This window comes from Dromiciops gliroides, chromosome 1 (genome assembly GCF_019393635.1).
Source record: "Dromiciops gliroides isolate mDroGli1 chromosome 1, mDroGli1.pri, whole genome shotgun sequence".
Lineage (NCBI taxonomy): Eukaryota > Metazoa > Chordata > Mammalia > Microbiotheria > Microbiotheriidae > Dromiciops > Dromiciops gliroides.
The window spans coordinates 491,359,353-491,431,441 of NC_057861.1; the positions used below are offsets into that span (position 1 = coordinate 491,359,353).

At 37.1% G+C, this 72,089-nt stretch overlaps 1 protein-coding gene across 1 annotated transcript; it reads right to left on the bottom strand.

Moving 5' to 3' along the window:
* Positions 1–19,765: 19,765 nt before the first annotated feature.
* On the bottom strand, positions 19,766–51,827 carry LOC122750740 (40S ribosomal protein S28-like). Its single transcript, XM_043997549.1, has 2 exons — positions 51,753–51,827; positions 19,766–19,999 (listed from the first exon to the last, which is right to left on the bottom strand). The coding sequence occupies exons 1-2, from the start codon at positions 51,825–51,827 to the stop codon at positions 19,766–19,768; spliced, it is 309 nt and encodes a 102-aa protein (XP_043853484.1).
* Positions 51,828–72,089: the final 20,262 nt, after the last annotated feature.

Here is a 72,089-nt window from a genome sequence, read left to right on the forward strand (position 1 = left end):
CATGTGAATCAGTCTCCTGATAAGACTCATTAAGAAATGCACATTAAAGAAATTGGCAATTGCCTTCCTTTTAGTCAAGTGTCTCATTTCTAACAACATTGTTAGCATTGTGAACATTTGGGTTAGTAAGCTCATTTCTACCGGTGTAGAAGAAGTCTTTTTGACTGTAATTTAATTGTACAGCCTGAAAAGAGTAAGAAATTGTACAATGATTCTGATTCAAAGGTTCAATGCTACTTTAATTTGAAGGAGCAGGGGTGGGGGTGTCAGGTAAAAGGAACTAATCCAAACCTCTCTTCTCTTCCATGTCTGGGTGAAGCAAATGCTAGTTTGGAATCTGTACAAAATTTCCCAAAATATCAGCCTGCAGAAGGGGCTAAGGAAATGGAATTGTGACAATAGCAGCAGCAGTAGTAACCAGCCAGCCAACAGCAATACTTATGAAATGTGTTAATCATTTTCTCAAGAGGGTAATAAAACATATGGGGAACACAGAGTTCCTGCCATAAGCCACTAGTAGAGAGATATTCTCAACCAGTAGCAATCTGAATCCATAATAGCATAGAAACACATGGATTATAAATCTCATGAAACTATTCACAAACCCCCTCTTCCTCCCCAAATAGACTTTATTAAGAAATTGAAAGACAAGTGTGGTCAACCTAAAAATTCTAAAATTCCTCATGGTTTTTTCTCCAGTTTTTTTTTCCCTTTTCAATTCATATCTCATTGACATACCTCATTGGTATCTTACAGAAAAGACAAGATCCCAAACTTTCAAATTTCGCTACATTTACTCAAATAGATCTTAATGGGAAAAGCAAACAGAAACATTAACACACAACAAAACAAAACAAAACAAAATTTTTATGACTTGCGGAAATGTTTTCATGCTTTGAACTCTATTCTAAAGTGAAAACCAAAGGAGCAATATTACTGTATATTGAAGCATGTTGGACCGTGCTTTCTAGTAACAGATAGGAAAAACAATCTTATTAACAATAGTTAACATATGAGAGGCATCAGCATGTGCTGGAAAGAGAGCTGGTCTCAGATTTAGACATATCTGAATTCAAGTCCCTCACTTAACATATAGCATCTTTGAGATCCTAGGTAAGTAACTTCCTTTCTGAGGATAAAGAGGTACAATGAAGGTGCTGATTTGCCTTGGTAGAGGAAGTTCATCAGTGGGAATTTCCTTCACCTGTGAAACTATGAGTTCCATTAAGCACACTCTACATTCCTGCAAAATGTAAATAATGTTAATTATTAATTTAGTTAATAATGCAAAACAATGATGTTTTGCGAGTAGTGTATTTCAAAGAAAATAGCAGACTCCTACTTTCTATGTTTATTTGGAGAATCTTAATATTTCAGTCAATGTTTACTTTTTCTTTACATTTTCTTATGGATTTCTGCTTGAAAAATGCACAAATTTATATAACAGGCATGGCAAAAAACTCCTGTAATTTTAGAAATTATGAAGGATGTAAGAAACTTTTAAGTTCAGTTTTAATCTAAATTTTGTCTGTTTATTTGAATGGTGTTTTGAATATCACTCTTATTTCAACATAAATATAATATATGGTAAAGATATTTTTTAGTAATGTCACACATCTATGACAGCTCCCACCAGAAATCTTAAAACAAAAAAACAAGAAAAAACCCCACAAAAACCTCTCAAATACCAAAGGCAAAACTCCTTAACTTGTAAATATCATTGCCAAACTATATAAAAATTCAATTTAATTCCATGAAGATGTATTAAGTACCTACTATATTAATTGTGCTAGTTGTTGTGTATAAAAAATATCAACAACAAAACAGTCCTTGGCCTTAAGGAGCTTCAAATGTAATGGGTTGGGTGGAAACGATGACATTTCAAACTTTAATAATTGCTTCTGGGTACAATGTGCTGAGTCCTTTCTACTATTCTCTCACCACTAAAGTATGACCCCTCTACTCTGGACCCACACACATGTTCTGGTTCATTCTGTTAGGGAGCTTGAGTCACACTATTTAAACTCTCAGAAAGAACCTTACCTCTATTTACTTTTCACACAGTTGCACCTTAACCCATTATGATCTCTTCAAGTTCAACAAAGCAGTAGCTTCTTCTTTATCCTCATTGTCTTTGACTTTTCTGAAGCAGTAAATGTCTTTTCCTGAATATTTTCTTTCCTCTGTAGTCTTCTTCAGTTTTTCTCTTTCTCCTGTATTGTTTCTGTTTTTGTTTTTTTCCAGTTTCCTTCGCTGACTCATTATACTACTTCCACTATCTTGATATTGGGTGTCCTCTAAGGCTCTGTTCTCAGTCTCTCTCTACAGTCTCTCCTTTGCCAATCTCATCTACTCCTTCAGCTTTAATGTTCACCTTTACTCCTTACCTATTGCTCAGGATTTTTCTCAAAGGTTTTCAGATTGAGTCCTCAGAGGGTTGACTTCTCTGGGTTCTGAGGTATGTTATGGATCTGTGCTTGGAAAAATGTAAATCTTAATCATACGTATTGGTGTGTTTTCTCTTAACAATCAGTCAATTGGCAAAGTTAGCTTAAAGGAACAGCAATTATTAAAATATTACAGTAATTATAGTAACAACAAAACATTTTTCCCATAAATTTCTTTTTACACAAATACATACTATACCCATGCATAGAGTGGGTACAAATGTAGAGTACCATGTTAATGAGGCATTCATTTTGGGAATAAGTGTGGCAAAGGCCCGTCTGCCAGGCTTCAAAGTCCTTTCTCTCCTGTAGTCCTTAAAATGTTCTTCCCCTGCTAGGGGATTTGTTTAGCTGGGCTCCCGGGGTCAACTCTTCTCTGCAGTTTAGCTCTTAATTGCCAGAATTTGTCTTCCTTTAGTCCACACTTAGCTCTTCCCTCTGCTCCTATGAGTCACATTACTTGAAGCTGCTTTGTTTCCTCCCTTGAGTCTTTCTATAGCCATAGTACTCTTCTTACCTCCTTCAATTATACCTCAAACTCTTTGAAACTGCTCCTTTAACTTCTGGGACAGTAACCTTCTGAGGGGGTTACTTCTTTAAATGATCAATGTGGGGAGAATAAGAGAAGGATTCCCTTCTTCCTCTACCCAAGGGATGAATATCTGGACTCTTCCTTCAACTGATGATCCTGTCTGAACTACCTTGATCTAATGAACTACTGACTGTCTCCATGGTAGCTATTTAAAGCTTGCAGGTGTGTGGCCAATTCTTGATCTAGACAAGGCATTTCCTCAAATGACTTAATCAGACAGGGATTTTTCATATCTTGTAAAGGGATAATCAGTTATTAACATCTTGGTATGACATTGACCCTTCATTCTTTGTACATATATCTCATAAATGCATCAATTGAGCTAGGGGAGGAGATCAAAGTTTCCCTCCCTTATACACTCTTTTTTTTTTTTTTTTTTTGGTGAGGCAATTGGGGTTAAGTGACTTGCCCAGGGTCACACAGCTAGTAAGTGTTAAGTGTGTGAGGCCAGATTTGAACTCAGGTCCTCCTGAATCCAGGGCTGGTGCTCTATCCACTGTGCCAACTAGCTGCCCCCCTTATATACTCTTACTGTGAATGTATGGATCACCTGGATTTGTTGGAGCTGCCTTATAATCCAAATGGATTTTATGAGACCCTGGATTAATAGGAGCAAAATGCCCTTTGACTACAACTCTAAGCTGAACCCAGATGGCAGGACATAACTCTCTATTTACTAACTTCTTTCCCCAAGAGAGTAAAGAAATAAAAATGCCCCTTTTGCCTAAACTTTAAGTAATAAGTCCCCATTCACCATCTTCTTTCCCCCAAGAGAGTAGATATACCTTATTGTTCTCCTTAGCAAATACCTAGGCATCCTTGTCCTTGGTAAACCCTTACTGTGTCTCTCAGCTGCCTGTTATAGTATTTGCTTTAGGTTAATTTGTATCATTCTATTAAAACTGACATCACCCTGTAACCAGTGAGCAAAGAAAACCTTATATACCCTCAAAAAGAGGGAGTCCTTGAGCCCTTTTGGGAAGGGTCTCCAACATGATCATGTTTAATTCTTGGGACAAAATAAATTGGTATTATGTTTTTCCTGTCTGTCTCTGATCTTGTTTTTCCTGTAGGAGGTAATACGTTCTCTGATCTGTTTATTATTATTATTTTTGTAGGAGACAAGGAAATGTTTTTCCTGTCTGTCTCTGATCTGTTTTTAAAACAAATTGTAGAAGATATTATAAAATTAATTTCTCTGATCTGTTTATTAATTTTTTGTAGGAGAGCAGCAAATAAAAACTATATTTAATTTTTGACAATACATATATATGGAATCATTCATATTTAAAATTATATATAATGCCTATATGTGTACATAGAAATATACATACATATATCTCCTATATCTACCTATCTATTTATCTATCTATCTATCTGTCTGTCTATCCATCTATGAATGATAATTATGCCTGTGGGAATAGATGAAATTTTTCAGTAAGAAGAGAGAGAGGAGGTCAAGAATATAAAAACAAAACCTCAGGGGACACCCACCCTCACCAGTTATAAAGGAGGAAAAGTATGATGACCCAGCAAATAAAACTGAGACCATAAGAGAGAGAGATCAATGGTTAAGGAAACAAAACACAAGCCAGGAGCAGAGGCATGATAAAATAGTAATGATAAAAGCTCATATTTATATAACACTTTACGGTTTGTGAAACTCTTTATGGCACCTTATTATCTCATTTTATACTTGATAGCCCTATGAGGGAGGTACTATTATTATCAACATTTTACATGAAGAAAATGAGGTACAGAGGTATAGTAGTGATGGGGAACTTTAATTATCTAGCCATCTGCTAAAGCTTTCTCTGCAAAAAATAGAGTGGCTAAAAAGTTCATGATTTGCCTTAAACATAATTTTATTTTTCAAAAGTTGGAAGAACCAATGAGAGGTTATAGTTGTATTTTGGATCTGAGGAGGAGTTGAGAGCTGAGGTGGAAATAATGGTTAAATTGAGAAGATGTGACCACTATATCTTAAAATTGGTGTTAAACAGATATAGCAAGGAAGAATCTAATATGTAACCTACATTTTGGAAGAGCTGGTTTCAAAGGACTATGAGAAAGGGAAAAGCTGGGGAAAGGAACAAGCACTTATTATTGTTCCAGGTACTGGCAATGCTTGACAAATATTATCTCACTTAATTTTCCTAACAACCTTGTGAGGAAGGTACTATTATTATCCTCATTTTAGATTGTGAATTTCTTGAGAACAGGACTTTCCCTTTGCCTCTTTTATATCCCTAGTGCTTAGAACAGCACTTGGCACATAGTAGATTGTTAATAATTATTTACTGATTGATTTTACAATTGAACAAACTGAGGCAGAGAGGGGTTAAATGACTTATCAAAAATCACACTGCTAGCAAGTACATGAAACCAAATTTGAATTCAGGTCTTCATGACTCCAGGCCCAGAATTCTGTCTACTGAACCATCTTGCTGCCTCAGAAAGGATAGGTAGAATCTAGTGTTCTAATATTCTACAGGGAAAGTCAATCTAAGAAGAATGGGAAGCACTCAAGAATGAAATTCTGAAGACACAGAAATATTTCCAATATCGAGGAAACAGAAAGGTTGTCTATAGAAAATGATGATGATGCAAATGGAACTTATTATTAACTAGCTTAGATTATAAAAAGACAAATCTATCTATCTATCTATCTATCTATCTATCTATCTATCTATCTATCTATCTTGCTATCATCTAGCTATCTATGGCATCAAAGACAAGTAATGGATAATGAAACCAAGTGAGTGATATGGTCTTGTAAGAAAGGAATCTTGAGGCTTAAAGCTTAGAACTATTTTGCATTACTAGAACATTGAGTTGAATCTAATCATATGAAATTATATTTAGAATCTAATCATGAATGTTAGAAACAGATAAACTGAGTTATGGCTCCCAGTCTGGTGTAAAGAAGGAAGGCCATTTTATTACAGTTTTGCAAGAAAGGGCACACACTCTAGAAAAGTGGCATGTTTTACCACAGCAAACTTCCCTTTTTTATCCTAGATCTGATGCAAAGTCCTTCCCCCATCTGGGTTCACATTCTTTGTGACACTTCTAAACATGTAGACCGCCCCCCCCCCTCCGATGTGGCACCACTGCTGCCCCCACCCTATAGGACAACCAGACCCTGAGATTTTATGATTCTTTGTTATCTAACTTCAGAAAACCTCTGCTAACTCAGCAGGGAAAGGAAGGAAACTTTTGGGGATGTGGGGTGGGGTTTGGAGTGGGGAGGATAAGCCTATAGGGCTTGAATACTGTAGTCTGTTCTTATCTGAGAGGAGCATCCTCTACTAGTTACCTGTTAACTCAGCAGGAAATGGTGGAGATGAGGGTGGGGGGACTAGGATAATGTATCCTGCCTCCTGAGGAGGACACATTATTCTTTTCAATGAGAAAGCAACAAATGTAGTAAAGGTTTATATTTGGATTAAAAAAATAACTTTATAAGTAGAGGATGAGGAAGGCAAGGCTAGATGATAAATTGTATTAAAATAATCTAGGGATTTTAGCAGCTAACTAGCTCTGTATGAATCAACAGTATGATATAGCATAAAATTTTATTTAAGGTCAAGTAAAGGGTGACATAGCAAGGACTTCAGGTTAAAAATGGCATAAAAGTGTATAGAAGATTCCAGTTCTCCATTTAACACTTGAGCAAATATGTGAACCTGGAAAAGAACAATGATCAAAAAAACTGAAGAAAAGCAGAAGAAAGCTTGCCTATACAATCTAGTACAGCACATACAGATGACCAGAAACCTGCTAAGTGCTGGATGAGGCCTTCCCCTAGTGAAGCCAGCTTGAGCTCTGGTAAATGAACCTGATCTGGTAAATGAACCTGGCAAACGGGCACTAGGAGTCTGGTAGCATCAGGGAAGGCAGCAGGTACTCCAGTAAATCAGCCTGAAGCCTGTGGGCTCTAGTGATATTTTGCTTATGCCAATTCTTATAAATGGGCAGATACTCCAAACTGAGAAATTTCATGGGTGGAAGCAGGGTGGGATTTAGAAATAATCATGAACTTGAGTAATTAGGGGATGAAGCCACCCCAGTGGGATCATTGTCCCAGCCTGTTGGAACAGAAGCAGGGTACAGAGCCAGTTCCCATACTTAGGAGGAAAAGGCTCAACTGTGCACTTTTAGGAATACTGGCAGGACAAAATTAGTACCTAAGCACACATTGGATCCTTTCCTGGAGGATTGAGAATAGGATAATTGCCAATATAAGATTGGAGCCTGTCAGAACCACAGTACAATGAGAAGCAACTCCTAATTGGAGATTGCACAAGAGTAAAGCAGAGATGGGCTGAGGTAATCATTCAGCAGTACACCTCCAGAAACCTGACAGGGAAGGACCAAAACAAGTCACTCTATATTATTCATTTTTTTTTCTGGAGGGGCAATGAGGGTTAAGTGACTTGCCCAGGGTCACACAGCTAGTAACTGTCAAGTGTCTGAGGCTGGATTTGAACTCAGGTCCTCCTGAATCCACGGCCAGTGCTTTATCCACTGCATCACCTAGCTGCCCTCACTCTATATTATTAATAATGATAATAGTTAATCTTTCTGTAGCCCTTACTAGGTGCTAGGTAGTATGTTAAGCACTTTACAATTATCTCATTTGATCCTCACAACTCCAGGAAGCAGGTGCTATTGTTATTCCTATTTTACAGATGAGGAAACTGAGGCAAACAGAAGTTAAGTGACTTGTCTAGGGTCAACACATTTAGTAAGAGTCTAAGGTCAGAATTGAACTCAGACTTTTTAGACTCCAAGCCTGGAATTCTATCCACTGTGCTACGTAACTGGTAGTAATGGCATTTACAAAAAACGGGGAAAGGATCAACCAGAATTCATCCAAGAGTGAAGGAAAGGGTGGCCCTGTGCTTGTTGATTTCTCTGGCAAAAAGTCTTAATCCAGGATGCACATACACATACACATACACATACATATATATGCAGAGCCTCTGGAGAAAGTGACTTAGGCATATGTAGTATAAAACTTCCTGGAAGAAATTATTCAAGATATTAAAAAATAGAATTGAAATAAGAACTTGGAAGACAAATGTGGAAAAAAATTAATAGCTTTGAACAAAAGGTAAAACAAAGTAGAGAACTTCTAAAAAATTCAACGGAGAAAACAGAACTCATGATTTTGGGAGACAATAAGACTGATCAGAAGAAAGTCAAAAGATTAAAAAAAATGAATATATGTTATCTATTATATAAAAAAACAACTGACCTAGAAATCAGGTCGGAGAGATTTTTTTAAGACAACAGATTTCCCCAAACAATGACCAAACATAATAGCTGAAGAAATCATAAAACACATACTGCCCAGATGAATTAGAATAAGAAGGCAAAGTCAAAATATAAAGAATTCTATAATAACTTCCTGAAAGAATACTCCAAATGAATCTACCCGGGAATATTATAGACAAAATCCAGAACTTCAAAGTCAAAGTAAAAATACTTCAAGCAGCAAGGAAGAAAGAATTCAAGTACCAAGGAACCATAGTCAGGAATCACAACACACATCACTAATGCAACTACAAGAAAGAAGAAAATCTATTGTAAAAGAAAGTTATCTCAAAAATGAAAGATGAAGACTAATACATAAGATAACTTAACCTGAAAAATTGAGTATAATCCTATGGGGTGAAAATGGATCTTGAATAGAATAGAAATATTTCTAACATTTCTGATTGGAAAGAAAACAACTTAGAAATACTAACTACAGACTTCAACAGAAACATGTAAAGGTAAATGCATCAGAACAATTGGAAGAGGCTAAATGAAAATGAAGTGATTATATTCTAATGCACGGAGAAGTGTCCCTTAAGAATTTCACTGTCTTCTAGAGTCATACAGAATTAAGAAAGATAAATACAGATTTAGGTATTGCCTGTAAGAGAAGAAAGAAAAAAAAGGAAGAAAAAAAGGAATACACTAGGAGCAAAATGAAGAAAGGGGAAAAACTTGCTATTTTTCATGCAGTACCCCCTCTACTAAAAGATTTAGAGTAGCTCAGATGAAGCTGGCAGCATGGTATTGACATGTCCAGTTTCTTGTGATCCAATTCATAAATAAGAATCATGCCTAAAACAGGAAGTGCTACTTTTTTCTTAACCTGGAGAAATCTCATGAGTTTTGAGACATGAGCAGGTATGGAAATCAGCTTACACACTCTATATAAAAAATAAAATAATGAATGAAGTGGGCATTGTGCTAGGCAGGGCAATTGGCATTAGAGTGGTACTTTTTTTGGCTACAACTGTTTCCTCAATTTACCACATCGAGTACAATAGCCTGAAGCTGAGACTAGAGGTATATTTGGATGGACCTGTCATTGCTGAACTTGCCATATGGAAGAGCTGATATCAGATGGTGATTTTCCCTGTTTATTCCTCCTCTTCTTGACTAGGAGAGCATATATTAAATCTAAAGTTTACTTGTTCCTTAAAGTTCATTTATATTTCTGCTCCATTGGTATTGAAAGCTAGCACAAGAAAAAAGTGTCATTCACCACAGAAACTTTTGATTTGTATGTGTTTCATTAGACAGAATTGGGTATGAAAGCGGGGCAATGACCATTATGTTTTATAAAGGGAGAGAATGAGACAATGAAAATAGATTTTATTGGACATAGCTGGTATCTTCTGAGTTAGGAACTCACTAACTTTAAAAAATGAAAGAAAATTCCATTATTTCTACCGCATAACCTTCCCAAATGGGGTAAAAAATGTGAAGTCAGTTTTCTCCTTAAGTAAAGGGCGAGATCAGCAGTAGTTTCTATATTGTAGGAGTTTAGGAAGCCTGCTGCTGTTTGGTCAAGGTGATTTCTCTACAAGTCATTAGAGAGAGATCAGGACCAACGGAAATAGAAGGACAAAAGACCAGTGATGCCCATGTTCCAGCGGTGGGACTCAGAAAGAAAGACAAGGATTAGAAATCATAATCTTTTCTTCTTTCCTAACAGAATCTTTTCATATTACACAGTCAACTCATAGAGACACAGTTCTACCTATAACTGGGGATAAAATAGAAACTTTTGATTATATAAAACTGAAAAGTTCTTTCACAAATAAAATAAATGCCGTTTAAAATGTAAGGGAAACAGTAAGGGGGGGGCAGGGACAAAAAAACCTTTGCAGCCAGCTTCTTTGATAAAAGTCTGATATCTAAAATAAATAAGGACTGAATTCAAATGTATAAGAATGGCATACATGCTACTATAGATAAATGATCAAAGGACTGGAACAGGCAGTTCTCAAAAGAAGAAATATAAGCTATTAATAACCACATGGAAAATGCTCCAAACCATTAATAATAAGAAAAATGAAAATTAAAATAACTCTAAGCTTCTGTCTCCTACCTATCAGATTGGAAAAGATGACAAAAAAGGAAAGTCATCACCATTGAAAAATCTATGGAAGAATAGGTACAGTGATGTCCAATTGCCAGACTTGGGAATAGATGTAATCACTCTCAAAGAAAATTTGAAATTATATTTAAAAATTCACTAAATTGAGAATACCTTTTGACAGAGGTATACTATTACTAGGTATTATTAGGTATGAAGAGATCAAAAAGAAGGAAAAGAAGCTTGTGTTATGGACAGTCTCAACCCCTTCCACCAAGCAAGTGAGGCTAGTTTTTTCTTTCCTTCCTTCCTTTCTTCCTTTCTTCCTTTCTTCCTTCCTTTCTTCCTTTCTTCCTTTCTTCCTTTCTTCCTTTCTTCCTTCCTTTCTTCCTTTCTTCCTTTCTTCCTTTCTTTCTTTCTTTTTCTTTTTTTTGCAGGGCAATGAAGGTTGAGTGACTTGCCCAGGATCACACAGCTAGTGTCAAGTATCTGAGGCCGGATTTGTTTTGTATTTTTTTTTTTTTTAGTGAGGCAATTGGGGTTAAATGACTTGCCCAGGGTCACACAGCTAGTAAGTGTTAAGTGTCTGTGAGATTTAAAATTGGATATTAGATCATAAATCTCCCCTACTTAACCTTTCCCTTAATTTATCTCCCAAACTAGTAAATGGAAGCAGGTTTTGGTTTTCTAGATAGACCTTTTTATTTATAGTTATGATAGTCACAAGGTGATGTTGGTTAGAAGGATAGGAAAGTAGAAACACAATACAAATCGTCTTAAGTCTAAGCTTAGTCTATATTCCTTATAACAACTCACCAAACCGACAAGGCCACCAACCGACAAGGCCACCTTTGGAGAGAGAGTCCGTGCCGCGCCGTCAGGAGTCCCGCCAAGCAGGCAAAAAAGGCCTCTCTCCTGTTCTCCACCCCGGAAGTCAAAAAACCCGGCAGGCAGTCTGACATGCGCAGCAGGCGCACTGTACCTGGCAGGCAGTCTGACATGCGCAGCAGGCGCACTGTACCTGGCAGGCAGTCTGACATGCGCAGCAGGCGGACTGTACCCGGCAGGCAGTCTGACATGCGCAGCAGGCGGACTGTTCATCTCCTCCCCAAAAGGGTGGTCCTTGAAAAACTGGCGTCTTTCAGTTATCCTAACCGACTGTTAAAAACTTTCATATTTTACCACATTTCCCCCCTTTGCTTCCTCAAGAAACGGAATGTTTCCTTGATGGAACAGTAAAAAGAATATAATAACTTTTGCTGACTAATAATATGCGAACAACAATACAGAAAAGGAAGAGAGGAAAGTTTTGTCCAGAGGGGCGATTTTTTTTTTTCCTCATGAACCGACGCTTTGACATTAGTCTTGCAAAGGGAGAGCCTCTGCAGAGAGTACATGTTACAGATAGTATATAACAGAAAGGAGATAGTAAAAGCTAATAAAGCAAAACAGTTCATATAAAGTCTCTGAGTTCTCTTGTCTTCTTGAAGTGGTAAGATGTCATCAGGAGGAAACTGGATTCTGGTCTGGAAAACTGGATTCTGGACTCTGGTCTGGAAAGCTGGATTATCTTCTTTAACTGTTTGAATTGCTGTATTTTTAAAACCTTAGCATAGCATTGTCAATGATCAAATTAATAAATTCCATTACATTCCCTCCTTTATATGGTTAGACTTGTAATAGAGGGTTGAGGTAGTTATGCAATGTGTAACACTTTTTACCACCATGTGTCTGGATCAAAGCCAAATTTAGTATGTGTTCATGACACCTGAAAATGTTATGGAAAGGTTATCATACCATATCTCATGGTTCTGAGACAGCCAGTGATTGTGCTAGGCCACAGGTGAATTCAACTGAGTGAGATAAAAAGATAAATAAGTTCAGTTAAATTAGGTTAAATTAGGAGGGAGAGAGGATGAATACTGGACTGTGCCTAGTAATTGTGCTCTACATAGTCACCATCATAAGCAAACCATGGACTTACGTATACCTGTCTCTCCTTTTGTTGCACATATATTCTCTCCAGGGCCTGCGTCAGAGTTCACAGCAAGTTAGTCTCTGAAATGATAAGTTTCCATATTTCTGAAATCTCATTAATTTCACCAAAGACAATATGATGGTAAAAATGTGTGCTATGCTGCATAACTGAGAATATATTAGTGATATATACAATAATTCCAAACCATACCCAGAGTATAATGACATATAAATAATAAACGAATGTAAATAGCTGATTATATTAGACATTGTTACATAATCTTCTTTTAGACATTATTACATAATCTTCTTTTAGCAAGTAGACCACAACAAAACTCATTAGAACTCATGGTTCTCTCAAAAAGAAAGAGTAAATAAAAAAAAAGAAGAATTCTGGTAGCTTCTGAGGCCCGATAGCCTCACCCACAGCATATACTTAAAATGTCTTTGAATAATCACTTAGTTTACAAAATTTAGTTTTAAAGAAAAGCAAAAGAAACAAAAGTAAAAAAAAAACCAAAGCAAAACCAAAAATAAAAAATAAAAAGCAAAAGATTCGCTAAGCACCCTTTTGTGCTCCTAAAGAACTTAAAGGTGCAGTCAATTCCAGGTCTTTTCAGTGCCTTTCAAAAGTCAAAACAAAAACAAAAAAAACCCAAAAATTAATAAAAAAAAATAGTTGAGGTAGGCCAGAAAACTAGGCCATGTACTTCAGTGCTTTTGCCTGTAGAAGGAAATGCTTGTTAAATTATAAGGTATTTAAGCTGCTAGAGTTTGGGGTATGCCACATTGTTTTAACTGGTTCCCCAATTCTCTGCATGCCAAAGTGGCAGGGGTTTCTGAATTGTCATTGATCTTTCTAATGCTGTCATAATGTTCTTTATGGTAGAAAATGTGGAGTTCTCTAGCATTAGTTTTGTCTGTGCCACTGATTTTCAATAAAGGCTGATTTAATTGATGAACCACAACATTCAGCTGATGCTGCTTAGCAAATGCTACAATTGTATCATTTCCTCCCCACTTTCCAAATTTCTTTAATTCATCAACATATTCTTCAAAAGGGGAGTCATTTACTATAAAAGACTCAAACTCTTGTCTATGGTTAATCATATAAGAAGCAGCTTCTTGTCTGTGTCTGAGATGATTTCTACAGTGACCTTCTAGCTGGTCTGCTAAAGCCCTAAAAAGGCAATTTCCGTCTCCTGATACTTTACGAAGACTGAGTCCCAAAGCATTTAACTGATCAGTGGGATTCTTAAATGGGAACTTCCTGTTTCCTCTGAACTTTCTTTGCTCTTTAACAGTTGCTATCGTTAGGGTTTTTACCTCTTTAGCGTCTACCTCAGGTCTATCTGAAATCTCTTCACCTATGAATGGTGCAGGCTTTATATGAGAGCAATGAATCCATGAGTCTTTTTCACCAATTTTAATGGCAGTAGGAGTTGTCAATAATACCTGAAAAGGTCCTTCCCAGGCAGGTTGAGTTCCACTGGTTCTCTGAAAATTCTTTACATATATTTTATCTCCTGGGTTGAAGTTATGCAATGAAAAGTCTAATGGTCCTGCCTGGACCACAGCTCCTGCCTCATGGAGTTCACGTAGCCTGGTCTGTAATTCCTGTATATAGGAAGCAACAGAAGTATCACCTCCCACCAGTGATGTATAAACTGGGGAAAAAGTTTTAGCTTGGATAGGAGGGTGACCAAAAAGCATTTCATAAGGAGATATATGAAGTTCTCCTCTTGGTCTACTTCGTAGATAGAATAATGCCAATGGTAGAACATCAGGCCATTTCAAATGGGTTTCAGTACATAATTTGCCAATCATACTCTTAAGCTCTTTATTCATACGTTCGACTTGGCCTGAACTTTGTGGATGGTAGGGCGTGTGGAATTTTGGAGTCACTCCCAAGAAAGAGTAGATTTGGGATAAAATCGAATCAGTGAAATGTGTGCCTTTGTCAGAATCGATGCGGGCTGGTGGGCCAAAACGAGGTACTATCTCTTTAAGAAGAATTTTGGCAACAAAGGCAGCTGTGGCTCGGGGGCTGGGAAAGGCCTCCACCCACCGAGTGAGCTGATCAACTATAACAAGGCAAAATTTATAATGTCCTGCTTTTGGCATAGTAATATAATCAATTTGTAAGTGCTCAAAAGGTGTATATGCTAGAGGACGCCCTCCATAAGCTTTGACCTTAAAAGCATACTGATTATAAGACTGACATGTGGAGCAGCCCGAGCAGATTCGAGATGCTGTATTAGTCACACCTGGTGCTATCCAGGTTCTCTTAATAGAGTCTACAATGCCTTGTGTACCAAAATGGCCTTTTCTGTGAACAGAGAGGCATACCTGGTGGTAGAATTTCCGGGGAAGAAATGGCTTACCTTCCGGAGACACCCAGATGCCATTGATCTGTTTCGCCTTAAATTTCTTTTTCCACTTTTCTACTTCAGAATCGTCATAGGTTAGGTTGGAAGGAATATCCTCAGAAGGTGAAAGGTTAAATACATGTTCAGGAGCTTCTAATGCAGCAAGCTTGGCTGCAGAATCGGCTCGTGCATTTCCCTTTGAAACAGGATCACTATTCCCTGTGTGGGCAGGGCAATGTACAACGGCTAGGGAAGAAGGCAGTTTTAGGGCATCTAAGAGGTCCTTGATAAGGTCCCCATTGGCAATAGCCTTGCCCGAGGATGTTAGAAAGCCTCGTTGACGCCAAATCATACCAATAAAGTGGCATATGCCAAAGCCATATTTCGAGTCAGTAAAAATGGTGGCACTCTTATCTTTAGCTATATTACAGGCCTGTGTAAGAGCCACAAGTTCAGCAGCCTGTGCACTAAAATGGGAAGGCAGAGAAGCTGCCCAGAGGGTGTCATAATCAGAAACTACAGCAGCTCCAGTAAAACGGGTTCCCTCTCTCATAAATGAGGAACCATCTGTATAGAGGACAAGATCAGGATTTTCTAAAGGTGTATCAAAAAGATCATCACGGGGTTTTTCAGCCATATCAACTAAAGAAGCACAGTCATGCAACGGTTCCCCCGAGAATGGTAAGTTAGGGAGTAGTGTTGCTGGATTAAGAACTGTGCAGCGTTTTAAAGTGATATTCTCATTACCTAACAGGGTTATTTCATACTTAGCCAGCCTTTGATCTGAAAAGGCTTGTGTCCTGTGACGTAGTAAGAGAGCCTCCACTTCGTGAGGGCATTGCACAGTTAGAGGGTTACCTAGGACCAAATCAGAGGCTTTTTCTACCAAAAGCGCTGTGGCCGCCACTGCTCTAAGGCAAGGTGGCGCTCCAGCCGCTACAGGGTCCAGCTGAATTGAATAGTAGGCTATAGGACGTTGGTTAGGCCCCAGTGACTGAGTCAGGACTCCAGAAGCCACCCCCCTTTGTTCATGCACAAAGAGAGTGAAAGGCTTACTATAATCTGGCAGTCCTAGGGCAGGTGCTGATAACAAGGCCCGTTTTAATTCTTTTATGGCTGAGAGATGCTGGGGATCCAACTGTAAACTGTCTGGAACAGAACTTTTTGTAAGAGCTATGAGGGGTTTAGTAATTTCACCAAAAGAGGGTATCCATTGTCTACAGTACCCAGCTGCTCCCAGAATGGCTCTCAACTGCCTCTTAGTAGTGGGGGCAGAGAGTTGTTGAATGGCCTGGACTCTCTTAGAAGAGACAGAGCGAGTTCCAGCAGCCAAAATAAATCCTAAATATTCTACCTGGGGCAAACACCATTGTACCTTTGTCTTGGAAACCTTGTGTCCTCTCTTGTGCAGCTCCAGCAGTAAGTGACGGCTATCTTCCTGACAAATTTCAGCATTAGGAGAGGCCAAAAGTAAGTCATCAACATATTGTACTAGTGTGGAGGCTTTAAAGGTAATAGAGGCCAGATCCTGCTGTAAAATTTGGGAAAATAATGTGGGACTGTCTACAAATCCCTGTGGGAGTCTAGTCCAGGTCCACTGTCTATTTTTCCAGGTAAAAGCAAATAAATATTGGAAGTCCTCATGTACTGGTATGGAGAAAAAGGCAGAGCAAAGGTCTACCACTGTGAAACATGTAGATTCATAGGGAATCGAGGAAATTATCGTAGCCGGGTTTGGAACTATGGAATGTCTAGGAATAACATAATTATTAATCGCTCTAAGATCTTGCACAAAACGATAAACAGGTTTACCATCTGGCCCAGGCTTGGGTTTTTTTAACTGGCAAAATGGGAGTATTGCATGGAGAGTGATGACATGGAATAATAATACCCTGGCTTTTCAAAGCCTCAATTATAGGGGTGATCCCTTCTATTGCTTCCCTAGACAATGGATACTGTGGAATGGAGGGGGGTGGTCCCCCCTTAACTTTAAAGGTAACAGGCATGGCAGACTTAAGGAGCCCCACCTCATTAGGGGATGAGGCCCATAAAGACTCAGGAATGTCAGAGGGGATTTTGGATACCTCCCCTGCTGTTCCTTGAGCTTCTGTAAGTAAAATTGGTAATAAATGAACAGTATCCTCTGGCAATTGTAAGGAGACAGCCCCATCTGGAGCACAAGATATGGTTGCTCTAAGCTTGCAAAGGAGATCACGACCTAATAAATTTACAGGGGCATCAGGCATGAGTAAAAATGAATGTTCCACTGTTAAGGGCCCCATAGATACCATGCGAGGATTCAATTTTGCCACTCTCTGGCTCTTTCCTGAGACTCCCACTACATTCAAAAATCCTACAGGTCTACACCCAGCATCTGGTTTGCTTACTAATACTGATTTAGAGGCTCCTGTGTCTAGCAGACAATCATAATAAGTCTCCCCCACTTTTAAGGTGACATGTGGTTCATTACTCTGGGGAGGTGAATGGACTGGCACAAGTGCATTCAAAAAATCCGGATCTGGGAATATATGGCTTTCATTATCTATGTTCCATTCCTCCCCAAGACACCATCATTCCTGTGTCCTCTTCTGAGGGGGGTCTTGGTTACCATTATTCTGGTACTGCCTTTCTGTATTCCTCCAAAAAGATCTATTTCTATTTTGATTTCGCCTGTAATTAGAATTAGAATTTCTTCTCCAAGTCCTACATTCTCTCAATTCATGCCCCTCCTTACGACAGTAACAACACACCTTAGTGTCCTTGCTCCGGTATCCACATGGCTGACTAGTAATCGCTGGTGCCAGAATGCTCTGTTTAGGGTGATCTGGATCTTCCTCACGTGAGTCAAAGACATAATTTGCAAGTTCCTTAATTCTATCTACTGAGAGATTTCTCCAGTCTGGACATTGTTTCAGAAAGTATCTGCGTATTTCTGGCAGTGAATTATAAACAAATGTGTTGAGAATGATACAGGAATCTCTTAAATCTACTGGATCCAATCTGGTGTACTGTCTAGCGGCCTCACAAAGTCTATCATAAAATCTGTTTGGTCTTTCATTAGCCTCCTGAGGTAGGCTTAAAAATTTCTGCCAGTTTTCCGGTTTTCTAGAGCAAGATTCCATTCCCTTCAGAAGTGTTTCTCTAGCATCTTTTAATCTTTGGAAATCCCTATCATCATTATAATTCCACTCTGGATCCTTTAGAGGCCATTCCACATCGGCCTTACCTTTCGCAACAAGGGCATTTCCTGCTGAGATAATATCTGTAATCTCAGTTGGGGACAGTAAAGTTTCCAAAAGGCAAGTAACATCAGCCCAACTGGGTTGATATGCATTAAATATAGTCCTTAACTGTGAAATTACAGTGTTTGGATTTTTCTCAAAACTAGGGATGATTGATTTCCATGCGCTCAAGTCACTTGGTCTAAAGGGGCTATATTTTCTGACTTGAATTGGCACTCCCTTCTTACTATGTTCTATAGCTTCCTGCAGAGGGAGTAGTTTCTGCTGATCTGATTCTGAACTTGGATCATCTCTAGTAGAAACAGCCATTTTGAGGTCTCTCTCCATATGTGAGAATTTCATTTCGAGGTCTCTCTCCATATGTGAGAATTTCCCCCATATCATAACAATGATAATAACAAAAACAATGATAATAACAAAAACAAAAAAAAACCAAAAAAAAATAAAATCCTTAGTCGTATGAACTATGGATGTGGTATTAAAAGGTATTTCAATTGCAGGCATAAAATTTCTACTTATATTAAACGTATTTTCCCAAAGATTCTCACGTATACTATTATACAAAAAACTTTTTGCTGCCTGAATGAGGAAAAAACCAATAATGTTATGAAGGACCATTGAGTAAACTATTCCTCTAAGTCGGGATGTTATGCTGTCCCAATACATTCCGATGAGAAAAATCAAAGGGATAGTAGAATATTCGAGCATCTTGCCCTTTAAACTGGGCTGGCTTTTCTGTTTAAAGCAAGACTCTTAGAGGCTTAAAGTCTTTAAGGGAGATTAGACAAAGGGAAAGTCCGTGGGGGGGGGGGGGTAATTTGGAAAATCCACCGAATTGGCCGGTTTATGGCCAAACTAGGGAGGGTGGGAGGGTCCTTAAGGTCCCTTCGTGGTCGCCAAACTGTGAGATTTAAAATTGGATATTAGATCATAAATCTCCCCTACTTAACCTTTCCCTTAATTTATCTCCCAAACTAGTAAATGGAAGCAGGTTTTGGTTTTCTAGATAGACCTTTTTATTTATAGTTATGATAGTCACAAGGTGATGTTGGTTAGAAGGATAGGAAAGTAGAAACACAATACAAATCGTCTTAAGTCTAAGCTTAGTCTATATTCCTTATAACAACTCACCAAACCGACAAGGCCACCAACCGACAAGGCCACCTTTGGAGAGAGAGTCCGTGCCGCGCCGTCAGGAGTCCCGCCAAGCAGGCAAAAAAGGCCTCTCTCCTGTTCTCCACCCCGGAAGTCAAAAAACCCGGCAGGCAGTCTGACATGCGCAGCAGGCGCACTGTACCTGGCAGGCAGTCTGACATGCGCAGCAGGCGCACTGTACCTGGCAGGCAGTCTGACATGCGCAGCAGGCGGACTGTACCCGGCAGGCAGTCTGACATGCGCAGCAGGCGGACTGTTCATCTCCTCCCCAAAAGGGTGGTCCTTGAAAAACTGGCGTCTTTCAGTTATCCTAACCGACTGTTAAAAACTTTCATATTTTACCACATGTCTGAGGCCGGATTTGAACTCAGGTTCTCCTGAATCCAGGGCTGGCGCTTTATCCACTGTGCCACCTAGCTGCCACCCTAGTTTTTTCTTAAGAGGCATTGAGACCATCCTTGAAACTTGGGTGATTTAGGGACTAAAGTTTCAAACCATTGACATCTCTCTCTTTTTTTTTTTAGACAAAACTCTTTATTTTACATATCTCTTAACAGTCTTTCCACAAGCAGCAGCCTAGGGGCCTCCACCCACGGGTTTCATCTCAGCCTCCGGGCCTCGTGTTCTGACTCGAGCAGGGTGAGCACGTTCACGTTGCAGATGATGGAGCGGCTCATGTCGTCCATGAACTCCACACGCACCTGGGTGCACTGGCTCTGAGAACCGGTTTGGCCCAGAACCTTGGTTCCCCGAGCCAGCTTGATGGGCTGTACGCGGCCGGTGTCAATGATGGCGGCGGCAACAGAGGAAGGAGAGAGACAAGAGAGACGTCTCTTTTCAATGCCAGAATACAAAACAGACTCAAGGAGATCCAGGCACTCTTAAATGCTATGTCGCTACATCATTTAAGGCAATTAGGACAAGGGAACTCCACTTATTGAATTAACTTGAGCTGTCCTCATGCCTATCTTCATTGAACATCCTTCTCCTTCTATTGCTAATTAAACCTCCTGTTAACAGTTGAAGTTAAAGTCACATTTTGTTTCAATATCAAACTTTAACTACCAGGGACTGGACTGAAATTGACCCAGATCAAAACAAACTCCATCCTCTATTCACCACCCCCTGCCACTGAAAAAATCCAGTTGTTTTTTATTGCTTGTAGGAGCAAATACAAAATGTTCTGTTCTGCATCCAAAGCCCTTCATAACATAGCCCTCTTTTACCATTCCAGGCTTTTTATACTTTACTCACCAACATGTACTTTCTGATTAAGTGACACCAGCCTCTTGGCTGTCCCACAAAGAAACTACTCCATTTCTCATCTCTGGGCATTTCTCTGGATGTCTCCTCTGCCTGGAAATGCTTTCCTTTTTCTGATCTGACTACTGACCTCCCTGCCTTCCTTTAAGTCTCAACTAAAATTCCACTTTCTGCAGGAACTTTCCCAACTTCTTTTTATTCTAGTGTCTTTGTTCTGTTAATTATTTCTCATTTATCCATATATCTATATCTATATCTATCTCCATCTCCATCTCCATATCTATGTCTATGTCTATATCCATATCCAGATCCAGATCTATATCATCTATCTTGCTTTGTATATGTTTGTTTGCATATTGTCTCCCTCCTTAAATTATAAGCTGCTTGAGGGCACAGAATATCTTTTGCTTCTTTATATATTCCCATTATTTAGTATTGGACCTGGCAAGTAGTAGAGGCTTAATAAATTTTTATTTACTAATTGTTTGAAATACAAATATTTTATAGCAGAAATTTCATTCTAGCAATGAATTGGGAACAGAGTAAGTGTCTATCAACTGGAAGATGAATGAACTAATTTTAATATATAAATATGTCACAATGGCTATCCTATGAAGCATGTTTGGGGATAAGCTTGAATTCTTGTCATTTTTTGTGATGATTTTGGTTGGGATACTTCCACTTAGGGACACATTGATGATAAGTGTTTAACAACCATCACTGAAAAAAAAACACCTATACATTTTTAAGTTTAAGAATACATCTTGGGGCAGCTAGGTGGCGTAGTGGATAAAGCACCAGCCCTGGATTCAGGAGTACCTGAGTTCAAATCAGGCCTCAGACATTTGACACTTACTAGCTGTGTGACCCTGGGCAAGTCACTTACCCCCCCATTGCCCCGCAAAAAAAAAAAATTAAAAAAAAAAAGAATACATCTTTATACATACCTTATACATTTTAAAGTTTAATATGCACTATAATAATTCTCTTCTTTTTTCATTAATTTCTTAAATCTAGACAATTAACAAAGGAATATTTCCTGATTTTTAGCATTTACTGATTTCATAAGCATAAATGCTCACTCTACATGTTAAACAACTCTGGCACAAGCTGACTGCAGTGTGTATACCTCCACTTCCACTGGAAAGCTGAGCTTCTACTCAAGAATCTACTGCTTACTCATGTTTAGTACTGAAAGCCTTAGCACTTTTCATGATGCATACAATCCTGGTTGGTCCTTTGCTGCCCCTTCTTTGCACTGCCTGATGTCTATGAAGAGTCAGAAGGCTTTGTCAGTTGCATCACAGAGGTTTGGATACTGAAACAGGAATTACTGACCACTTATGGACTTTAAAAGGAGTGACTTTGCTCACTAGTTTTGTCTTCCTTTGTTTCCAGGGGGATATACATATGCGTGTATGCATGTATGTATGTATTTATATACATATGTAGATATGTATGTGTGTGTTTATATATGCATTTATACATGTATATAATCCTCTCTCTCTCTTTCAGTGAGAAGTGATAGAAGAGTGCTCTCCCTCCTGTCCAGAAGAAATGAACACTGGCACTACATGGCAGCTAAATTAGGTGCTCAGGCATCAAGCTTGAAGCTGGGCCTTTGGTTAACTCATCTACGTTCAGTTTCTTTCCTAAGCATTGTTGACTGAATGATGACATTGAGAATGATATTTCCAACCTTGGCAGTACCAAGTGCCTCAGAAGATGTAGGCTCCATTTCAGAAGGTGCCTCCTATAGCTAATACAGTTATTCTTAAAGTAGTGGAATGGAAAAAGGAGCCCAACCCTTAGCTTTGCATGCCAGAAGATAGAGACCATAACAGAGAAGAGAAGAGCCAAAGTGATCATAAATTTCCTCTTCAGGAGTCCTGCCAAATTCTTTATGTTCTAGCTTTCAAATTTCAAATTCCCAGGAGAATGCATTGTTGTTGCTGTTTGTCCTTTGTTCTTGAAGAGGACCATGACAAAAAGGAGGGGTGGGCAGCTAGGTGGCGCAGTGGATAAAGTACTAGCCCTGGATTCAGGAGGACCTGATTTCAAATCCAGCCTCAGACACTTGACACTTACTAGCTGTGTGACCCTGGGCAAGTCACTTAACCCTCAGAGCCCCACAAAAAAAAAAAAGATTTTGGGAGGTGCTATCATGACTTGCAATGAATTGGATTTAAGTGAGGCAGGGCTATGCAAAATCACCAGCCTTACTATCTCCTCCAGAGTCATCTGGGTCCACTGGCAAGATATACATCAGGGTGACTGGAGATGACTCCAGATATTTGAGGCAATTGGGGTTAAGTGACTTGCCCAGGGTCACACAGCTAGTAAGGATTTGAACTCATGTCCTCCTTACTCCCAGGCTAGTGTTCTATCCATTGTGCCACCTAGCTTCACCAGGAGATTATGAGAGTTTATGATGCTTAAGTCTTTTTCTTTGTACTAGTCTTTTTTTTCTAAAGCATTTCTTTTGTCTACACTAAATAGTTGCATAAATTGACAATTAGGAGAACAATTTATACAATGACTCCTACATTGTAAAGGAAACCTCTTTGAAAGATTTAAGAACTTGATCAATGCAATGACCAATCATAACTCCAGAAGAATGATGATGAATCAATTTTGCTATCTCTTGATAGAAAGTTGATGGGTAAGAGGTGTAGAATAAGTTATACATTTTCAGACCAGGTATTACATTAATTTATTTTGCTTGAAGATATTTATTATAATAGAAGTATTTGTTTTACCTTTTGATGGAAAATAATTATAGGGGAAGAGTATAGGGGACAGTAATAGTGAAGCTCCCTTCCCCCCCAAAGCAATTGTCATATGTTTAAAAATGAAAAGTTAAAAGATAGAAGATACAAAGGGATTAGAAGTAATGCAAGGTAATATTGGATCTACAGTATTAACCTGAAAAAAAAACAAGTTGTTTACAGAGGAGAGGAGAGGACAGGAGAGGGGAGGGGAGGAGAAAAGAGGAAAGAAAAGGAGACAAGAGGAGAAAAGAGGAAAGGAGAGGAGAGGAAAGGAGAGGAGAGAAAGAGACACAGGGACAGAGAGAGACAGAGACAGACAGAGAGAATGCTATTATAAGGGACCCTTTGAATGGAGACTAAGATTGAAGCGTTAATGTGCTGAGAATCTGTTCACTTTCTGTTTTGCCTAGAGAACCCCACTGAGAAGAAATGTGGAAGCAACAGAATGTAACTAAGATTAGAGAAAGGTCTGTAAAAGTTGAATTTCCTCTTCCCCCACCTGCTGAAGTTAGCAAGCTTTTTCTACATAGTATCTCTATTTTTTTGAGTTCTTAACTTCTGACTGTGGAAAAATCACTGTGAAGAAAGTTTTAAAGTAAACTGGACCCAAGGTTTTGCTTCTATCCCTCAAGCTTGCTGATAAACCATTGGCAGTGTAGCTAGAATACTGGGAGCTGGTGAGCTGTGGTACGTTCCTCATTCTTTTCTCCCCCAAAGCTGGCTCAGTGGAGAGATGATCCCATAAGGAGTAGTACTGCCTGGTGAGAGGAGAGATGGGTGGTTTAGCAAGAGTGGTTGTGCTCTATATTCCAAAAGGGTGTAGGGCAGAGGAGAATATAAATGTTGTTTTCACTTTCCATCTTAAACCTTTGAACCCTTCCAGACAGTGCCACCAGTTGTTTACAGAAAGAAACTTTTTTAAACTATAAAGAATAAATATGTAGACCTGGAAAATGATTTTTTACTATGTGTCATGTTTTCTAAAAAATGAGTTGAAATCAAAGAAGACAACCATAACAAAAAGAATCCTTACAGTCCAAAGGGAGAAAGAGAAAACTATTATATTTTATTTTTTATTGTTTTTGAAAACTGTTATATTTTAAAGCACAATAGACAATAAAACAACATAATTATTAAACCCTATGCTACATTTATAAAAAGAGAGCTAATTAACCAAATTACAAAAATACTTTTAGATAATAAAATAATAATTATAGGGTACTTTAACTTTCTTTTCACAGAAATGGATAAATCTAACACCAAATAAACTAAAAGAAAAACTAAGTTTGTAAAATTGTTGAAAAAAAAAGATTTTAAAGACATTACATTTTCTGGTGGATGACATTAAATAACATAGATTTTTTTAAAAAGTCAGTAAGTGTGGGGCACCTAGGTGGTGCAATGCATAAAGCACTGGCCCTGGATTCAGGAGGACCTGAGTTCAAATCCAGCCTCAGACACTTGATACTTACTAGCTGTGTGACCCTGGGCAAGTCACTTAACCCTCATAGCCCCGCAAAAAAAAAATCATGAAGTGGTACTTTTATAAAATACATCATAAGAGAGGGTAGAAATATATGCTTAGAAATGTAAAAAAGCCCCTGCAAAATATTAAATATTATCTTTATAGTCCATAACCCAACAAAAACAAATTCATGTAGGAAATATAAGCAAACAATACACACCTAAGTGAATACTAAACAAAGATATCCTTAATAATATGGCCAAAGAGCAAATAATAGAAATGATTAATAACCATGCAAAAGAAAATAATAATAATAATAATAATAGAACATACTGTACTCTAGGGCATATACTTTATCCCCTGTGTCACCCAGCTGCCATTGGGGACCAGGATAGCACTTTTATGTACAAGGGTTGCATGCTACTATGAAAATTGTACATTAGGGAAGTGATTAGTTAGCTAATGGATAGAAAAGCAAGTTAATTATAAATAGACTCCATCAACAACAGTCTGTTTGAAATATAGACAAGTTTCAAAATTTGGTCTGAAAACATTGCTTTGGGAAACACTCATGTTCTTACTTTCTAAACCTTTCTATCTTACCATTATGACTCCTACAATCTAAATATTATAATTCTCTTGTGTCACATCTTTTCTTCCCCTAAATCACCATTTTGCTTCAGAAAATTGTTGCTGTACTCTAAATGATTACCATGTCACATATAGATATTTATAACTACTTCCACTTGCATATGCATATAGAACTTGTTTTTCATTCCTATGTCCTTTATAAGAACACTTTCTATGATGCAGCATACTAATTTTCTTATTTTCTTGGTCTCCAAAAGAGTGAATTAGACTGTTTATTGCCCTTGTGTTCTCTGGGATTTTGATGTTTAAGATATTTAGCACATTATAGAGGTAATGAACTAAACAATGCCCTGGTGGCCTATAAGAGTGAATCTACCTTCCTAAGTAACTAAATTAGTATCAGAGAATAACCTGAATAATAGAAACAAACAACTCCATAAAGGACTGTATTTGAAAAACAGATTTTTTTAAACATTAGTGTTACCACTTATTTATTTATTTTGCTATTCATCACAGATTTAAAAATAAATTATAGTATAAAAATAAATTACAATTTACTTTTTCCTGATTTCTAGGTTCTATTGTCCTTAAAATACTAGGGATCAAAATTTTCAGAAAAACCCTGTGATATAGGTTTACTAGGTTGGGCGATGCTTATGTTGTGCAAAGACTATATAGTAAGTGTACATACTAGGTCTACCCATCTATGCTTGATGAACATCAATCTTGACAGATCATTGGTTTACCTCAGAGTTCCCAAAGTTATATTAAAGTATCTGCTACTCCTGCATACCACAGTCACAGCCCTATTACTCCAAAGAAATACTCACTGACAGGTCAATCAATGAATATTTGTAAAGTTCCTACTATGTACCAGGTATTGGGCTGTGAGCTGGTGATGCAAAGAAGGGCAAAAGCAAGCTCCTGTCTTAGAGAAGCTCACAGTCTTAGAGGGAAAGTATATAAATAATGATGTACAAACAAATTATTTACTAAATAAGAATTAGTTTAGAAAGTAAATCCTAAATAAGAAATAATCAACAGAGGGATGTTACTGGAATAGAGATTGGGAAAGGCCTCCTGTAGAAAGTAGGATTTAGGGTGGAATTTGAAGGAAGACAGGAGGTAGAGATGATGAAGGAGAGCATTCCAGGTGTGGGGGACAGCCAGTAAAAATACAGAGTAAAAAGAGAGAGTATCTTGCTAGAGAAACATTAAGGAGTACAGTGTCTCTGAATCAATGAGTACATGATGGTGTATAACATGTAAGAAAACTGGAAAGGTGCAGATGGGGCCATGTTATGAAGAGCTTTGAATGCCAAACAGCTAATTTTTTTTCTTTTTACTAGACCTTTATTTTTTAAAAATTACATGTAAAGATAGTTTTCAACATTCACTTTTGTAAGATTTTGAGTTCCAAATTTTTCACCCCTCCCTCCACTTCTCCCTCTCCTAAGGTCAGCTAAAAATATGATATAGGTTATACATTATAATCATGTTAGGCATATTTCCACATTAGTCATGTTGTCATGTTGAAAGAGAAGAGTCAGAACAAAAGAAAAAATACGCAAGAAGAAACAACAACAATAACAAAAGTAACAACAAAAATGAAAATAGTGTGTTTCAATCTTCAGACTCCATAGTTCTTTTTTCTGTATGTTGAGAGCATTTTCCATCATGAGTCTTTTTTTGTCTTAGATCATTGTATGGCCGAAAAGAGCTAAGTCTATCATAGTTGATCATCACACATTGTTGTTGATACTATGTACAATGTTGTCTTGGTTCTACTTGTTTCACTCAGAATCAATTCATGTCTTTCCAAGTTTTTTTCTGAAGACTGCCTGCTTATCATTTCTTATAACACAATAATATTCCATTACATTTTAGAGCACAACTTGTTTAGGTATTCCCTAATTGATGGGCATCTCCTCAGTTTCCAATTCTTTGCCACCACAAAAAGAGCAGCTATAAACTCTTTTGTACATATGGGCCCTTTCCCCCTTTTTATGACCTCTTTGCAATATAGATCTAGTGGTGGTATTGCTGGGTCAAAGGATATGCACAGTTTTATAGCCTTTTGGGCATGGTTCTGAATTGCTTTCCAGAATGGTTGGATGAGTTAGTTCACAACTCCACCAAAAGTGCATTAGTTGGGGCAGCTAGATAGCACAGTGGTAAAGCACCGGCCCTGGATTCAGGAGTACCTGAGTTCAAATCCAGCCTCAGACACTTGACACTTACTAGCTGTGTGATCCTGGGCAAGTCACTTAACCCTCATTGCCCTACACAAAACAAAAAAACAAAACAAAACAAAAAAAAAAGTGCATTAGTTGGGGCAGCTAGGTGGCACAGTGGATAAAACACTGGCCCTAGATTAAGGAAGACCTGAGTTCAAATCTAGTCTCAGACACTTGACATGTTACTACCTGTATGACCTTGGGAAAACCACTTAACTCTCATTGCTCCGCAAAAAAAAAAAAAAAAAAAAAAAAAAAAAAGCATTAGAGTTCCAATTTCCCCACATCTCCTTCAACATTGATCATTTTCCTTTTTTTTTCTTTGGTCATATTAACCAGTTGGATAAGTGTGAGGTGGTACCTCAGAATAGCTTTAATTTGCATTTCTCTAATCAGTAGTGATTGAGAACTTCCTTTTTTCAATATGGCTATAGATAGCTTTGATTTCTCCATCTGAAAACTCCCTGTTCATATCCTTTGATTATTTCTCAATTGGGAACTGATTTGTATTCTTATATATTTCATTCAGTTCTCTATACATTTTAGATATGAGGCTTTTATCAGAGACACTGGCTGTGAAAATTGTTTTGCAGCTTTCTGCTTTCCTTCTAATCTTGTTTGCATTGGTTTTGTTTGTGCAAAACCTTTTTAATTTAATGCAATGAAAATGATGCATTTTTCATTTCAGAATGTCTTCTGTCTCATCTTTGCTCATAAATTTTTCCCGTCCCCATAGATCTTACTAGTAAACTATTCCTTCATTTTCTAATTTGCCTATGGGATTATGTACTCATTTTGACTTTACTTTGGTGTACAGTGTAAGATGCTGGTCTATGCCTAGTTTCTGCTGTGTTATTTAAATTTTGGGGGCTGCCAACTGTTTCTAGCTAAATTACTGGGGGGTCAAAATGGGTTTTCTGAAATATTGCTATTTATAAATTAATGGCTATTTATATAATAATGGCTATTGCACCAGTTTAGGCAGTAAGCATTTATTATTAATGTATGTTAATATTAGTAAAAAATTGACTGTGTGGCTTTTAACACAAGCAGAAGAGCTTCCAAGTGCCATTTTGTCTCTACATTACCTATACTGTACTCAGAGGAGAATGCTCACCAACCAGACAGCCTTTTGAGCCTAGAGTGCAAGCCAAGAATGACGCTGGCTTTGTGGTCTGAGTCTTTTTCCTCCTTTCAATACAGGTGGCTGCTTACACACTGTTCAAAGCTAATTGGCTAGCATCATTCAATTCCACTGATTTATGTGAACTGAGAGTGGTTCATATTAAAATGAACTCTATCATGATGACATCAAAGTTTAATGGGAAACTGACCCCATGAGCACAAAATCAAAGTCCAGATAGGTGTGGCTTAATCTCCTCAGTTCTCTCAGTTAATTGACTGAGGTAGTCAAAGTATCTATTCTGCATTTCTATTGTACCACTCTGCACAGGATTAGAAATTGAGTTTAGCCAAAGTCTCCTGGACTGACTTTTCCAAAGTGACTGGTGAGGAAAGGCTAGAACTGAGTAACTGGGTCTCCCCAAAACATCCATTATTAGTAATTATTTTCTTACACTGCCATACTGTTATCCAGTTTTCCCAGAAGATTTTTCAAATAATGAGTTCTTATCCCAGAGGCTAGAGTCTTTGGGTTTATCAAACAGGAGAGTGCTATATTCACTTACTGCTGTGTTTTGTGTGCCTAAACTATTCCACTCCACCAACATTATATTTTTCAGTCAGTACCAAATAGTTTTGATGATTGCTGCTTTATAATATAGTTTTCAATCTGGTACAGATAAGCTATCTTTCTTTGCACGTTTTCCATTAATTCCCTTGATATTCTTGACTTTTTTTTTTTTGCAGGGCAATGAGGGTTAAGTGATTTGCCTAGGGTCACACAGCTAGTAAGTGTCAAGTGTTTGAGGCCAGATTTGAAATCAGATCCTCCTGAATTCAAGGCTAGTGTTTTATGCACTGAGGCACCCAGCTGTAGATGAATTTTGTTATTATTTTTTCTAACTCTATGAAATAATTTTTTGATAGTTTGATTGGTATGGTACTGAATAAGTAAGTTAATTTAGGAAGAATTATCATTTTTATTATATTAGCATGGCTTACCCAAAAGCAATTGATATTTTTCCATTTGTTTAGGTATGATTTTATTTGTGTGAAAATTATTTTGTAATTGTGTTCATATAGTTCCTAGGTTTGCCTTGGCAGGTAGACTCCCAAATATTTTATATTGTCTACAGTTATTTTTTTACAGTTATTTTAAATGGAATTTCTCTTTATATCTCTTGCTACTGGACTTTGTTGGTCATATATAGAAATGTTGATAATTTATGTGGGTTTATTTTATATCCTGCAACTTTACTGAAGTTGTTCATTGTTTTGAGTAGTTTTTTAGTTGATTCTTTAGGATTCTCTAAGTATACCATCATATCATTTTCAAAGAGTAATAGTTTTCAAACAGATGATTTTATATTTGACTGAGTTCCTAATAGCCATTAGAGTTTCTAAAATAAGGAGGTGACATGGTAAAGATGAGAATAATTTACCTGGCTGTGAACTAATCCATCACAATAGTAGTAACATCAACTATCATGTATGATTTTAGTGTTTTTGATCATCCTGAACTATGGAGAAAAGTTGCCATTGTGCCCAGGATTGGGGGAATTTAACCAAAGGAGCCTATCCTTGATGAGTGAATATTCAAAGTATCAGTTTGTGGTCTTGCTCACTGAGCTACCATAATACTACTCTCTCCCTGTTCCCTGTTCTCTCCTTACCTCTCTGACTGTTCATTTTCAAGATCCTTTGATCAGCATCCATTTGCCATCCCCTGAGCATGAAGTTCTATACTGGACCTTCTCACCATCTCTTTACATTTTCTTCTTGGTGATCTCATATTTTCTAATGGGTTTAATTATCATCTATATGCACATAAGCAACATATCTATTTGTTCATCACTAACTTCTTTTCTGAACTCCAGTCTTGCATTCTCAGCTATCTCTTGGACATCTTCAAATACATGTCAAATTGGTACATCAAAAATAAACTCATTTTTCCCACTAAAACTTTCTCTTCTTTAAGCTTCCTCATTTATTTTTAGAGCATCACTATTTCTCCAAATATCTATGTTCCCAACCTCAGATTCTTCTGTCTTCCTTACTGTTTATACCAAATTAGTTTCCATGTCTTACTGATTTTTAATTCCACAGTAGCTCTTATACCCACATTTGTAGACCTTCTCAAGAACTTTTGTGGGATATTATAGACAGGATCCCTCCAAAAACAAGTAGGCATAGATGGATTATAATCTGCCTAAGTAGAGAGAGTACACACACTGATGAGATATGGGCTCCATTGTAGTGTTCTTGTTCAGTCATTTTCAGTTATCTTTAACTCTTCATGACCCCATTTGGGTTTCCTTAGTAAAGATTCTGGATTCATTGGCCATTGCTAAAGATGAGGAAACTGAGGCAAACAGGGTTAAGTGACCTGCCCAGGGGTCATATAGCTAGTTAGTGTCTGAGGCCAGATTTGAAGTCAGGAACATGAGTCTTCCTTACTCGAGGTCCTATACTCTATCCACTGTGTCACCTAGATGCTCTCTACTGTAGTACTGGAGTAAAATTTCACTTGAGGGTGATTCTCATGGTCCAGTCTATCAATTTAATTGATACTCAAGCAAGGGTCACCTGCTGTGAGAAAATAAATTCTTCATGACCCTGAGAACTAAACTGATTATTATTTAAAACTTTTCAAATTCTTGCCAGATGAAAAAAAATGACATAAAAGTCATCCTGCCACCTCAATCCCAAGATCCTAAGAATAAGACACCTTCTAAAGCTTATCCATGGAACCATATATTTATGTATAAATGTAAATAAAAAAGTTAGTCTCTAAAATGTCATCTCCTGTGACGTTATCAACACTGAAAAGTCAATCCAGTGTAATTACAATGTTTCAGAGATTAAGGAGTTTCTTGCCGGAAAATTAACCATTGTGTTTTAAAAAAATAATTGCTTTGCTTTTGCACCAGTTTTGTCAGTGTGCATATTATTATTTTATTAAGATTATACCAGCAAAGGATTGATGACATGTCTCCCTAACTTCTCATAGTCTCAGACCACATGGTAGAGAAAGCAGGGAGAAAGTTTCAGTATGCCAGTTAGTGGCATCAGGAGAAAATGCTCCAAAGCTCCAGGCTGTCTCCCCAGAGAGACAGTATGTGATCTCAAGGAGACCTAGAAGACCCAGAAGACCTCTAAAAGCCAAAAGACTAATGACATCTTCCAAGGGTTTTTATCCTCTTTTGACAGAGGTGGGTTGAAATGACTTGAAGGTGGCCTGCATTTAAATGAACTCTACAGATGATATCAGGGAAAAGAATGCAAAAGATTTGTTAACGTTTCTCAAGAACTGGACTTTCTGGAATGGAGGGGGTGGAGAAAGCACTGAGAAACTGATCTCTGGATCCCCCTCCCAAGAAATCCATTATTAACATTTATTTTCTCACACCATGTTATCAGCACTTTAGTTTTTTTCCCCTCATGGCTCTGAAAAAACACCTAACATGCTATGCATTCCCTCACCTTTTCCACATGTGGCACTGGGAACAATCAATATGATCAATGATTTCTGAAAGGGCATTGTCCTGTGGCTCCCCTCACATCTTTGATTTCATCCTTGTAGGGCCAGCGCCAATCCCCTACCTGAGTTCTCATTCTCTATTATATTGAAAATCCCCTGAGGGAGGGTGCTGGCTTTCTCTCTCTCTCTCTCTCTCTCTCTCTCTCTCTCTCTCTCTCTCTCTCCTTCCTTCCTTCCCTTCCTGCCTCTCCCTCTGTCTCTCACTGTCTTTGTCACACTGTCTGTCTCTTTTTCTTTGTCTTTCTCTGCATATCTGTGTCTATCTGTCTGTCTTTCTCTGTCTCATTGCTTTCTTTATCCCCCTAGCTTAGCACAATGCCTGGAAAGTAGTAAATATTTAAGACATTCTTTTTATATATTCATGCATTATCTCATTATTTCATTCACTCTCACCATTGGTATGGAAAGAATAATAAAAAGGCAACTTAATTGATGCTCTATTACTTTGGGTATTCCTCTTCTGATTCAACTGCCTTCTCATACTGGAGCTTCTCCAGATGTCTAGGGTCTTCTTACCCAGAGATATCTGATAATATGTCAGTCAGCCCCCTTCTCTAATTGGTGAGTTCCTTCTGTGGCTTCTGTTTTGGGAAAGCATTTAGCAAGACCATGCTTCACTCTCCTTCCTATAGTGTTCTAACACTCTAGTATGACTCAGCCACCATGGCCCAGGCAGGTATTTTCTCCATCCCTTTTTCAAATTCCTTCTACATTGTCTTTCTCCCATTAGAATAAGTTCCTAGAGGGATGGGACTGGCTTTCTTTTTGCTTGTATTTTTATCCCCAGAATTTAGCACAGTGCCTGACTCATAGTAGCAATTAATAAATGCCTGTTATCTGCCTTCATTATTTAATGAAAACAAATTGAATAGTCCTCATTTATACCCTAGCAAGGTCCAAGCTAATGTTCTCCCCTAGATGTTTTTTTAAACAGGTGACTGCAGCTTCATTATGTGCATTTGTCCCAAACTACTCCTGTTCAATACCAGTCCCTAGCTTTGTGTACCCAAGGGCAAGCAATGTGTCTTTGAAGCTTCATCCATATTCTGATCCTGACCTGTTGAAATACCACTAGCTTCCCATTCTGGATGAGGCTAACTTATGTTTGTAACCATATAAATATTATTTTATATTCACTAACACTTTGGGATGCTTTGCTCTAAAAAGAAAGTAAATCCCTTGTCTGTGCAGCTGTCAGAAGTAAATTTTGAAAAACTTGCCTGCTAGCCAAAGTGGGATCTTTTTTTGTGCCATGACACTACATAAGTGCAAGTTTATAGAATCACACACTTTTAGAAATGGAAGAGACCTTAGAGGCCATATTTTCTCATTTTGCAGATGAAGAAACTGATTCTGAAAGATGTTAGATGCCTTGCTCCAAGCCACACAGCTCAAAAGTGATGGAGCTGGGGCTCATACTCATCTTTTATGTGTCCCAGAACATATATTTTCCATCACACAAGACTGAACCATTGGACTCTGAGAGACAAGATTGTGAATAGTGTCACTTTGGCAAATAGTTGTTATAGCCTCCAACTAAGGGTTTGGATTATCTTGGCAAAGTATAAAAAAAAAAGGTAAGACTTCAGTCTTTTCAAAAACATCTGGATATACAATCTCATGTCCTCTCAGGATTTTTTTTTTAATTTGACTACATAATCTACTTTATGGCAAGTACTGGTTATGTTTTATTGTCCATTGCCATCAACAAGATGCAACAATCAGATAAGAAAATAAATAATTGCCAAGCAGCTGGATCATAGTATATAATTATTTTTCTCCTTCAAAGTCTAAAAAAGGAAGCTATTAAAATGAATGAAATATGCAGCATACTTCCAGCAAACATATTACATTACTTAATTAGCTATATTTTGTGACCTGAATATTTTTCACAAACACAAGCAGAAAAACACTCAACTTCAGGTTTTTTCTGCCCTTTATTGGATTGGTTTAGAAGATCACCAGTTTGCATTACAATGGAGCTAGGAAGGGATTATGGTGCATACCCTTTTAACAAAAAGTAACATCATCATGGGGACTTTAATTCAATGCAGCAAACTTTTTTTTTTTAACTATTATATTTATGCAATGTTTGGGGGACAGCTAAGTGGTGAAGTAGATAGAGTGTAATACCTAGAGTTAGGAAGACACATATTCCTGAGTTCAAATCTGGCCTCAGACATTTAGTGGCTGTTTGACTCTGGAAAAGTTAACTTAATCCAGTTTGTTCTTCATGTGTAAAATGATCTGGAGAAAGAAATGGCAAACCACTCCAGTATCTCTGCCAGGAAAACACCAAATGCGGTCATGAAGAGAGAGACATGACTGAAACAACTCAACAACAACAACAACAACAACAACAATGGCAATGCTTTAAGGTTTGCAAAACACTTTACAAATGTTATCTCATTTTATTCTCACAACACCCCTCAGAGGTAGGTGCTATTACAATCCCCATTTTACAGATGAGGAAACTAAGCCAGAGAGAACTTCAGTGTCTTGCTCTTGGCCACACAGTTAATCAGTGTTTGAGGTTGGGTTTGAAGCCTGGTCTTCCCAACTCCAGATCCAACACTCTATCCACTTCACCAATTAGTTGTACCTTTTATGTCCTAGGCACTGTGAGAAATCCTAGAATTCAAAGAAAGAAAATTAAAAGTCCCTTTCCTCAATTCGATTGCATTTTATAGGAGGGTCATAACTACAAGTTTGGATTGTCATACCCCCTTCCTGGGGCTACTTCTCTAACTCACACTCACACTGGCAGGTTGGATACCCACACTGGTTTGGCTATTCATTCTCAGACTTCTAAGGTATAATTCTTTAAGAGTTATGCTCATAAACCACTATGTTTCCCACAGACAATTATTTAGCTATACTTCATTTTCTTTTATAAAAGGGATTTTCTAAAAAGGTATGGTCAAAATGGTTGGCACAAAACAACACACACACACACACACGCAGAAGCAAAACATTAATGGGGAGAGTTGGCTTAAAGTACAGAGATAATGAGGCACATGAACACATGTGGTAAAAGGGTGCTTCTCATTACTGACCCTGGAAATTTTTTGGATAATCATGAAGTTCTCAGGTATAGTTCTCTTCTGTGCTCTGAGAATTGTTTCTCTCTCTCTCTCTCTTTTTGCAGGGCAATGGGGGTTAAGTGACTTGCCCAGGGTCACACAGCTAGTAAGTGTCAAGTGTCTAAGTCTGGATTTGAACTCAAGTCCTCCTGAATCCAGGGCCAGTGCTTTATCCACTGGGCCACCTAGCTGCCTCCGAGAATTGGTTCTTTTAAAGTTGATAGTCCAAATTTCTCCATACTGTGAGTGGCCATGCTTTTTAAAGTCACTACCATAATCTAGTGATTATCTTTCATTATTCTTCTGCAGCTGTTTCCAATGCTCTCAGTCATTACCTTCAGCATCCATAGCTTGGCTGGTCCATCTAGATCTTCCAGACACACACAGTTGTTGCCTTCATGTGCCCTACTCTCAATAATAGCTAACATTTATACAGCACCTTCTATTAACCAGGTAATGTATTACATGCCTTACAAACATTATTGCATTTGATCCTTACAACAACCTGGGAAGATAGGTGCTATTTTATTTTCATTTTACAACTGAGAAAACTGAGGTCAACAGAGGTTAAGTGACTTGCCCAAGGTCACATTGCTAGTACTTTTCTCATTTGCCTAAGATCAGGAATGAACAAACACAAAGAGATGAAGTTATCCACATGCTCAAGGATTCCAAGAAAAGGTAAGTAACCCTCTCCCTCCCTACTCTCAGGACCAGCTCAAAGTAGTCTTGCCTTAAAGGAAAGGGAAAAGGAATAAGCATTTATGTAGCACCTACTCTGTGCCAGGTACTATACTATGTGCAAATATAATCTTATTTGATCCTCATATCAACCCTGTGAGATAGATGCTTTTATTATCCCTATTTTACAGTTGAGGAAACTGAGGCAAATAGAGGTTAAATATCTTTCTCCTGGTCACACAGTGATCCTCAGACAGACATTATTAAGTGTCTGAGACTGGATTATGAACTCAGCTTTTACTGACTCCAGGTCCAGAGCTCTATTTACTACACCACTGAACTATTTAGAAAGAAAGGGAAACTGAGGAGGGTTGCTGCATCAATAGGAGTTATCAGTTTTTTAGGTTCCTAGGTTAATTAGAAGATTTTCATTATTGAATAGTACCTTCAGTCATGCATGGTCAAAAAGAAGTTCATCCTCGATTTCTATATTATTGCTTGAACCAAAACCATACAGGGAGTAACTGCAAATGCTTCAAACGCTATCTGTTTCTTGCCCATATACCTCAGCTATATGTATATCCACATCTATTATGAGCACAAAGTCAAAATGAGAAGGGAAAGGAACACTAAAATAAATGAAGGGATTAGGAAAAGCTTCATAGAGGTGATAGTATGTAAGGCTTCTTGTTCAGCTAGGAAGCGTTGGACTAGATGGCCTTTGACCTTGAGATTTAAAAGTAGGGACAGCTAGGTGGCACAGTGGATAAAGCACTGGCCTTGGATTCAGGAGGACCTGAGTTCAAATGCAGCCTCAGACACTTGACACTTGCTAGCTGTGTGACCCTGGGCAAGTCATTTAACCCCCATTGCCCCACAAAAAAAAAAAAAAAGAGAGAGAGAGAGAGAGAATGACTCCTTATAATAAAGTGAAGTGTGGGCTATAAACTTGAGAAAGGCCCCAGTTCTTAGACCACAACAAAGAACTAGATCTAAGGATTACTTCATGAGAACTTCACAAAGGGATAAAAGGAATGCTAAGGCCAGGAGTGAGATGAACTTTGCCCCTTTGCCCATATATTCTATACATGTCTCAGTATCATTGTACTTTGAGCCACTTTCCCCCAAAACATAGTGTGTATTTGTGGGGGAGTGAACCTCAAGGTTTGGGAGAATTTTTTTTTTCTTTTTGGTGGGGTAATGAAGGTTAAGTGACTTGCTGAGGGTCACACAGCTAGTAAGTGTTAAGTGCCTGAGGACAGATTTGAACTCAGGTCCTCCTGAATCCAGGGCTGGTGCTTTATCCACTGCACCACCTAGCTGCCTCGGAGAAATATTTTATATCAAATATTCTGATTATATCTCTTAGTGAATCTCTTTTCTCTTAGCTCAATGCAGTTTCACTACTGTGAATGTTTGCCTTCTCATCGCTGCCTCCTAACTTGCTGGCTTCCTTCAAATCCTAGTTAAAACCTTATCTTTTACCAGAAACCTGTTCTGACCCCCTCAGTTCTAGTACCTTCTTTCTCTTATTTCCTATTTTTCCTGTATATTGCTTATTTCTACTTAGCTGATTGCATGTTGTCTCCCAAATTAGATTTCATTCTTTTGCCTTTGTTCAATTCTCCAGCATTTAGCAAAGTACGTGGCTAATAGTAGGTTCAATTCAAATTCAGTAAATATTTATTAAGCATTTATATGGGCCTGTCACTGTACTAAGCACTGGAAATACAAATAAGAAAAATAGACAGTCTCTGCCCTCATAGAGTTCACAATCTAATTGTGGAAGGCAACACACAAAAGAAAACTGAAAAGGAGTTGGGAACAAGGCAACACCTGGCATGGAGGCATGTTTTCCATTGCACATAATTAATGGTTATTTACTTACTGTTGGAGATGAGGGAAGAATGCATTCCTAAAACCCTGGATTAATCCCATCATCTACTGCTTCTGTTTCTACTTATATGCTATTAACAAAACTGGAGGAAATTGAGCTGAGTATTTTATGTAATCTTAATTTACTCCCACTTTAGCAAGGCAATCCTTTTTCCTAATCAATTCACTATCCCAGAGGTTCCAATTTTTCCATTTTTCTCAAGCTTATCCCTCCTTCCATCCTCTTGAACTTTCTCCCCTCTTTGTGTGTGTGTGTGTGTGTGTGTGTGTGTGTGTGTGTGTGTGTGTGTGTGTGTGTGTGTGTATGTGTGTGTATGACACTACTTTCTCCTGGTTCTCCTCCTACCTGTTTGGTCTTTATCAGTCTGATGATTAATCATCTATATCACACACACCTTAACTTTGGGGGAACTCCAAGTCTCCATTATGAATCCTCTTCTCTTCTCTTTCTATATTGTCTCTCTCTTGGCCAAGTCATCAGTTCCTGTGGGTTTAATTAAAAGTTCCAGGCAAATAACTGAGATGTGTACATCCAGCTTTTCTAGATCTCGCATGAGCTCCAGTCCCATATTACCAACTGCCTATCAAATTGGATGTCCCAGAATCATCTCAAAATCAATATGCTTGAAACAGAACTTATTATCTTTCTCTCATAATCCTTCCATCAACTGAATTCATCTATTTTGGTACAGGGCACCACCATTCTTCCAGTCTCTGAGGTGTGTAACTTTAATGTTGCTCCCAATCCCTTGCTCTTTATCACTACACATATCTAACTAATTGCCCAATTTGGTGATTCTAACTTTATTTCTCACATCTGCTTCTGACCTTTTACTCGATATGTCATCATTTTATTTCATGCTCTCATCACCATGCTCAACACCACTTTGGATTATATCAATGATTTCCAAATTGATGTTCCTATTTCAAGCATTTCTCTTTTTTAATTAATCTTCCATAAAACCACAAAAGTCATTTTAATTAAGTAAAGATTTGACTCTGCCACTCTCCAGCTCAATAAACTCTTATGGCTCCATATTTTTGCTAGGATAAAATAGAAAATCTTTTTTTTTTGTATTTTGAATCCCTTCATGAATTGGCACCAGGTTATTCTTCCAAACTGATTATTCATTAGTCCTCTTCCAACACTATGATCCAGTCAACCTGACATTCTCCCACACTCTATCTCTGGTGTTATTAATTTTGAACGGGTGGACTTTGCTGTCTAGAATGCAGTTCGTTTTCACCACTATCACATAGAATCTCTTGCTTTCTTCAAGATGCAAGTCAAGAATAATTTTGTACATGGAACATTCCCTACCCTACCATCCAAACTGGTAGTGTTCTCTCTTCCTAAATTTTCTTGTATTTAAATATCATGTATTTAATTTGTATTTTATTTATACTAATAATATATAATAATGTACAACATACATATAACATATAATACATAATAATACATATGTATTAATATGTGTATATATTAATTCTTAAATTTCTCTCCAAATCATACTACCTTGAAAACATCCCAAATTTCCAAAAACCCTCAGAACTAGCTTTGAAAACATCAGTGTGGAAAAAAACACAAAGCTTGAGACATTCCCTCCTCCTTCAATCCCCATGCTGGGAACAGAGTCTAATATTAACATACAGTTCAAAATCAAGAAATAGGGCAGGAAAATGAGCAACAAACAAGCAAGAACCTGAACTATAAAACTATTATGACTGGGAAGACCAAGACACAAACTCAGAGGAACAATGAAACCAAAATAATAACAAACAAATGTGAATAGCAAACAAGTCCAATAAGAATGCCTAGAAAAACCAAAATTTATTTCCAAAGTAAAATAACAGTGGTAGAGGAAAAATTAGGTGAATCAATGAGAACAAAGGGAGAAAATTATGAAAAGATAATCAATAGCTTGGTAAAACACCCACAAAACTTTGTAGAAAATAACATATTAAAAAACCAAAATTGGTCAAATGGAAAAAAAGGTACAAAAGCTCACGGAAGAAAAAAAAGTTCCTTAAAATTTAGAATTGGGCAATTGTAAGATAATGACTTCATGACCACCAAGAAACAATAAAACAAAGCAAAAAGGGTGGAAAAAAGAAGAAAATGTGAAATATCTAATAAAAAAAAACTGACCTGGAAAATAGGTTAAGGAGAAATAACTTGAGAGTTATTGAACTATGTGAAAACGATGATAAAACAAAGAGCTTAGACATTTATTTTGAAAATTTTTCAAGGATGACTGCCATGATAGATTCAGAGTGTAAAATAGAAATGGAAGGAATCCACATCTTACCACCTGAACATAATCTTTTTAATAAAGTTTGAACATTCTTCTTTTATTGAATTCAAAAGGGTCACACCACTGACTGACTGAAAATCAGCTACATCTTTGAGAACCTTTAAAAGGTTAAGTTCTTTGCTCTGCAGTCAGTTCTAGTAGGAGTCAAAAGCTGAGGAAGAACATGGACTGGGAGAGGGAATTGGTTTGAAGAAGATATTTCTCTTCCACTTCTTCCCTTCTGTCAGTGATGTCTGACAGAGGAACTACTTAACCAGAAGGCAAGAGATCTCATCCAGCAAGTAAAAAAGTCAGTTTCAGAGAGTTTAAGACACATATTGAGCAGCTAAAACAGACAATTATGATAGATGCAGACATATAGACTAATAACAAATCTAAAAGCAGTATGCAATTTTTGAGAGAGAGACAGAGACAGAGAGGGAAACAGAGAAATGGGGAGAGACAGAGAGAAAGAGGGAGGAGGAAGCAGGGAGGACAGAGATCTATTTACAGATAATAGTTATCCCCCATGGGAACTGATAAGGTTGTGGACAACACAATTGATTTGCAACTTATGGCCTGTAGCAGGTGATAAATTTCCTAGTGACTTGCCCTAACTCAAATAGCCAGAATGCATCAGAAGCTAGACTTGATATTTAGTCTTCCTGAGTCTTAGTCAAGTCACTTAAATTTTCATTGCCTCAGGAGACTCTGACTTCAAAATACAAAATTCTTGTGTTATCCTGATTGTGGCTCCACAATACTTGAATTGTTTCTTTATGGGTGCTTCAATATTTTTTCCTTGACCTGGGAGCTCTGAAATTTGGCTATAATATTCCTGGAAGCTTTCATTTTGTAATCTCTTTCAGGAGGTGATTGGTGGATTCTTTTAATTTCTATTTTACCTTCTGCTCTTAGAATATCAGGGCAATTTCCCCAGACAATTTCTTGGAAGATGATGTCTAGGCTCCTTTTTTGATCATGGCTTTCAGGTAGTCCAATAATTTTCAAATTATCTCTCCAGGATCTCTTTTCTAGATCAGTCATTTTTCCAATGAAATATTTCACATTGCCTTCCACGTTTTCATTCTTTTGATTTTGCTTTATTGTTTCTTGATTTCTCATAAAGTTATTAGCTTCCATTTGCTCATTCTTAATTTTTAAGGAGGTTTTTTTTTTTTTCAGAGAGCTTTTGTATCTTCTTTTCCATTTGGCCAATTTGGCTTTTCAAGCTGTTGACTTTTTTTTTCATGATTTTCTTGTGTCACTCTCACTTCTCTTTCCATTTTTTCCTCTACCTTTCTTACTTTGTCTTCAAAGTCCTTTTTGAGCCCCACTATGGCCTGAGATAAATTCATATTGTTCTTGGAAGCTTTGAATGTAGGAGCTCTGACTTTGTTATCTTCTTCTGAGGGTGTATTTTGATCTTCCTTGTCACCATAGAAACTTTCTAGTGTCAGCATTTTTTTTTGTTTACTCATTTTTTTTCCAGCATATTTCTTGACTTTTAACTCTTTGTTAAAGTGGGACACTTCTTCCAGGGTGGAGGGCACACTGTCCCAAGCTTCAGGAGGTTTGAGCAGCTGTTCTCCAACATCCTTCTGGGAATTTGTATGTCCCTAGTTCCTCCCAGGTAGTACAACTCAAGGAGAGGCACATTCACTGCTTCCCCAGCCTGTGTTCTGGTCTGCAAGCAACCACAGGCCTGCTTCTCTGACCTCTAACCTGGAACAGAATCTTGTTGTACTGTGGCTGCAAGCTCCTGTGTGCCTACACCCCTCCCCCACCTGGGACTGCCACCCAAGACTTCAAGCCAGGCCCGAGCAAGGACAAAACAAGAGTCCTGCCTCAGTGCCAGCAAAGAGACCCCTGTAATCTCCCCCCCCCCGGGGAACCCCTCAACCCCTTTACTATCTGTGGGCCAAGTTTTAGAAGCAACTGCTGACACAGCTGATTCAGAGGCTTCCCAGGCCTGGTTCTCTGGGGCTGCCCACCTGATGTTGGATCTATGCTGGCATGGCCTGCATGGGGCTGTGCTCTACTCTCCCCCTGGTACAACACATCTTTCCTGCTGACCTCCTAAGCTGCCTTTGGATGGAAAATAATTTCACCGTGTCCTTTTGTGGATTCTGCTGCTCCAGGAATTGTCTTATCACATTATTTGAAGGTATTTGGAAGGGTCTTGAGAAACGCACAGGGAAGTCATTGCCTTTTCTTAGCCATCTTGGCTCCACCCCCCTCCCCCCAGCCCCCACCGAGTTCAAGTTACAGAGTCCTTTCACATTTTCATTGCTAGGGCTTTCTTTTTTGTTGAGGGAATTGGGGTTAAATGACTTGCCCAGGGTCACACAGTTAGTAAGTGTTAAGTGTCTGAGGCTGGATTTGAACTCAGGTCCTCCTGAATCCAGGGCTGGTGCTCTATCCATTGTACCACCTAGCTGTCCCAGGGCTTTCTTTACTAGATGTTTCACATAGCTTTAAAATTATAATTTTAATAAGATTCTTCTATTTCTACTGTTGTTACCAAGGTCATTGCTAATGGCAGATTGCTATAATTTGGATTCTAAGGGCCTTGGCTTTCAGGTGTGCTGCTTTTTACCTATATGTCCTAGGTCAAGTAATTTAACCTATCTGGGCATCTGTTTCTTCATTTGTAAAAATGAGAATTATTGGATTTGATATGCTTCAAGGTTCATTTTGTCTCTTATGCTATGATCTAACAATTTTATGTATGCTAAGTAGACCCTGGGATAGCAATAGTTGTGTTTGATATATAATTATTAATACTTCTAACCATGAGATAAACAAAATGCACATTCCATTTATCAATTCTGTGAAAAGGATTCCATTGCTTCAAAAGCATGAATTGGATCACAGGTCAGTGGAATCAGAAAGTAGGAACAGACAGGAATAGAAGGAACTAAGAGAAATACTATTAATTGTGCATTACATTAACAGCTATTGTTCTGTTGGAATAGAATTATAACAGTTAACCTTGCTTTTTTTTTTCCTTATTAAGATTTTATTGAGGGAAATTCATGCTCAACAAAAACCCTTGGGTTTCAAGTGAAAGTTATACCTATAAAGTATAATCAACCTTCACAAATAATTGTGTCAAAAAGAATATTGAGCATCTATTTATTTATTCATTATTCATTAATTTATTTATTAATTATTGTTAATGCTATAACATTATATATAATAAATTATAATGTATTACATATAGCATGTGCATATATGCACACACATGTATATATATATACATGCATATGTATCTATATCTAAATATTGATATAGTAGTGTTTGATATATAGTAGTGTTTGAATTGGGTGTGAATGAGGAACTACTAAATACCCACTTAAAGGTGATTAGATTTTAGTCACTAGCCAGCCCTGAGGGGAGTGTACTCTCAGAAGCTATAAACTGTGGAGACAGCTCTCAGCCAATCAACTTGAAGAGGCTCCCATTTCTGGGAGGGGGACATGAAGTAGGAGGTGGACGCTGGCTGAGGGCTTACTGGCTCTCTTGGTTTGAGACATTGGCTTGGTGGCAGGACTTCATGTGGGAGGTTATGAAGGCTAGGATTTCCATGCTATAAGAAATCTGTTCTCAATCTTTCTCTCTCTTTACCATATTATATCTTTTAATAAACCCCAAAAAGCCTAAACTCTTGGTGATTTTCGTCAGTTTCCTCCCAAAATTGGGGGGGGGCAGATTAGAATCCACATTTAGATTTTTAAACAACACAGTTGGAACTTAATAAATGCTTATTGACTCATCTCATATTTGTGGCATTCTAGTGGACATGCTTTTTTAAGGTGGAAAAATAACAGTAAGGAAATAATATGTAAATTAACATTTACATCTATTAAGAGTATCTTGAATTTTATAAATATTTTTCTCTATAGATAGTGAATTAAACTTGCACACACAATGAACATGCTAGTCCACATTATGGACTAATTCTCATTCATTTGTGCAATTTGAAACAAATGTGAAAAAACAAACATTTTTTCTTCTTTTTAAAGAAAAAGGAGTTAATAAATAGAAATTTAGGAACAATACTAAATACAACACAAGGAAATCAAATGTTACAAAGTACTTTTATCAGGTAATCTATTTTGTAAAGGAAAATAAACAGTTTACCAAGTACCAGATCAGTGTTTTTAATGGCTTATTTTATAAAGCAGAATGTTGCTGACTAAGCAGATTTTTCCTTTCCATTTAGACAGCTGTTTTCTGATAGCAATAATGTTGGCAAGTACACGCACACACATATCTATATCAGAACAATAAATGAAGCAATATGAAAGTAACGAAATATTTGCATTGTGCTGCAGTGTTAAATTGCCATTAGAAATGCCATAGAATTATAAAACAAGGGCTGAAAGTGAAAGACATGGCACTCTACAATGATTCTTTAGAAAATAGGTAGATATGCTGAAATTATCATTTTCATTATTGACAGTCAGTTAGTTGTAAAATTGTCATCATTAAGTACATAGATGAGGAGACAAACTATTATGTCAGCAGAACCATATGTGTATAATTATTTTACTACAGTTATGTTAATCCTTCTGAAGAAAGAGAAAAACATCAGTAGAAACTGAGAGAAGAAACAACCCAAGAAACAATATTTATTTCTGAATAATGGGTGCTCTAGGCCATAGTTTCATTGAATCAATTATATGAGCAAAGAGAAATAAAAGCTTCTCTTTAATTTTGTACCCCCTTTCTCATGCATATATTATCTTTCTCCCTTATGATTTTCCATTTTAAACAGAACCCTATTTCTTCCTAAAACTATTTAAGACTTAAAAGAAAAAGCATTCACCAATTTTAGATTCCGATTCTTTAGCTATAAAATGATGGGGTTAAGCCATAAATTCGCTTAGAGAGTTTTAGATCCAACAACATAAGTTTAAAGATGAAGCAATTTTCAGAGCCAAGAAATCAAGATACATGGAGGTTACAACAATGTATATAGAAAGTATGACCCGAAATCATAGATGAGAAAACATATCTCACACCTCCTTTGTAGTGGTGGTGGTTGGGGTCCATAAGTGTGGAGCACTGGATATGTTGTTAAATTTTGGGGAATGTATTACTCTATTTTGCTAATTCTACCCTGCCCTAACCTCTTTCTCTTTCTTTTCTTTTTTAAAATTAATTTAGAATTTTGTTTTTCCCAAATTACATTTAAAGACAAACTTTAAGATCAACTTTTAAAACTTTGCATTCAAAAAGGAAAATGACCCACACGTACAAAACTATTTATAGCTGCTCTTTTTGTGGTGGCAAGGAATTGGAAGTTGAGGGGTTGCTACATGTAACTGGAAAATAATAAAATACTTTTATTTAAAAAAAAACACTTTGCATTCCAAATTCTCTTTCTCCCTTCCCACCCACCCCCTTGAGAACTCAAGCAATTCAATATAAGTTATACATGTGTAGTTATGCAAAACATTTCCACATTAGTCAGATTGTGAAAGAAAACGGACAAAAAAAAACTTTAGAAAAATGAACTAACAAAAAAATTATGCTTCAATCTGTAACCAGATACCATAAGTTTTTTCTCTGTAGATGGAGTGCATTTTTAGTAAGTCCTTCAGGGTTCTCTTGGATCATTTTATTGCTGAAAATAACTCATTCATAGCAGATCATCTTATAATGTTGCTGTTATTTTGTACACACTGTATTTCACTTTGCATCAGCTCATGTAAGTCTTTCCAGGTTTTTCTGATAGCATCCTATTCATCATTTTAAAAAATAGTATTGATCTTGTGGATTTTTTTCATTATTTGTTCACATCCTTATTGGAGTTTAATTTATGGATTAGCTGATATTTTCTAAGTATGTTTCATAGAAATGTGTGTTTTCTCCTCCTCTTCCTCCTCTTTCTCCTTCTTCTCTTCCTTGTCCTTCTCCTCCCTTCCCCTTTCAAATAATGCCATAAGACAATTCCAGGAGCAGCAGAACCCACAAAAGGACAGGGTGAGATAATTTTCCAGCCAAAGATGGCTTAGAAGGATTGCATTTTTCATTAATCCTTCAAAGTTGTCTTGGATCATTTTATTGCTGAAAATAACTGTCATTCATAGCAAATCATCTTACAATATTGTTGTTATTTTGTATACAGTATATTTCTCTTTGCATCAGCTCCTTATTGGAGTTTAATTTGTGGGTTATCTGAGGTTTTCTAGGTATGTTTGTAGAAATAAGTGTGAAGGAATTTGGAGGGTTTTTGGGGGAGAGCTCTGGGAAGTGACTGCCTTTCCTCCACCATGTTGGCTCTGCCCCCTAGAAGACTCTTTCTCTTTATTTTCAAAAATTATTTTGGGATGGATCTTTGAGATGAACCAAGAGGAAGGAAAATTTAGATGATATAAAAATAAAAGACCAAATAAAATTATTTAAAACATATTTTTAAAAATGATGTGAGGTACAGAAGTGTTAATTGATTTGCCTAGGGCCAAATAGCTAGTTCATGGTAGAATTGTCTATGTGGTACTTAAAAATAATATAAAAGGTTTTTTTACAGCATGCATGTATTGTATTCAAGTTTCTATGACTCATTTCTGCATCTTTTGAGTTCATTATTTATTATACTTGAAATTATTTGTGTAAACCCCTCCTTTACAACTTAGTAGATGATCTTCAAAAGTTGTTACCAAAAACTTCATTACCTTGAGTGACTTCAATAGTTCCATTTTACTTTTGGGATTAAGTAGGAAGTCCATTTTATGGGATCTAATGCTTTTCATAATCTAGTCTATTACTACTGTTTTGGCTTTTAAAAAATTGGCTCTTTTCCATACACTCTATGATTCATGGACTGAGTCTAGTTCATATTTTTCTTGGAGGCTTTCGATATAGGAGCTTTGACTTTATCTTCTACTGAGTGTGTGTTTTGATATTATTTGTACAAATTGTAACTTTCCATACTCAAAAATTTTTTCTATTGTTTGCTCATTTTCCCAGCTATTTCTTGACTTTTAACTCTTTGTTAAAGTAGGGCTCTGCTTCCAGACTGGAAGGTGCTCTGTCCCAAGCTTCAGAGATTTTGTGCAGCTATTTTCAGAGATATTTCTAGGGACCAGTAAATTTTCACTTCTTCCAAGGTAGTATGATCTAAAGAGATGTGTGTTTTGGTCTGCTCAAGGCCTGCTCCTCATATGCTGGGGCTTGGTCTGTGCTGATGAGACCTGCATGCACTGGAATGCTTCACTATCACACAGTTGTGTCAGACCTTTCCTGCCAACCTTCTAAATTGTCTTATGATGGAAAATTATTTTACCCTGCCCTTTTGTGGGTTCTGCTAATCTATAAATTGTCTTATGGCATTATTTAAAGGGATTTGGAGGGATTTGGGGGAGAGCTCAGGCAAGTTGCTGCTTTTCCTAGGTCATTTTTGTTCAGCCCCCTCTACACTATGATTCAGCTACACCATATCTCCTGTTATTCTTAACATATGGCAGTCCATCTCTTAACTGCATGCCTTTGATTTGATTGTATCCTGTGCTGGGGAGCTATCTCTTGTTATTTCCGTCTCTTAGTTCTGTAGCTTCCTTCAGTGACCAATTATAATCTCATCTTCTACATAAGGCCTTTCCTAATTGTGCCAGGTTTTGGTGTCTTCCTCTCTTAGATTTCTTCACATTTATTCTGTACATATTTTGTTTCTGCCTTGTTTTATAAAGTCTTCTATTAAAATATGAGCCCCTTGAGTGTAGGCCTATTTGTCCTTTTGTATTCTCTGCATAAATTTAGCACAAGTCTTGGCTCACAGTAAGTGCTTAATACATTATTTTTGACTGACTGGTAAATTTCTCCAAGATTATATATTAAGTGTACCAAAAGTTTTTGTTATAACTATATAGACTACAACTAGACTTGTGCTCAGACTGTCCAGCCTGGTAGAGCTTCCAGAGCTTGTGAACCACAGCAATGGTCTTCCAGACTCCAGAGTCAGCCTTACAACATAATACATTTTCTACTTCTCTGAAAACCATGTAAACCTAAATGTGTTTGACCATTTCTATAAAAACCTAGTATTTTTCTTCATTTTTAATATTTCTATTTCTATCTTATCCTCTAATTTCTCTGTCTCTTGTCTAACTTTTATATTTACAGTTTGTTATTTCTAGCTTCCACAATTCTTTCCTAAAATATATTAATGGCAATTAAGAAAATGATAAACTCTTGAAATAGAGTCCACAAGCACACATACATACACACATTGACAACTTCCCCAAACTGTAAACTGTGATATTTGACAAAATGTAGTCATTTCACACATTTGTTCTCTTCCTTAACACAGAATGCCAGAAATCAAGAATTGGTATTTATCTGTATAGTACCAATAGATTGGTATTATACCTATAAATAGAAATAGAATAGACCCCCCCCATGATACTGATATTATGGGGAAAAGATCATATATATATTAAAGATTTCCCACACATGAGTAAAAAAAGATATGCCTAATTCTACATAATAGCATTAGAGCTAATACCTGCAATGTCCCAACACAATTTGAAGCTTATGTGTTCCCTTAATGTAACTGTTATTCCTGAGTGTGTGTGTGTGTGTGTGTGTGTGTCTGTGCTGGAGAAGAAAATGGCAAACCATTCCAGTATCTTTGCCAGGAAAACCCCAAATGGGATCACAAAGAGTCAGACACAACTGAAATGACTGAACAACAACTAGCACCTCAAATTCACATCAGCAGAAACACTAACAGATTGATACTCAGAAACCCTCAAATTGTAAAGCATTTGGCAGGGATGCTGGTAAGACATTTTAAATTTTCACATTGTCTCTGAACTGTCTAAAAATATTCTTTCCAGGTTTAGATAATCTGGCAAAATAGACCAGTGGTTCTCTCTGATGTAGAAAATATCTCTGACTACCTACCAGTCAGCTCCAACCAATGGACTTTGGGTTTCTGGACCTCTCAAACTCATAACATTGCTTCCAAATCTGGGGATATCTATTTTGACATTAACATTGAGTCACCTATGCTAAAGGAAGAATCACAAAGTAGAAGAGGCTGCCATAGCCCCAGGCTCAACTATCCTATTTAAGTTCCCCCTTCTCTCTACTCTAGCTACCATATAGGAATAGTCATCATACTGCAACAGTCAGGGGAAGGGCAGCAGCTTCATCTCCCCATCCTCTCAGTGGTAGTTTCTAACAGTTTTAACAATATTTAAGATGGGAAGAGAGTAGAGAAACCAATCAGAGTCTTATCACCCCATTTATTTTTTTAAATTTTATTTTAAATTTATGTAATACAAGCATTTCTATAACATAGTACAATAAAAATGATGATAGCATATGAAATTGTAAAACTACTATGTACAACTTGCTATTCCTTTCAAATATACAACAAAATTATCATGTAAATTTATTTTTTCTTTCCTCCCCCTGAGCCCTAGAGATGGCTACCATTAGACACAAATTGGTGTGTGTATGTATATGTGTGTATATATGTGTATAAATATGTATACACACATACATACATATAAATATATATACTTATGTGTATGTATATATGTATATGCAAAATGATTCTATACATACTTGATTAATCAGTTCTTTTTCTGGATGCAGATAGTCTATTTCTTTATATGTTCTTTATAGTTAATTTGGGTATTTATAATAGGTAAAATAATTTAATCACTCAAAGTTTTTCTTAAAACAATACTGCTGTTACTGTATAAAAATGTTTTCTTAGTTCTACTCATTTTACTATTATTATTTCATGCAAGTCTTTCCATGTTTTTCTAAAACTGAGCTCATCATTTCGTATATCATGGTCTTATTCCATCACAATCATAAACAACATCTTGTTCAGCCATTCCCCAGTTGATGGACACCACAAAGAAAGCTGCCATAAACATTTTAGAACATATAGGTTCTTTTCCTTTTCCCCAGTCATCTTTGGGAAAAGAAAAATTAGTGTTATTGCTCAGTCAAAGGGTATAGATAGCTTAATAACTCTTTGGGTATGATTCCAGATTGCTTTGAAAAATGGTTGAATTAATTCATATTTCCAACAACAATGAATTAGTGTCGCAATTTTTCCACATCCCTTCCAAGACTTGTCACTTTCCCCCTTCTATCATTTTAGCCAATCTGGTAGATGGAAAATCTCAAGGTTGTTTTGTTGCTCCCTTTTAAAGATCCACTGGGCCATCCACTAGATCTTCCTGATCAGTGGCCATTAAGTTATGTTTTGTTTTGTTTTGTTTTTGCGGGGCAATGGGGGTTAAGTGACTTGCCCAGGGTCACACAGCTAGTAAGTGTCAAGTGTCTGAGGCCAGATTTGAACTCAGGTACTCCTGAATCCAGGGCCTGTGCTTTATCCACTGTGCCACCGAGCTGCCCCTGGCCATTAAGTTTTAAAGTATAAAACCTTTAGCACTAAACCATACATGTCCTTGGAGTCCTGAAAGTTTCTGGGGGAGCTCTGTATCAAACTTCCCCAGATTGCTCCAATAGGTGGATGCTATTCATGCTCCTTTGGGTACAGGTATTCTTTTCTGACTTCATGTCACTAATGCCTAAAACAAAGTTTGGAATATAATAGTTTTTTCTTTTTTTCTTTCTTTTTTTGCTGAGGTAATTGGGGTTAAGTGACTTGCCCAGGGTCACACAGCTAGTAAGTGTTAAGTGGCTGAGGCCGGATTTGAACTCAGGTCCTCCTGACTCCAGGGCCAGTGCTCTATCCACTGTGCCACCTAGCTGCCTCATATAATAGATTTTTAATAAATTTTTGTTTTCATTGAGTTCTGTCTTCTAGCTCCATTGATTTGTTTTTATAGTACTGTGAAAAATGTTCATTTTTCTTTTAAAATTTTACTTGTTTTTCCATTACTGCATTTTTGTTTCACCTGGGCCATTCTACTCCTAATACATAATAGGGTGCTTTATTTACATTTTATGCTGCTTGCTCTGTATAATGAAGTCTCTTAATGATCTTTTTCCTTTTACCCCAAAAGATCTTTCCACCCTTCTCTTTAACAGTTCTTTATTTCACACAATGAGTTTATTGTGGTTGGCCAATTTTCCTAATTATTCTTGTGGTGGTATTGCTTTTCTCCCCATCTGGAGATTATCTTTTCCCATAAGATTTATTCATTATATTGAGGCCTCTTTCATTCCTTACTCATTTCTTTAGGATCTTACTTTTGTTTTTTCCTGTGAGTTGTTCTTTGCTTTTAGTTCTTTTTATTTATAACATTCTATAATTTGAGTTGATTATCTTTATTTTTTTTCCTTCCATTTTGAGGTTATGCAAGTAAGTAGCCTTGGTTACAACCACTTACTTCTATAACCAATATGTTAGTTTAGTCTCTGGTCACTTTTTGCCTAGATTGGTGCAATCATATCCTAACTGAAGTTTCACTGCCTCAAAAGTCTTTCCACTCCTATATGTGGCTGTCAAAATGATTTTCCTTAAGTGCAAATCTGACCTTGGCATTTCTGTACTCTAATAGTTCCCTATTCCCCCTAGGCTAAAATACATACCCCTTTGTTTAGCTTTTAAAGCTTTTTACAAACTGGCCCCAATTTATCTTTCTGGACTCAATAGAAATCATTCCCCCTTTTACTCTCTGTGATCCAGCTAAACTTACCTTCTTCTTCTCACTGTCCCTAACAAATGACATTCCATCTCTTATCTCTTTGCCTTTACCCTGGTTGTCTCCCATTCCTGGAATGTATTTCCTACTGATTTATGCTTCATAGAATCCTGCTATTCCCTCAAAATGTTGTTCAAGCACCACCTTCTACATGAACATTTTCCTTATCTCCACCTCCAAATGTTATTAACTTCTCTACTAAACTAACTTGTTTTTAACTACTTTGTCTTTATTATATATATATATATATACATATATATCTGTATATATTTATGTATTATCTTCTTAATTAGAATACAAGATCCATGCAAGTAGGTGCTGTTGTGTTTTTCTGGTTTGTATCTTTATACATAGTAAGCACTATATAAATGTTACTGCCTGATACATGATAATAAAAACTGACATTTATGTAATATTTACTATGTGCCCATGATTGTGGTACATGCTTTATAAATATTATCTCATTTGCTACTTATAATAATCCTGGGAGTTAGGTGCTATTATTATTATTATTATTATGAGAAAACCAAGGCAAACAAAGCTTTAGTGACTTATCCAAGGTCACACAGCTAGTAAGTGCCTGAAGCTGGATTTGAACTTAGGTCTTCCTCTTTGCAGATAAGGCACTCTACCAACTATATCACTTGGCTGTACATAGTTGGTATTTTATCAATTCAGATTAATTGATTGTCTGAACTCTCTTGGTTTTATGTAATTTAATAGTTCAACTAAACTCTTCCATGATTATACTTTTGGAAAACCATTAATTAATTCTATATATAACACCAACTGCAAAATCTCCTACTTGTAGCTATAATTTAAACATGCGAATATTCAGTCAGAAAAAAATTTTTTTGTTGGGTTCAAGAAGACAGCCTACTCATTAAATAATCTGTAGAGTTTAAAATAAACTTTATTATTTATCATTCTGAAAACTTTACTGGCTAAACTTCTATTATATGCCCTTGTAGTAAACAATATATAGATGTCAGCTTTTTGCCTGTCCTCTATATTACACTGTCAAATCCCTCACTTTATGACAAAGGGATGAGCATAAGTCTCTTGATTATAGATTAATTGATTATATATGGTTTTTACAGGACTGGTTTGATAGCTGACAATGAAAAGAGCAAAAATTCCCCCAAAGGAGAAATCGTCTAATGCAATGTGATTTTCATAAAAGATTGAACACAAAGCCAGAGGTTAAGCCACAGGGGTTAATGGTTTCATTAGTGAGACAGGGTGGTATTGTGGAAAAAAGGATTGGACATGGAGTTTGAAGTTTAAGTCCTTATTCTACCACTTAGCTTTGTGCACTTCACTTAGTGACTTATCCTCTTTAAACCCCATATTAGCTGGGGCGGCTAGGTGGCGCAGTGGATAAAGCACCGGACCTGGATTCAGGAGTACCTGAGTTCAAATCCGGCCTCAGACACTTGACACTTAAGAGCTGTGTGACCCTGGGCAAGTCACTTAACCCCCATTGCCACACACACAAAAAATAAATAAATAAAATAAACCCCATATTAGCTATTTATAAGATTAGAATAATAGTAATCATACTTGCACTATCTTCTATAAGATGAAATGAAAGAATGTGAATACTTTTTTTTAATTGCAAAGCACTACACAGATAAAATCTGCCATTGTTATTTCTTACTCAATATCATCACTCTCTCTGTATGAATTTATGTTGAGTAGGCCAAGTATATCTTTGTTCTTAATCCACTAAATTAAGATAGAAATATTTGGATTATGGCAAAACAAAGCCAAAAACGACTTGGTATTTTCTATTTTCTAACCCCAAGCTTCCAAATTTTTATGAATAGCATAAGAACACAGAATCCAAAAAACATATAGATAATTTAAGATTCTATTACCATGTTGTTGAAAAAAGCAAAATCCTGGTTGTGAGAAGACACCTCTGGTTAGAACCAAGACAATGCATTTGTGATTCATAGTGAAGTTTCAACAATTCCACCATAATACATCTAATTCATGAAAATTGCATCTTTTGTGTATTACCATTCATCAGAAATGTTGAATTTTGGTTTCAACAGATACCAATTGACTTATTACAAAATAAATACTGCTATATCAAAGAGAATATAATTTTCTAATTTTAAAATAGTTGTGTTTGGGGAGTGGAGCCATGATATGGAGTAAAGACAGGGACTAGGCTGAGCTCTCCCAAATTTTCCTCCAAGCAATGTTAAAATAACACTTCAAAATGAATGTTGAAGTGTCAGAATCAACAAAAGGACAGGGTGAAACAAATTTCTAGCCCAAAACAATTTAGAAGGCAAGCAGGTAAGGGGTCTGTCTAACTGGGGAGAGAATGGAGCCCAGTCCAGTTCAGGCTGTGTCAGCACAGGCCACACTCAACAATCTAGTAGGAGACTTTGGGGGCAACTGAATCAACAGCAGTAGTTTCTGGAGTCCAGTTCAGAGATAGTAAGGGGGTCAGATACTTGGTCAGAAGAGGATTATGTGGAAACCTTTTCTGACAATGGGAGTAGGACTATTGGATTGTTCATATGTGGTTCTATGCTATTGTCCCAGGATGAAAACAAGTACTTACAGGAATGGGGACTCTATATAGTTCAGGAAAGAAAAGAGTGCTTGTGGTTTTTCATAGACCAGAGCACAGGACAAGAGAATGGTGATCACATCTCACCTTAGATCACACCACTTTGGAAAAACAAAAAACTTAAACATCCCCCAAACTAGCTCTGAAACAGCAGCATGAAAACCATGAAGCTTGGGTCAGTGGGCAGAGCCCAACTTTGATATAAATTTAATAATAAAAAATAGGCCATAAAAATGAACAAACAAAAATGCCCTCAAGAGGGTCTGTTTTTCATCTGGCCTTGAGCTCAGCACAGGATAGCTCATTCTGATATGGAGCACCCTCAAGTTCTGTCAACCAATGGATTTGAATGATGCTAGACAATTAGCTTTGAACAGTGTGTAAGTGATGCCTCTCCTCTGGTCTGCAAGTGGCTTACCCTCACTCTCTTGACCTGGGAACCTGAAGGAAGCAGCCACGTGTCACCTGTTCTCCTCTCTTTCTAGCTCTAGGTAATGTAGGACCTCTGAAATCTGGAGCCATGTGCTCTCTCTCTCTCTCTGGTGATGGGCTTCAGCTTGCCTTTAATGTGGTCAACTCTTTACTAACATTTAATATGATTTAATAAATGCTTAATGCCTCAAACTGGTTCAATAGCAATTAATTTAAAACTAGCAATATATTAGAAGACCTTGCTAAATTCCCCAATAACTTACAACAGAAACAGGCTTCCCCCTAATACAACTGTGTAGATAACAACACAACCCTCAAAGAGATGGGAATACTAGATAATCTTACTTGTCTTCTGAGGAACATGTATAAGGACCAAGAAGCAAAAGCTAGAACTCAATGACAAAATTCATTAGAACTATTTGGTTTAATATTGTAAAAAGAGTCGGACAAGGCTGCATGTTGTCAACTCATTTAACTTACATGAAGAGTATATCATGCAAAATGCTAGGATGGATGAATAAAAACCATTTAAAAAGTGAATTGATCTTAGGACCAAGAAGAATTCCTATTAGAGTCCAAATAGATTTTAACTATTAATAAGAGATGTAGAGGAAAAAATTGGGAAAAGAAATTACTTATGAAACAAAAAATAGGTAAAAAAAAGTCATTAGCTTCTAGAGACATAAAAATATTGAAGAAATAACACCTTAAAAACAGAATAGCCCCAAAGGTAAAAGAGGTACAAAAATCCATTGAAAAAAGGGCTTGTTAAAGAGTAGAATGGGCCATATGGAAAAGGAGTACAAAAGCTCACTGAAGAAAATAATTCCCTAAAAATTAAAATTGGGTAAGTAGAAGCTAATAATTCCACAAAACATCTAGAAATAATAAGACAAAAATTTTTTAAAAATAGAAAAAATAGCAAAAAATATGAAATACCTAATAAAACTGCTCTAAAATAGGTATAGGAGAGATAATTTGAGAATTATTGGACTACCTGAAAAATGTGATAAAACAAAAGATCCTAGAAATCATATTTTAAAAAATTATTAAGGAAACTTGCCCTGATATCCTAGAAGCAGAAGATAAAATAGAAATGGAAAGAATCAACTAATTACTTCCTGAAAGAGATCCCCAAATGGCAGATCTCAGGAAAATTATAGCAAAATTCCAAAGCTCCCAGGTAAAGGAAAATAATTTCAAGCAGCCAAAAAGAAGCATTTAAATTATCATGGAGCCACATTAGGATAATAAAAGATTTAGCAGCTTTTACATTAAGGTATCACAGGGCTTGAAATATGATATTTGGAGGGCAAAGAAGCTAGGATTACAATCGAGAATGATATAAATGGAAAAACTCAGTATAAACCTTATGGGGAAATGATGGATATTTAATGAAATAGAGCACTTTCAAACATTCCTGATGAAAAGGCCAGAACTGAATAGAAATTTGGCCATCAAATACAAGACTCAAGAGAAGCATAAAAAGGTAAACAAGAAAGAGAATTAATATGGATTTCAGTAAGGTTAAACTTTTACATTTTTATGTAGGAAGATACTTGTAACTCTTTAAAACTTTGTCATTATTAAGATAGTTAGAAGGAGTATACATAGAGGACCTAGGTATAAATTTACTATGATCGGATGGCATCCAAAAAAAGTAAAATTGAGAGGTGAGAAAGAGGGATACACTGGAACATGGGAGAGGTAGAATGAGGTGAATTATATCATATAAAAGAGGTGCTGAAGAGCTTTTACAGTGGAGGGGAAGATGAGGGTTGTGGAGGATAATATTTACATTTACATTTACATTAGAATTGGCTCACAGGGAATAACATACACACTTAGAAATCTACCATAGACATGTATCTTTTTTTTTTTTTTTTAGTGAGGCAATTGGGGTTAAGTGACTTGCCCAGGGTCACACAGCTAGTAAGTGTGTGTTAAGTGTCTGAGGCCGGATTTGAACTCAGGTACTCCTGACTCCAGGGCTGGTGCTCTATCCACTGCACCACCTAGCTGCCCCCATAGACATCTATCTTACTGGGTCAGCTAGGTGGCACAGTGGATAAAGCACCAGCCCTGGATTTAGGAGGACCTGAATTCAAATCTGACCTCAGACACTTGATACTTACTAGCTGTGTGACCCTGGTAAAGTCACTTGACCCTCATTGCCTTGCAAAAAAAAAGAAATCAAAAAGAAATCTATCTTACCTACAGTAGAACATGAAGGGAGGCATGTTAGGTGAGGGAGGGGTGATAGAAGAAAGGGCAGATTGGAGGAAGCAGAGATCAGAAGCAAAACACGTTTAAGGAGGGACAAGGTAAAAATAAAGAAAAATATGAAAGTGAAAAAGTAGGATGGAGGGAAATATACAATTAGTTACCATAACTATGAATGGGATAAACATTCTCATAAAATGGAAGTGGATAGGGGCAGGTAGGTGGCACAGTGGATAGAGCACTGGCCCTGGAGTCAGGAGTACCTGAGTTCAAATCTGGCCTCAGACACTTAACACTAGCTGTGTGACCCTGGGCAAGTCACTTAACATTAATTGCCTCACCAAAAAAAAAAAAATGGAAGTGGATAGCAGAGTGGATTACATGATTTATACATAAAGGGATGAGACCATAAGCAAGTTAGGGAAGCATGGAATAAATTACTTCTGAGATCTATGGATAAGAGAAGAACTTATGACCAAACAAGAGATCAAGAGCATTATGAAATGTAAAATAATATAATAATGTAATAAATAATTTTGATTATATTAAATTTAAAATTTTTTGCACAAATAAAACCAATGCATCCAAAATTAGAAGGAAAGTAGAGAGTAGAAAAATATTTATAGCAAGTGTCTCTGATAAAGGCCTCATTTCTCAAATATACAGAGGAATGAGTCAAATTTATAAGAACACAAATTATTCCCCAACTGAGAAATGGTCAAAGGATATGAACAGGTAGTTTTCAGAAGAAGAAATCAAAGCTATCTATAACTTCATGAAAAAATGCTCCATATAACTACTGATTAGAGAAATGAAAATTAAAGTAACTCTGAGGTACAACCTCATATCTATCAGATTATCTAATATAACAGAAAAAAAAGACAAATAGTAGAGGGCATAAAGGAAAATTGCAACACTCATGGCAGTGTTGTGAACCTATCCAACCATTTTGGAACAATTTCCAAAGGGCTATAAAGCTGTACATACCATTTTACCCAGTAATAGTAATACTGGGAATATATCCAAGAAGGATTTTTAAAAAGGAAAGAGACCTACATGTACAAAAATATTTATAGCAGCACTTTTAGTGGTGGCAAGGAATTGAAAATTGGGGGGGATATCCATCAATTAAGGAATTGCAAGTTGTGGCACACGATTGTGATGGGAAACTATTATGCTATAAGAAATGATGAGTAGGATGGTTTCAGAAAAACCTGGAAAGATATACATGAACTGGGGCAAAGTAAGGTGAGCAGAACCAGGAGAACATTATACACAGTAAAAGCAGTATAGTATAATGATCAACTGTGAATGACTCAACTCTTCCCAACAATACAATGGTCTAAGACAATTCTGAAGGATGTATGATGAAAAATTTTATTGAACTCCCTCTGCCCCTGGGAAAGAACTGATGGTGTCTGAATGCAGATCAAAGCATACTTAAAAAAAAAAAAAAACTTTCTTTTTTTTGACTGTGTTTTCTTTCCTAACATGAATAATATAGAAATGTGTTTTGCATGACAGCATATGTATTGTCTATGTCAAGTTGTTTATCATCTCAGGAAGGGGTCAGGGAAGGGGAGCAGAGAATTTGGAATTCAGAATTTAAAAAATTTAAAAATGAATGTAAAAGAGTTTTTACATATAATTAGAGAAATAAAATATTAAAAATAGATATATTCATCAAAATAGCATTAAAATCATCTCTTGTGTAGTGCATTATATGGCTACCTACCTGGTTTAACTCTAGTCTCGGTCCTGCTTCCAATGTATTAATTTTATTAGGTCAGGGACCAAATCATGCCCCTTGTTTCCCTGAAATGCATCTCTTTCTATTTCTAAATGAAAACATGTAACAAGTCCTTCTACCAACACCAATGTTATAGCTAGGTTCTCCTATATTCTATAGTAAAATATTTCCATTGAAATAGGCTCTGATAATTATAAGATTTTTTCCATCAAATCCCTAAATCTCATCTATGCAGAATCCCTGTCCCTGTTGGTTCTTTTATTTTTTAATAAATGATACATGAAGTGTAAACATGAAAGGGTCAGGCCGACTGACACTTGGAAGAAAGTGAAAAAATTCTTTCAAGTCAGAAATCAAAGGGCTAAGAATTCTTTTAACTCAGGGACTATGGAATTTTTATCTCAGAGCAAAGCTACAACAGATTTCTTATCAACTTAAAATGTAAATGCCTTCATTAAGTAACAACCTACCTGCAGCATACTGCAGAATCATCAGGTAAATGATATCTAGAATTTCTACAATGTTAAAAGAGATAGGTAGCATAATGCAAGAGCTATAAAGGTGATATTGCAGCTATAATTGGCTAGTAGTTTTCACCTTTCAGGTCACGTATGTGTCTTAAACATTGGTGTATTATAAAGCAGTTTAAGTGACTGATGCTTCAGATAACACTGAAGCATTTCTGCATTATATAATTTGGCTAATGTGAGTCTTCTTTCTCACTAGCCACAAAGAATACAACCCCTGTAAGATGAAACAAATGGTCTTCCTGAGTTGCTGAAAAATTAATAACCATGTGTTGGTGATAAGTTTCTAAATTTAGCTAGATTGAACTTTAAACCTTTACTTTCCAAACTTATTTGATCCTATGGGACTACCAGTAAGAAAAAGAAATAAATGAAGAAAACCCAAAGCAAGAAAAAGTAGACACCAATGAAGGTTTGCAGAGAGCATTTTAGAAGTAGAGAGAGATATATAATTTGCATATATATATATATGTATATATATATATATACACACATATAAAATGCACATTAAAATTTGAATTTTAAAAGGTGAAATGGAAATGAAATATTTTGAAAGTAATTTATATTTTATTTATTCATCATACAAAAACCATTTACTTTCACAAAACTATTAATAGTATTAATATTTTTGCAAGAGCAATGATTGACTAGGTTTCATTATTTTTAAAAATCTTGTGTTACCATTCTGTGACATAGAAATTCAAATGCCTGGTTCTAATTTCAGTTCATTTTTCTGTTGACTTTAATGCCAATTTTTGCAAATTGAGATACCTCAAAATGATATGTAGAACCAAAAGAAAAAGCACATCATTACCTGCACTTCTAAAACCGTGATACTCATTTTTCAATCCTATCCACAAATTATGCAAGGTTTTTGTTGAAATTTCAGTCTTACCCAATGTCAATCAGTTATTCTTATAAAGGAATCAGCAGGTGTTGCAGTTTTATATTTTTAAACAAATGGAGTCAAAGCCTGTTGAAACTCCTCATTTTGAATATTTTCAATAGGATAGAAAAATTCTGTTTCCAAATTATGTGTTCAGAGTGAGAGTTTTTTATAGGTGACATACTTGTATATCAATTTTTGTAACAAAAGCTTACTTTATCAAGGTCTTGCTAATCATCATCACTTCATTCTATCATTAGCTATGCACTTACATTTAGAGAGAAGTTCATCATTTATATTAGTTCATGGAAATCCACATTTCAAATAAAATTTATGATAAGTTATATTTATTTTGCTTGACTGAGCAGACATCAGAATTTTTTCCTTTTAGCCCTTTAATGTGATAGACAAAGAATTTATATTAGGAGTCAAAATGTCAACTTAGTCATTTTCCTATTCACTTATGCTCACATTGTATTATCTTTAAACCATAACTCTTTACAGGAGTCATTTAAAGGCTCTTGTCCATTTTGTGAGGATTAGTTTTGTTCAAAGTAGACAGTATAAATTTATAGATAAACTCACCCAGGCCTGGGCAAATTACAATATGTCACACTGTACTGGAAATAAATTAATTCATAGGGGGCCATGGTCACCTCTGATAAACTGTATAACTCTCACTTCACATGCCTGACCAAGTGAAAGCACTGGTGTCAATCTATATTACATATTACCAAAACTTATTGTTTTCTTATTTATACATCAAACAAACATAAATAGTTGTTTAATATTATCTTCCCATGCCACATGAAATTCTCTGCTGTAGGCCTTGAGATGTGTGCCCCCTGCTTTGGAGACTACTGTCTTATAAAACAGTTAAAGTCCTCTCTTTATGTTTCTATATATTATCTTTCTTAAAAGTTTTATATCTGAAACCCTTTGAACTTGATGGGAATTGTCAGAGTTTGTATTCAGTGTTTGAAAGCAGATGGTCACTAGAGTTATGATAAATGAAAAATAGACTGGTAGATAGAGCAAATGAGCATTTATTAAAAATTTACTATTATGTAATTGGGACACAAATTCAAGAGAGCCAGCCAGTTCCTTCCATCAAGGAGCAAACACATAAAATAATGGGGGGAAACACATAAAAGAGAACTGGAAAGGAGAAGAGGAGTTTGAGATAGCTTGGAAGTGAGATGGAAGCCTAGATCCAAGCATGATAACCAAAAATTCTGCTACAGAGCCCAGCATGGTTTCAGGGTCAAAGTATAAGTCTGTTGTGAGGATGAAGACTGGAGAGCAGACAGTCTGGTTTGAAGATAGCCAGTAATTGACTGTTAAGATATTGGAGCAGTGTTTCTGCTGCTCTCACAAACCTCAAAAATTCAGCAAAAGCAATTGTATCTGTGCTATAGGGAAATTAAAACTGAATCCACAAGATAAAGCAAACATGCCACAATAAAAGAAAAGCCTCATGAAATAACATCATAGAATTTAAATATTTAGGGCTTCCATTTAGCTTTCACTTCCAAATCTGCCGGGCACAAAAGGCACCATAAACACAACTAACTTCAGACAGTATTATGATTCAGGGGCTTTTTGTCCAGTACCCCACATTGCAGCAACTCAGCCTCAACCACCTCACCATCTCATAAGAAATAGCACCCATTGATTCTGGTTAGTCAGGTTAAGGAAATGGAGGGGAGGGGGATGGAAGATTCAGCCAGAAATAATCATAGAGCCCCAGAAAGGGACACAAATGAGAAGGAAGGGGAAAGAGCCTACCTCTATACCTTCTCCAAGGAAGTGTTTTGTGGGAATGTAGTGGGACCCCAAGAAACCTAAAGATCCCAATGCCCAAAAAATCCTTAAACTTTCCTAAGGGAAAAATAGCTCTGCCCCCCACCTCAGTAATGGTGTTGCTGAGCAAGACCCTGGTATGCTGATAAGCAATACCAAGGTCTGCAAGATGGTATACAGGATATGGATGTATGTTGCATATCCTATTGATCCCCCATTATTCAAATATCCCCTCTCAGTTATCTTGCATTTTCCAGTTTTTGCATTTCCTATTTCTTTGTAATTTTCTCTACCCCCCCCCCTTTTTTTGTTGTTTTGTAAACATACAAAAGACCAGGTCTTCTCTTTCTCCAACTGGACAGTTCTCCATAGTGATCTGTCCCCTGGACATATATTCCTCTCTTCTAATAAATCTTTTTATTTTACAAAATTTGTGATGAGTCTCCAATTCTCCAAGTAAGCTATCCCCCCACCCCCAATCAGATCACAAGTTCCCCCCAGCAATTGGAAACCCAACAGTAGTGAGTGCTTTCTAGATTTTACTCTGGAAATGATCCAGCTTGGTCAATCTTATGCCCCTAAAAATTAAGAATTTGAGAATACTCAACCTTGGGAATCTGTTCAGGCATGAAAAGGGAAGAGGGTAAAGACTAAAAAAAATCCCAACAGTTCTGAAAATTGTTTTTATTTTCTCTTTGTTGTGGTTTTCCATTATATATCTTTTATTTAGTTATTTGATTTTCTTCCCTATCCCTTTTTTTTTTTTTGGTTTTGTTTTGTTTTGTTTTTGCAGGGCAATGAGGGTTAAGTGACTTGCCTGAGGTCACACAGCTAGTAAGTGTCAAGTGTCTGAGGCTGGATTTGAACTGAGGTCCTCCTGAATCCAGGGCCAAAGCTTTATCCACTGCTCCATCTTGCTGCCCTCCCTATTCCTTTTTAATCAGGTTATGTAAAGGTTTATTGATTTTGTTATTTTCAAAACTTTTTGTTTTGTTGATCAATTTTTTAATCCTGTTCTATTTAATATATACAGTTCTTCTCCAAGTCTCAAAATTTCCCAATTGTGCTTATTTTTGTGTTTACTTATTCATTTATTTTAAATTTATAAATTGCACATTTAATTCACTAATCCTGTCTTTTAAATTTTGTTAATGTTTGTTCCCAGGAAGATATTTTTTCCTCCAAGGATTGCTTTAAAGTATACACCATAATTTTTAATATATTCTCTCATCATTCTATATCAGTCAATAAATAGCCATTTATTAAGTGCCTACCAAGTATTAAGCATTGTTCTTTGCACTATGGATATAACAAAAAATTTAAATAATCTCTTATTTTAATGAGCTTACTTTCTATTAGAGGTGACAATATGTATATACACAAGTATAGACAGAATCAATATTTAAGAAAATAAACACGAGGGGAATTACATAGATAAGGAAGAAAACGAAAATTAATCTAATGATATACCATTTGAAAAAACATAAATTACTTTGTAAAATATTCCATTTGAAAAGAATTATTGGGAAAGCTGGAAAGTAGTTTGGTTGAGATTCAGCTGAGATCTTTATCTTATACCATGATGGTTCACATCATTAAGTTGACCATAATGAATGATTATAAGATGATTTGATTACTTCTCTCCACATCAGTTCCTATAAATCTTCCCTTTGTTATGGGCCCAGGCCAGTTTTCTGGGGTACATTAAAGAACCTTCTCCTTGAGAAACTAAACCAAAGGACAGACACACCTAAAGAGATAAGTGGAACTTGATCAGGACTGAGCTAGCTCAGGGACTCCCACCCTTCATTCCAGTCTCCTCCACCTCTGGGGGAATAAGATTAGGTGTGGCTGCTGTTTTTGTGGAGGGAGGAGGAGAGAGATGGTTTGAGAGATCCACAGCCACCCCTCACCTAACTCCCCCAGCCACCACCAGTGGGGGATGGTCCTCCCTCAATAAGGGAACTTTCCACAGTCAGTTGATCACTGCCATCAGTTCTCTTTAAAAGTCTTCCTGTCTCCTGCTCAAGGAGATTGGTATCTTAGAGCCATGCTCTGTGCGATGCCTTCTCCCCATGAAAATGATATGGGGAGAAAGCATGTGGGTCCTTAGGATTCCTCTATAAGGAATTATACTTTGGGGCAAGTCCTATTTAGGAATAAAAGAAGAGGTTTATTGGGGTACAAGAGAAACTGGCCTGGAGGAAGGTTTTCGAGAAAAATGATTTCCTCCCCAACCAGCTTGGGGAGCGCCCTTTTAATAGGACTAAGATGGTGTGGGTAAAAATGTCCCTTATTGAGTGATGGGTTAGGGTCATCTGATGGTGGGCTGGAGTAGTTTGATGATCCCTTGTGAGCAATCTGGTGATGGGCGTTAACTCCATCCTGGTGGTTCCAAGCAGTCTGCTGGTGGGCGGTTCCTGGGTCTTCTCCTGGTGTAGTCACACCCAACAGGATTATTTTATCCAGGTGGTGAGGAGGGCTGGAATGTAGGGTGGTGGTCCTGGAGCTTGCTCAGTTAGATCTGGTTCTGCTTATTTCTTTTGGGTATGTCTGTCCTTGGTTGAGCTCAAGGAGAGGTCTACTTGATTTCAAAGGAAAACTCCTGGGGTTTCAAGGAAAAAGTTCCTTGACTTCCCCAGACAACTTCTGGGGTAACCAGGGCCCATAATCCTCCCATAACAAAAAGAAGTCCAAGGATTTGTCTCCTGGTTTCCCTTCCCCAGCCCCTAAATAAACTATTATAATATTCTACTGAATTTGTGTGCAAGAGGGTGTAATTCTTTTTCTTTTTTTTTTTTTTGGTGAGGCAATTGGGGTTAAGTGACTTGCCTAGGGTCACGCAGCTGGTAAGTGTTAAGTGTCTGAGACCGGATTTGAACTCAGGTCCTCCTGACTCCAGGGCCAGTGCTCTATCTACTGGCCCACCTAGCTGCCCCCAAGAGGGTGTAATTCTTTAAAGAGGCATTCCTAAGGACCCTAACCCGTACCCCTAACCCAAACCCCTATCCCTATTTGAAAGCCCCTACCCTATTTCCCCATAACACCTTGCTTCTTTGAGTTCCCATATGGCCATGATATTGGTATGTGTATTGTGAAAGAGTAGGATTGAGAAAGAGATTCTTGTATTACTAACTTTATCAGTTGCAGAACCAGAACCAGTAACCAGAAACAGTAGCAAGAGTAGCTGAGTCCAATAAGAAGCCAGTGTACAAAATGATCAAGTTGCTAGACATAAGCCTACAGTTTGTTGACCCATAAAACAAGACACTGTGGCTTGCAAGGAGTCAATCTATATGACTAATGGACATGACTTGTTAAATACTAATGTGAACTTGGTGCAGACTCTGCAGAAGGGAGAAAATTACCCAGGTCCATGATTCATGAGGTACCCCTCTGCTCTATGTGTTTCCTAATGTAAAGAATTAATTGTTATTTGAGGTTTTTATGCCTTGGCATGCACTGGCCTGGGACTCCACAAACCACACGGTGCTCCACTCATTGGTTGTAGCAGTTGCCATGGCACTGGCACCCCACATCATCACGACTTGTGGACACCTATATGGGCCTGGCAAAATTATAATGATTGGAAGCCTAGTGAGGGCAGTCATGTGACTGTCAGAGTGGCTATACCATTGGCTGGGGCTGTGTGGGGTTTTTCTGGGATTGGCGGAGGAGAATTGGGCATTCTAGCTGGACGCTGGAAGTTGACAGGAGTTCTGCTGCATATTCTCAGCTGATTCCTGGGCAGTGGTATTTTTTCAGGTTGTATAATTTCCCTTTCCCCATTTTATTTCCTTTCCCTTGATCCTACTGATCCTGTTTGTGATTTTTTTTTTAAGTTTGTTTTTGTTAAAATAAATCCTGTTCTGTTTTGAGGGAGGCTGCTGGTCTCCTTCTTTGCCCCAATATTGCAGCGAGCTGCTTAGCTAACACTCCCCAATTAAAAATTGGTCCCCACACTATACATGTGTATCTCTTCTTTTTATAGTATACATTTGAGCCCACTACAGGGACCTCGTGGTGTAAGGGAATAATTTGCCTTCCATTTTAGGGAGAATTATTTTGTAACATTTTTTCTTGCTATACTTTCTCAGTAAATATCCTTTTGCAAAAGCTAACTGATTCAAATGGCTGATTGATATTGGGGAAGATTTGGATGGGGGTGAATGAATATTAGCACTAGAAACACAAGTCTCTCAAGTTTTCCCCTGGAATCTCTGAGTATAGAAATATTTAGCTTCTAAAGACAATGGAAGTTGGGGAAGTAGACCTGGATGGATGCTAGAAATAGATGAAAGAATATCTCATTTATTTATTATATACATATATTTTATTAATATATCATATATTAATTTTATTTATATATTTTTATTTATATATTTTCATGGATTGGCTATAATCTTAGTTGACAAATAGCATATTCTAGTAATTTCTGTTTCTTAGGATGGGAGCTAAACAAGTAAAATTAATAAAAGTGAAAGCAAGAAGGAAAATCAGCTTAGCCCTGGGCTCTCAAACAATGTTGCAGTCTCACAGGCTTAGTCTCTGAATATAACTGCTTAGGGGAATTTTGTAAAGAGCCAGATGGTTCATTACAAGCATTTAAGAAAAAAAAAATCAATTGGTAGCTGATTCATATGATTGCATCATCTGAGAATTAGAGTGGAAATGAAGTACTTAAAAATTACCTCATCTATTAATTTCTACCTGATCTATTTTGTTTTGTTTTGGCAAGGCAATGAGGGTTAAATGACTTGCCCAGGGTCATACAGCTAATAAGTTTCAAGTGTCTGAGGTAGAATTTGAATTCAGGTCCTCCTAAATCCAGGGCCAGTGCTTTATCCATTGTACCACCTAGTTGCCCCTACCTGATCTTTTTTAAGTGTATAGAAATGTATTTATACATTCTTATATAAATGTGCTTATATATTTATTGCTATACCAACTTTATGCTTAAGTTTAGTATAAAACTTATATTTATTGTTTGTCAGGAGAATTATTTAGAGATATGAACTTTCTGAAACAAGGACATATTTAACTTTTTTATTGAGAACAGCTAAAATATAAGAAAGTTTCTTAAAAATAGCTTGTAGTGAATTTTATAGTTAATTAAAATAATCTGAGATGTGTTATACTGGGTATCCTTCAGTAAGTCACTTGATATCTAGGACCTCAGTTCTTCATCTATATTATGTCAAATGTCTCTATTCAGTGCTAATGTTCCATATACAAAATTATGAATCCCTAAGTTTAGTGTTTTAATGGATAAAATAGTGAGAAATTGTCTGCCTGTAAAATTTGTACAAGACCAGCACATTTGACACTTGATTGGGATTGTTTTCTGTGTCTAGGGTTTGTACAAGGTGGCAGTATAAAGTTTGGGGTGGAGAGAGTGCCTCTCATTTGCAATGGGTATATAAATGGTATGGACCCCAGCCTATGAGTATCTTAGATCCTCCTTTCCAGGGTCTGTCTCTCTTTTGCCTGAAGGTCTTGGCTCTACTATGTCTAGCAGATAGTTTGCATTTATATTCTCAATCTCTCTTCTTATAGACTTACCTATTATGGAAATTTGTACTTGCTTAGGAATATAATTTCAATGTGCCTCCATTGAGTTTGTTGTTTCAGAATGGGGGGTATCAAAACAATAGCAATGAGGGGGGCAGCTAGGTGGTGCAGTGGATAAAGCATGGGCCCTGGATTCAGAAGGACCTGAGTTCAAATCTGGCCTCAGACACTTGACACTAGCTGTGTAACCCTGGGCGAGTCACTTAACCCTCCTTGCTCTGCAAAAACAAAACAAACAAAAAACAAACAAAATAACAACAACAAAAAACAATAGCAATTAAAGAAAAATAAGCAATTGGGATTGGTTCATTTGGATGAGAAGAAGCCAGTACCTTACAATGATAGTTGTAGAAATCAAATCAGATTCTCCTTAGCTTAGTTGTCTCCTAAAGGGTTAGAAAATTGTCCATTTGTATAACAGAGATAAAGTTTGAACTAGTCCCTCTTTGACAGGCAAGTCAGAGGAAAGGTATAGCTTCCTCTGGCTCCTCTGAAATTCCACTAATATATGTTTATCAGTTCTTGACTGGGGGTGGGGGTCGGGTTAACAACCCTCAGTTTCCAATACCTATTGTCTACTCCCTGGGGCCAGAAATTTGGAGAAGGAGAACTGGCCCTCCTCCCCACTTGTTAGAGAATGGGCAGATGGGTTATTCTTTCCAGAAAAAGTCTACAAAAATATAGGTGAATTCTTACATAGCATCTGATTGAATCTCTCATCACTGCAGTCCTTACAATAAAGGTGCAATACACACACACACACACACACACACACACACACACACACATCTTTCATGTCAAATGAGATAATATCTGTAAAATGCTTATTGTGAGAAAATGGGTAGTTGTCTCCTCTCAATGAGGATATAACAGTCAATCATACTCCTCCTGACCTGTTTGTAGGAGAAAGTTCTCAGATCCCCTCATCCCCCTCTGCCTAACAAAGCCACATGGTTCAAGGAGCCCTGGTCTCAATAAGGTCTGCTCTAGAGTTGTGTCCATGTAAGGAAGAATAAGGTCCACTCCTGAGTTACACCCATATAAGGAAGAGGGGTGGGAATACTGCGTTCAGATTAGCTAGTTTTTGTGTGTAGATTGTAACCTTTGAGTAATTGGACCAATGATGTAAAAGGGGAGGGTCCATTTGCACTAGGGACTAGGGTATAAAACAGGGCCTGTGAGCCCCCTTTCTTTGCACCCACTATCTGAACGCTAGGGTGCTTCCTTCTCACAAGAAGGAAATAAAAGAGCCTTTGTCACATCGCTGCTGAATTCCCGAGAATTATTGAGAAGAGGATTGTTTTTCCCTCACACTTATCACAGTGCCTGACATATAGTAGCCACCATATAAATGCTTATTTTCTCCCCCTTTCTTTCTCTCATATACCCTTTTATCCACTGAAATATATATGTAGATGTAAATGTATATGTCTATGATCAATTTATAAGATGTATAAATATGGGTGTGAAAGTGTATGTTTATGTGCATTTTTGTATGAATACATTTTGCCAACCTTGTTAAATACAATGAAAGCCCTGAAATTTAAACATCAGTGTCAATTGCTGGCTCATATAGATAAATAAACTATATTTCTTAATTTTAATTTAATTTTAAAACCAACTTTGAAACACATTATTCATTTGAAAATGTGCTCATAGCAATGTCCACAGATATATAAAATCTTTGTTCTAGTTCCTTCATGTTTTCTATCTTTCGAGGCCCTCTATAATCTGATTCCAGCTTTATAGCCTGCTAACCCTGTATTACAGATGGAAAACTGAGAGTTAAAGATTTTAGAACATAAGATTTAAACTGAAAAGGTCCAACAACACTTTTTTTTTTTTTCCGCGTGGGGCAATTGGGGTTAAGTGACTTGCCCAGGGTCACACAGCTAGTAAGTGTTAAGTGTCTGAGGCCGGATTTGAACTCAGGTACCCCTGAATCCAGGGCCGGTGCTCCATCCACTGCACCATCTAGCTGCCCCTCCAACAACACTTTTTAGTCTTATATTGCTAAACATACAGAGCAAGAAGGCATAAACAGCAGCAACTCTATATTCTCTGATAGGAGGCAAAGACAAGGCTGGATTAGGAAGAAAGGTTTCAATCCCTCCATTACCTCTACCTCTACTTATGTGAGCAAATCTTTATGGAAAGGTAAAGCTATTGGAGTAAAACTATTTTGGGAGATTCAACTCATCATGGCCTGAAATTTAGCATAGTTCTCATAATTGTCTCATAGACTATAGGGAACTGTTTACTTACAAGAAGAAACAACTTAGTGGATGTTCGTTTTAGAATTTTTTAAATTCCTACTTTCATCCACCATCACTTCCAACCATACCTACTTATCAAAACCAAGGAGAAAAATCAGCAGCTTTATTTTTTTTTAATTAAAAAAATAAAATTTTATTATCTGTGAAAAAAAAACCACACCTTATGATGGACATGTATTAACCATTTTCTGTTGTTAATATTCTACCAAATGTGGGTTAAAAATCACAAGCAGTTTCTAAATCCAGAAGTTAACATTTCTCTCTTAGTGGCTCAATAATCTATGATAAACTTAATAACAGGAAATCAGAATAAATAACAAATCAAGCAAGGCCAGTCATGGATATCCAGCAAGTAGGAAGCCATAGTTTGAGACATTTATCTAACCCAACAGGGATCAGGGTGTATATTTGATTGTGGTCCAGGAAAGTTCATCCTCATCCTTACAGACACTTATTGCCAGATACAGTTTTGGGTTTAAGATAAAATATCAGAAAATTTTTAAAATAACTATTTTGAATTGTAGCTTAAAGCATTGGCAGATACATTGCTTATATCTTGAGATTTCATTTGGTGGTACTCTATAACTTCTGCTTTAGGCACTTTCTTTTCCAGAGATTAAAAGAAATGGATTAAGATCATAAGGGACATTCTGGCTTTATTAGACTTATCAAAAAGTGCAATTGGATGCAGTAAAATTATTAATTATAATCTAGTCTGAAAAATTATAGAATTGTACTTATAAAAATTATAATTATATGAAAAATTATAACTTTAGAAAAAATTATAATTGGGCCATAAGTCCTGCTGCAGTCGCCATTCAAATGTGAAAATATTTTTAACTTGCTTGCCTAATTTGGGGGGACTAATCTTGGGACTTTTGACTGGCGGGCTAAATGACTGCTATTAATTTAGTATTGGACATTTAAAAATTTCTCCACACTACTCCCAAATCAATAAGCAAAAGACTAAGAAGCCTCTTAATTAAATAACCAAAGCAGAGTTTATTTATAAAAATCAATGTAGAGGCAGTTAGGTGGCACAGTGGACAGAGCACTGGCCCTGGATTCAGGAGGACCTGAGTTAAAATCCAGCCTCAGACACTTTACACTTACTAGCTGTGTGACCCTAGGCAAGTCATTTAACCCCAATTGCCTCACACACAAAAAAAAATCAATGTAAAAGATAAGGGTTAAGAAATGCAAATTATACAACCTGTCTGCTTTTAATATAATAAGGGCCATTGATGCCTCTTACCTTAGGGTATGCTCCAGCTTTCTCCAACTTTCACTCCTTCACTCCAACTCCGCTCCTTTCTTCTAACTCCAATCCCCCTTCACTTTGTCGACCCCCCCTGAAAAGCCCCTTAGCGTCCTCACCTATGTTGCCAACCCCCTGGAGTCTCTAGCATCTCTGTATCATAGCCCTTTCTTGCTTTCTCCAACCACTGTACCATCCCCCTGTTCTCTTAATCTTCTGACCTCCTCTTTCACTGTCTTCCCCAACCTCCTTTGTGCTGTCTCCCCCTTTGTCTTGTCTGCCCCCCTTTTTATTAACCTGCTCTCAGGTGAAACTTGGGGCTGGCCACCCTGGAGTTGCACGAGCCTGTGTTCCCTGGGTGGAGCTGGAGACTGGGTGAAGCAAACCCCAGTGTCTCTGAGGGTTTTCATGTGCCTCCATACTGTGTGCAGGGCCAGGCCTGGCCTGGGGTTTTTGTCTGCACAGCATAGCCCAGCTCAAAGGCCCCTGCCCTGCCCCCATAGCTGAAGCAGAGGGAGAAGGGAAGGGGAAAGCTCCTGGAAGGGGAAAGCTCCACTTGTGGGGCCTGGGGCTAATTTCAACACCCACAATGCTTCAGTTGATGCAAGATAGGAGGTGTTAAGCAAATAATCATTTATATCATAAATAATCATGTGTTAGGTATATTGTAGAAAGGATTCTTGATTAGGTATAGATTGGTGTAGATGACTATTGAGATTGTGTCAAACTCTTAGAATCCTAGCCTTGAGTAATATTCTCTAAGATTTTTTGTGACAAGGATTCTTACTATTTCAACTCTGAGTAGAATCACAACATTACTGTAAACTTCAAATAATCTTCAGCTGTTCTATTTCATGTATATAGGTTACAAACATTTCAAACAAAATTTAAAAAAAGTTAAATGTTTTCAATGTATCAAGTGCTAGCATTAAGGACCATGGATAAAAATATGAATGCCAAGATAGTCTCTTATCTAGTGAAGCTCATATTCTAGTAGTGAAAAACAACATTTATG

Excerpts from the sequence above, each read along its gene's own strand:
- LOC122750740 (XM_043997549.1), bottom strand. The coding sequence starts at position 51,827 with ATGGGAGACAACCAGGGTAAAGGCAAAGAGATAAGAGATGGAATGTCA. Across the intron at positions 20,000-51,752 it reads GGGACAGTGAGAAGAAGAAG|AGACGTCTCTCTTGTCTCTC; the intron begins GTAAGTTTAGCT and ends GGCATTGAAAAG.